Source organism: Triticum urartu, chromosome 2A (genome assembly GCF_056163025.1).
Source record: "Triticum urartu cultivar PI428250 chromosome 2A, HENAU_Tu73, whole genome shotgun sequence".
In the NCBI taxonomy this organism is placed as follows: domain Eukaryota; kingdom Viridiplantae; phylum Streptophyta; class Magnoliopsida; order Poales; family Poaceae; genus Triticum; species Triticum urartu.
Genome location: NC_141874.1, coordinates 512,418,816 through 512,482,313, shown reverse-complemented (window position 1 = coordinate 512,482,313; position 63,498 = coordinate 512,418,816). Strand labels below are relative to the sequence as shown.

The following is a 63,498-nucleotide window of genomic DNA, read 5'->3' as shown; positions in this document are numbered from 1 at the left end:
ATGGCTTCCAGCCATTTGTCAGAATCCGGGCCCGCCATCGCTTCTTCATAGTTTGAAGGTTCACCGTTGTCTAACAACATGATTTCCAAGACAGGGTTGCCGTACCACTTTGGTGCGGAACGTGTCCTTGTGGACCTACGAAGTTCAGTAGCAACTTGATCTGAAGTTTCATGATCATCATCATCAACTTCCTCTCTAGTCGGTGCAGGCACCTCAGGAACATTTTCTTGAGCTGCGCCACTTACCGGTTCAAGAGGTAATACTTCATCAAGTTCTACCTTCCTCCCACTTATTTCTTTCGAGAGAAACTCTTTCTCTAGAAAGGACCCATTCTTGGCAACAAAGATCTTGCCTTCGGATCTGAGGTAGAAGGTATACCCAACAGTTTCTTTAGGGTATCCTATGAAGACGCATTTTTCCGACTTGGGTTCGAGCTTCTCAGGTTGAAGTTTCTTGACATAAGCATCGCATCCCCAAACTTTTAGAAACGACAGCTTAGGTTTCTTCCCAAACCATAATTCATACGGTGTCGTCTCAACGGATTTCGATGGAGCCCTATTTAAAGTGAATGCGGCAGTCTCTAAAGCATAGCCCGAAAATGACAGCGGTAAATCGGTAAGAGACATCATAGATCGCACCATATCTAATAGAGTGCGATTACGACGTTCGGACACACCATTACGCTGAGGTGTTCCAGGCGGCGTGAGTTGTGAAACTATTCCACATTTTCTTAAGTGTGTGCCAAATTCGTGACTCAAGTATTCTCCCCCACGATCTGATCGCAAGAACTTGATTTTCCTATCACGTTGATTCTCAACCTCACTCTGAAATTCCTTGAACTTTTCAAAGGTCTCAGACTTGTGTTTCATTAAGTAGACATACCCATATCTACTCAAGTCGTCAGTGAGGGTGAGAACATAACAATAGCCACCGTGAGCCTCAACACTCACCGCACACATCAGTATGTATGATTTCCAATAAGTTGGTTGCTCGCTCCATTGTTCCTGAGAACGGAGTCTTGGTCATCTTACCCATGAGGCATGGTTCGCACGTGTCAAATGATTCGTAATCAAGAGACTCTAAAAGTTCTGCATGGAGCTTCTTCATGTGTTTGATACCTATGTGACCAAGGCGGCAGTGCCACAAGTATGTGGGACTATCATTATCAACCTTACATCTTTTAGTATTCACACTATGAATATGTGTAGCATTACGCTCGAGATTCATTAAGAATAAACCATTCACCATCGGAGCATGACCATAAAACATATCTCGCATATAAATAGAACAACCATTATTCTCGGATTTAAATGAGTATCCATCTCGTATTAAACGAGATCCTGATACAATGTTCATGCTCAAAGCTGGCACTAAATAACAATTATTGAGGTTTAAAACTAATCCCGTAGGTAAATGTAGAGGTAGCGTGCCGACGGCGATCACATCAACCTTGGAACCATTCCCGACGTGCATCGTCACCTCGTCCTTCGCCAGTCTCCGCTTATTCCGCAGCTCCTGCTTTGAGTTACAAATGTGAGCAACCGCACTGGTATCAAATACCCAGGAGCTACGAGTACTGGTAAGGTACACATCAATTACATGTATATCACATATACCTTTCGTGTTGCCGCCTTCTTGTCCGCTAAGTATTTGGGGCAGTTCCGCTTCCAGTGACCACTTCCCTTCCAATAAAAACACTCAGTCTCGGGTTTGGGTCCATTCTTTGGCTTCTTCCCGGCAGCTTGCTTACCGGGCGCGGCAACTCCCTTGCCGTCCTTCTTGAAGTTCTTCTTACCCTTGCCTTTCTCGAACTTAGTGGTTTTATTCACCATCAACACTTGATGTTCCTTTTTGACTTCTACCTCTGCTGATTTCAGCATTGAATATACCTCAGGAATGGTCTTTTCCATCCCCTGCATATTGAAGTTCATCACAAAGCTCTTGTAACTCGGTGGAAGCGACTGAAGGATTCTATCAATGACCGCGTCATCTGGGAGATTAAGTCCCAGCTGAGTCAAGCGGTTATGCAACCCAGACATTTTGAGTATGTGCTCACTGACAGAACTATTTTCCTCCATCTTACAGCTAAAGAACTTGTTGGAGACTTCATATCTCTTGACCCGGGCATGAGCTTGAAAAACCATTTTCAGCTCTTCGAACATCTCATATGCTCTGTGTCTCTCAAAACGCTTTTGGAGCCCCGGTTCTAAGCTGTAAAGCATGCCGCACTGAACGAGGGAGTAATCATCAGCACGTGACTACCAAGCGTTCATAATGTCTTGGTTCTGTGGGACGGGTGCGTCACCTAGCGGTGCTTCTAGGACATAATCTTTCTTGGCAGCTATGAGGATGATCCTCAGGTTCCGGACCCAGTCCGTATAGTTGCTGCCATCGTCTTTCAGCTTGGTTTTCTCTAGGAACGCGTTGAAGTTGAGGACAACGTTGGCCATTTGATCTACAAGACATATTGTAAAGATTTTAGACTAAGTTCATGATAATTAAGTTCATCTAATCAAATTATTCAATGAACTCCCACTCATATAGACATCCCTCCAGTCATCTAAGTATAACATGATCCGAGTTAACTAGGCCGTGTCCGATCATCACGTGAGACGGACTAGTCAACATCGGTGAACATCTTCATGTTGATCGTATCTTCTATACGACTCATGCTCGACCTTTCGGTCTTCTGTGTTCCGAGGCCATGTCTGTACATGCTAGGCTCGTCAAGTCAACCTAAGTGTATTGCGTGTGTAAATCTGGCTTACACCCATTGTATTGGAATGTTAGAATCTATCACACCTGATCATCACGTGGTGCTTCGAAACAACGAACCTTCACAATGGTGCACAGTTAGGGGGAACACTTTCTTGAAATTATTACGAGGGATCATCTTATTTAAGCTACCGTCGTTCTAAGGAAATAAGATGTAAAACATGATAAACATCACATGCAATCAAATAGTGGCATGATATGGCCATTATCATTTGCTCCTTTTGATCTCCATCTTCGGGGCTCCATGATCATCGTTGTCACCGGCATGACACCATGATCTCCATCATCATGATCTCCATCATCGTGTCTTCTTGAAGTTGTCTCGTCATCTATTACTTCTACTACTATGGCTAACGCTTTAGCAATAAAGTAAAGTAATTACATGACGTTTATGTTGACACGCAGGTCATAAATAAATAAAGACAACTCCTATGGCTCCTGCCGGTTGTCATACTCATTGACATGCAAGTCGTGATTCCTATTACAAGAACATGATCATCTCATACATCACATATATCATTCATCACATCCTTTGGCCATATCACATCACAAAACACTTGCTGCAAAAACAAGTTAGACGTCCTTTAATTGTTGTTGCAAGTTTTTACGTGGCTGCTATAGGTTTCTAGCAAGAACGTTTCTTACCTACGCCAAAACCACAACGTGAATTGCCAATTTCTATTTACCCTTCATAAGGACCCTGTTCATCGAATCCGATCCGACTAAAGTGGGAGAGACAGACACCCGCTAGCCACCTTATGCAACTAGTGCATGTCAGTCGGTGGAACCGGTCTCACGTAAGCGTACGTGTAAGGTTGGTCCGGGCCGCTTCATCCCACGATGCCGCCGAATCAAGATAAGACTAGTAACGGCAAGATAATTGACAATATCGATGCCCACAACTGCTTTGTGTTCTACTCGTGCATAGTAACTACGCATAGACCTAGCTCATGATGCCACTGTTCGGGAACGTAGCAGAATTTTAAAATTTTCTACGCATCACCAAGATCAATCTATGGAGTCATCTAGCAACGAGGGAGAGAGGAGTGCATCTACATACCCTTTTAGATCACGAGCGGAAGCGTTCAAGAGAACGGGGTTGATGGAGTCGTACTCGGCGTGATTCAAATCACCGAAGATCCTAGCGCCGAACGGACGGCACCTCTGCGTTCAACACACGTACGCAGCGAGGACGTCTCCCGCACCTTGATCCAGCAAGGAGGAGGGAGAGGTTGAGGAAGAGGGCTTCAACAGCAGCACGACGGCGTGGTGGTGGTGAAGCTGAAGTACTCCGGCAGGGCTTCGCCAAGCTCTTATGGAGGAGGAGAGGTGTTGGGGAGGGGAGGGGCTGCGCCTTGGATGTTGTCTGCAGCCCTCCCCTCACCCCTCTATTTATAGGGGAAGGGGGCCGGCCCCCTCTAGATGAGATCTAGAGGGGGGCGGCGGCCAAGAGGAGGGGGGCTTGCCCCCCAAGCAAGGGGGCGCCCCCCTTAGGGTTTTCCCCCAACCCTAGGTGCATGGGCCCTAGGGGGTGTGGCGCCCCAGCCCACTTGGGCTGGTTCCCTTCTCCATACAGCCCATAAGGCCCTCCGGAAGAGGTGGCCCCTCCCGGTGGACCCCCGGAACCCCTCCGGTGGCCCCGGTACAATACCGATATGCCCCCGAACCTTTCCGGCGACCGTATGACAACTTCCCATATATAAATCTTTACCTCCGGACCATTACGGAACTCCTCGTGACATCTGGGATCTCATCCAGGACTCCGAACAACATTCGGTAATCACATACAAGTCTTCCTAACAACCCTAGCGTCACCGAATCTTAAGTGTGTAGACCCTACGGGTTTGGGAGACATGCAGACATGACCGAGACGACTCTCCGGTCAATAACCAACAGCGGGATCTGGATACCCATGTTGGCTCCCACATGCTCCACAATGATCTCATCGGATGAACCACAATGTCGAGGATTCAATCAATCTGTATACAATTCCCTTTGTCAATCGGTACGTTACTTGCCCGAGACTCGATCGTCGGTATCCCAATACCTTGTTCAGTCTCGTTACCGGCAAGTCACTTTACTCGTACCATAATGCATGATCCCGTGATCAACCACTTGATCACATTGAGCTCATTATGATGATGCATTACTGAGTGGGCCCAGAGATACCTCTCCATCATACGGAGTGACAAATCCCAGTCTCGATTCGTGCCAACCCAACTCGGAGATACCTGTAATGTACCTTTATAGTCACCCAGTTACGTTGTGACATTTGGCACACCCAAGGCACTCCTACGGTATCCGGGAGTTGCACAATCTCATGGTATAAGGAAATGATACTTGACATTCAGAAAAGCTACAACAAACGAACTACACGATCTTTGAGCTATGCTCAGGATTGGGTCTTGTCCATCACATCATTCTCCTAATGATGTGATCCCGTTATCAATGACATCCAATGTCCATAGTCAGGAAACCATGACTATCTTTTGATCAACGACCTAGTCAACTAGAGGCTCACTAGGGACATGTTGTGGTCTATGTATTCACACATGTATTACGATTTCCGAATAACACAATTATAGCATGAACAATAGACAATTATCATGAACAATGAAATATAATAATAACCATTTTATTATTGCCTCTAGGGCATATTTCCAACAATAAATCTAACATAGCATTATAAGAATCAAAAGTATGGCTACCCAAGAAATTCCCTCCGGTAATGGTATCCAGGATATATCTATACCAAGGACTAGCACCTACATAAAAATTGCGGAGAAGAACTGAAGTAGATTGCTTCCTGGTAGATCTATTTTGAGCATTGCAAATTCCATACCAAGCATCTTTTAGATTTTCTCCCTCCCTTTGTTTAAAATTTAGAACTTCATTCTTGGGAGACAACGGAGAAGATATGAGAGTAGCCATAACGACAAGCAAACAAACTAACACACAAGCAAACAAAAGGCAAATGGGTAAAAGAGGCAAATAGAGAAAGAGAGGGAGGATAGAGAGAGAGAGGGTGAATAAAATGGCAAGGGTGAAGTGGGGGAGAGGAAAACGAGAGGAAAATGGCAAATAATGTAATGCGGGAGATAGGGATTGTGATGGGTACTTGGTATGTTGACTTTTGCGCAGACTCCCCGGCAACGGCGCCAGAAATTCTTCTTGCTACCTCTTGAGCACTGCGTTGGATTTCCCCGAAGAGGAGAGGATGATGCAGCAAAGTAGCGTAAGTATTTCCCTCAGTTTTTGAGAACCAAGGTATCAATCCAGTAGGAGGCTACGCGCGAGTCCCTCGTACCTACACAAAAACAATAGCTCAACGCAACCAACGCGCTTAGGGGTTGTCAATCCCTTCACAATCACTTATGAAAGTGAGATCTGATAGAGATGATAAATAATTTTTTTGGTATTTTTGGTATAGAGATGCAAAGTGAAAAGTAAAAGGCAAAGTAAAAAAGCAAAGCAATAATAAAGTGATGGAGATTGATATGATGAGAAAGAGACCCGGGGGCCATAGGTTTCACTAGTGGCTTCTCTCAAGAGCACAAGTATTCTACAGTGGGTGAACAAATTACTGTTGAGCAATTGACATAATTGAGCATAGTTATGAGATTATCTAGGTATGATCATGTATATAGGCATCACGTCTGAGACAAGTAGACTGACTCCTGCCTGCATCTACTACTATTACTCCACTCATCGACGCTATCCAGCATGCATCTAGAGTATTAAGTCAAAAACAGAGTAACGCCTTAAGCAAGATGACATGATGTAGAGGGATAGTTTCATGCAATATGATAAAAACCCCATCTTGTTATCCTCGATGGCAACAATACAATACGTGCCTTGCTACCCCTTCTGTCACTGGGAAAGGACAGCGAAGATCAAACCCAAAGCTAAGCACTTCTCCCATGGCAAGAAAAACCAATCTAGTAGGCCAAACCAAACTGATAATTCAAAGAGACTTGCAAAGATAACCAATCATACATAAAAGAATTCAGAGAAGATTCAAATATTATTCATAGATAGACTGGATCATAAACCCACAATTCATCGATCTCAACAAACACACCGCAAAAAGAAGATTACATCGAATAGATCTCCACGAGAGAGGGGGAGAACATTGTATTGAGATCCAAAAAGAGAGAAGAAGCCATCTAGCTACTAACTATGGACCCGTAGGTTTGAAGTAAACTAGTCACACTTCATCGGAGGGGCTTGGATGATGATGTAGAAGCCCTCCGTGATCGATGCCCCCTCCGGCGGAGCTCCGGAACAGGCCCCAAGATGGGATCTCGTGGATACAGAAAGTTGCGGCGGTGGAATTAGGTTTTTGGCTCCATATCTGATCGTTTGGGGGTACGTGGATATATATATAGGAGGAAGAAGTACGTCGTTGGAGCAACAGGGGGCCCACGAGGATGGAGGGCGCGCCTGGGGGGGCAGACGTGCCCCCCTACCTCGCGGCCTCCTGTTAATTGGCTTGACGTAGGGTCCAAGTCTCGTGAGTTGTATTCGGTGAGAAAATCACATTCCCGAAGGTTTCATTCCGTTTGGACTCCGTTTGATATTCCTTTTCTTCGAAACCCTAAAACAGGCAAAAAACAGCAATTCTGGGCTAGGCCTCCGGTTAATAGGTTAGTCCCAAAAATAATATAAAAGTGGATAATAAAGCCCAATAATGTCCAAAACATTAGATAATATAGCATGGAGCAATCAAAAATTATATATACGTTGGAGACGTATCACCGCTCCGGCGGCTAGTAGTACAGCCAGAGGCGGGAGGTAATTCAGATACGGTCCATCTCTCAAGACTCTGGAAAAGTTATCATACGAGAGGACCTAGAAGGAAAGCGCGGAGATCTGTGAAGCCGAAGTGAGGGAATTTTTTACAAAAAACCTCCACCTCCGAAGGAGATGATAGATCCGGTGAAAGCGAAGCGCACTATCGATGCCCTGAAGCGGCCACCACCGCCTTCGCCGGATTCCAACTATGTCCACGCTCTTAAAAAGACATATGAAGATGCGCGGCGGTTAGGAACTACTTCCAGTGATAAAAGGTTAGCAGAACAAAGAAGTGGGAAGAAAATTCCCCAGCTCGGTGAACAGGCGAACCAATCGTGCCCCCCGCTCAAGGTGTCTAGCGATATCGTTGCTAATCTGCCGGGGATGGTGCCCGGTACCAATCCTGCTGATTACCTGGGCGATGATGTAGTGTTTGAAACAATGGAGATGGACGAATTCGGATACCAGTACGAGAATCCTCTCATCAAAGATGGAAATCCGCCTCTATCAACGATGATGCAAAGATTCCATGAATGGTACATGAAAACATGCAGCGAGTCTGGGAAGGATGTTTTGACAATGAGAATTAAAGAGGAGCACGGCCTCGTTGGAACTGGTCTGTTCTCTGTTGAATTTGACGAGTTATTCCAGTTATACAATCAAAAAGCCCTCGACAAAACACTCGTGACTTGCTACTATGTAAGTACTACTTCTGTAATTAAGTCTTTGTATATAGCTCATCTATTTCATTGCATGTGTATATATAATTATCCTCGCTATATTATGCAGATGAAGATTGTCGAATGCAGAAAAGCACAAATCTATCACATTGGGTTCATTAACCCAAATATCATACATGAATGGACGGTTAAAATGAATGTCACAGAAACCGAGGACAACTTGCTAAAATCGTTGCTCAAAAATCAAAGAAAAGATAAAATACTCTTTCCTTACAACTTCGAGTGTTACTATCGTGTGCATATTCGGTTTCCCTTATTACTCGAGGTTATAGTAATGTAACTGATGAGTTATGCATGCGTGCGCAACTTCCACTATATTCTCCTAGAGATTAAGCTCGAGCGGGGAGTAGTAACCATCTTAAACTCGAGATGAATAGATCCCAATGACTATGTGGACATGACTCAAATGCTCCAGAAGTAAGTTCAATCCATCATTATCGCACCATATCGGCAACTTTGTTTATTTCTTGATATCAAGTAGTTATTTTCTTTGTCTGGCAGGGTTTGGAAAGAGTTCACCGTAATTTCTCCGGGACTGTCGAGCGAGCTGCGATTTACACACCCGAAAGTAAGTATTACTACCTAGTTCCGCGCATCTCCCATTGATTCTAGCTAGTTTCATCAATATAATTTAGCATGCTTGCTTATCAGTTTGATTGACCTCTATTTCTCGGAAAGTGCTTGTGGCAGGAATCCGGCAATGATTTTTGTGGATACTACGTTTGCGAGTTCATCTACAACGCGACGGCCTCTAATAAGCGGGCTACTCTAAAAAACAATATGAAGTGCGTAAGCAAAAATATTCACAATTTTATATTATTACCATCATTTGTGTTGAGTTTCATTCATATACATGTATTGACCCTATTCTTCAATTTAGATCTGACAGATGTGGGATGAACTCCTACCACAAGATCGCATACGAGCAATTCAAGAGGAATTGGCGGGATTCTTTCTTGACCACGTCATCAATAAAGCCAGAGAATACCATGTGGAAATTGATATAGACATGAGATGTTAGGGATTGTAAGAGATTTTATATTATATATATGTAGCTAGTAGCGTCGGATAGATATACGAAAACTTGTTGTTCGACAAATCTCTCTGAGAAAGAGAGGTGCACTCCTCTCTGTATATGTTCATGACGATTTTGTGTAATTGATGGTTCCTTCATTTGCTTACTAGCTAGCGTGTCAAGTTCTCTCTATAGGTATAGTAGCTAGCGTCGACCAAGTACAGAGATAAGAGAGGTCACTTATCTCTATTAGCTAGCTAACACAATATAAGAAACCCCTAAATTAGCCCTCCAAAACCCCCTAACCCCCCTCCTTTAAAAAAACAAAAAACCTCTGCTCCTGCCAACTGCTGACGCGTGGATGCCTTTTGGTCCCGGTTGGTGTTACCAACCAGGACCAAAGGTACTCCTACCTGGGTGCCCCGGAGCGGCCACGTGGAGCCCTTTCTGTCCCGGTTCGTAAGCGAATCGGGACTAGAGGGTTGGGGTTCCAGAACCATGGCTAATGGGCCTCTGGAACAGGGACAAATGGCCCGTTTTCTACTAGTGCACCACGGATCCAAGCGCTATTTGTGTGGGCGCAATGGATTCCCACCGAATCAACTCGGATTGCGGTCGGACACAACCCTCTCAGGAGCGGCGAAGAGCCACACGGATGGTCATCTCCTCCTCGTCTCTGCATGGGACAAGGTCCCTGTCAATGTATCGAAAAATCTTAGAGTCTGATACGCTGCCCGTCATGCAGGAGAAGACAGGAGATCACGGGCCAGGAGCTTAGGAGCGGCGTGAAGTGGAGTAACTAGAGTTTGCTCAGAGATGCGGATATGAACGAACATATGTGGGGTCAGGGTGGGTCAAACTGGGCCGGTTCCGACATGGCATATGTGGGGTTGTGGTGGGTCAGCCTCCTCATATTCACCTCTGAACATGAGGAGTGTCGGTCAGTCCGGAAACATAACACCGGTACAAGAAGGGCAGCTGGGTCACGATTTTCTGAGAGATCTCTGACCAGGTGTAGATGTTGTAACGTCCATAACACGAGCGCATGTCTTGTTTATGCCTTCAAATTAATTTACTCGGTCGCTATCAAAAATACATTTTGCATCTTTCCTTATACTATCAATTTTTTAATACTTACATGCATGTAGTCATAATGACATTTAACTATTTTCTTCCCATTCATTCGTTGCATGCTTATGATGTATTAATGACCTCGGTTAACGAGAAAAAAATTGACATAAAGCAGTCATTAAATTTTATCTTGATACGTGTAATATGAGTTTGTGGCTTTGTATAAAGAAATAAAAGGAGTATGTACATATTGACCTGGCAACTAGTAAAATAGTACTCCAGCTCTAGAGCACTCGTAGCAAGTACCACCGGCAGAGAGCTAGCAGTGGCACGAGCCAACCGGATTCACATTCGCTTCATATCCTTGTCCCAACCAACAGCCAGGCAGACGAGCAGCAACAGCGAGGTAGGTGCTGATTATCTATAGAGAGACCGCGTCCAGCGATGGACGACTTCACCTTCCCTACAACGGCCGCCGCGGCAGAGCATGCGGAGCCACTGTTCCTACATCACCACCACCGCCTTCTCCCCTTCCCCCACTTCGCCTCCTCGCCGCTCTGGTTTCCCGGCGACGGCGTCGCCGTTGCACCGGTGGTGGCCGTGGTGAGCCGCCGAACCGCCGACGGCATGGAAGAGCAAGAGCCCACGTCGTCGGACTCGGCCGCCGGACGACGGTCCAAGGGGGAGAGGGGAGGAGAAGCGGATGAAGAAGGGGCGGTCGTGCGCGCTACCGGCGCGGACGGCGAGGACAAGATGGACAAGCTGTGGGAGAACTTCAACGAGGAGCTGGAGGCGCTGCGGCGCGCCGGTTCTTGCCCGAAGAAGACGGCGGCGGCGTGCGGGCTGGACGAGCTGTCGGACACGGAGTCGGAGGCGGGGGAGCGCGGGCGCGGGTGCGCGCCGATGCTGCGGGCGTCGTCGAGGGCCGGCGCGACGGGGCAGTACTACCGCCGGAGCGGCAGCTGGGTGCTGCTCATGAGGATCTTCAAGAGGCTCTTCGTCGTCGAGAAGACGGCCGTCTCCGCCGCGCATCGGCGCCACAAGGCCAACGCGGCAGAGTGATGCGTACATGCACACAGCACACGTACAGCATGCACAATCGCCCTGTGATGCAAATGCCGAGTGAGTTAAGTTATACTAGACGGACATGAGTAATTAAGCGTTCATGATGGGTGTAACTAGAGTCCATCGGATACAGAGGAATTCGGCATATATCACTCCATTGTTTTGCATCATCTTCCTTGCTACTCCTTTTGTTTCTGTAAAATATATAGAAAGTCAAGACCCGTGGAGATTCTTCTGTACCCACTTGTCACTGCCCAGGAGATGTGCCCTGTCATGAATCACGATCTTGTGGTGAATTATACTCGACGGGTATGAGTTATTAAGGCCGCGTTCGGTAGTCATCCGCGGAGCGGAGCGCACGGAGCGGGCTTTAAGTAACTCTGTAAATTATAGCTTTAATCAGTTGGATTGCCGCTCCGCTCCGGCGCGGAGCCATGGAGTGGAGGGAATCCGAACGCGGACTAAGTGTTCATGAGTGGCGTAAGTGTAATTACAGTTCATCTGAACAAAGAAACATCACCCCATTTTCTTGCATCTTCCTCCTTGTTTACTGCGAGTAGTACTGTAAAATATACTAATAAATATATAGAAAATCAAGACCAACGGAAATTCTCTTGTGTCCATTGGTGACACGACTCAACAGATATCGTGTCATGACTCATGACTACTCAATGATGCAATCGTTGGAAGCAGCTAAGTGGTCGCCTCGGTGACACAATGTAATGATCAGTGTGGAGGTTGCTTTCCAGAAAGTGGAAGCTTAGCTGCCCAGATTCTGTATGCCGAACATTTTTCACTCCGTTCCGATGAACTGGAAAAGGGGCGAGGCTCATTTTCCGTCTAAAAAATATCGTTGGATCTGAAGACAGAAAGGCGCACGACATTTTCCTGGGCCACCTATCAATTTGTGTGCGTTCGTGGGGTAAAAAGCTCGCGCTGTTTTCAGTGGGGAAAATGGAGGACGCGTGCGTGTTTTGTGTGGGTGGCTCGCTCGCTCCCTCGCTCGGCTCACATAGGGACAGCAGATTGGCTCGCACTAAAGGCGAAAAGTGGGACAGCGACGCCCAACCGTCTTGTACTACCTCATTACTCGTAGAACAGTAGTCATCTCCTTCCACATAATACATGCCATCTACTAGTCCAAGCCAGCTGTGTGTCGCCAACTCAATTTGCATCCAAACTTATTCGCAGCGCTGTGAACCAACAGGTGTGGTAGACTATGACAGTGTGAAAAAACGTCTTATGTTAAGTTACTAGTTACAGAGGGAGCATCATCATGATGCAGAGGCCGGGGATATACCTCCATTTTCAAAAAAAAAAACAGAGGGAGCAGTAAGCAAGGATTTAATGTTATGACTCTTTTCTGGGGCAAAATTATGATGTTGTGACTTGGGTGGGAGCGAGCTGCACCGGGGTTTGGCACTTTGGAAAAGACAAATTCGTACAAATTCATAATGCAAGCGGTGCCGAATGCCAGAATGGACATTCATGAGTGACGTTTTGTCTTGTTAGCAACTACTCTACCTACACCACAGCCTAATGAGAGCAGGGAGAAACAAACATGAGTCGTTGAGCATTCTATTCTACCAATCTGCCCAATTTTTGTTCTGCTTCCCTACTGAAATCGGCCAGCGGTTAAGAGGACGGGAGGCACTCAGGGCCAGGGACAGCACACAAGGACTTAATAGCTTGTGCACACATACGCGAGCATGATGGTAGCTGGGCCTCCTCTCACCAACTATCTCAGACAGTTAAGAATAACGAGGAAAGGGCACTCATCTTTTAGTCACCACGCCAATTATACAATAATGAATGAGGGGGAAATCTGTCTCCCTCAAGATGAGGGCAGACTACAGTAATCCATCAGTTGAAGATTAAGCATCAATACAATAGGATTTTACAGGTGTTATACTTTCCAGCTGCCCCGTCTTTCTTAGGGCCTTGTTTGGAATGCTGGCTGGAATTTGGCATGAAATTCAGAGGACTTACGCCATTTTCTGTGCAGTTCCTGCCTTCCAAAGTCCAAACAGGCACTGTACTCTTTCGAAGATATTAGTATCTGACAAAGGTTGAAAGGCGAAAATGAAATGAGCAGAGCAGTATGTGTTGCAGAATTTCAGATAGATATAGCCAGCCTTTCTTAAACAATGTAGCACTACGTTGTGCTGATGTTGTCTATTGATAAAGGGCAGCGAAGAGCTCGACAGAACCATGTTTTTATCTTACAACTGAAGGGAATCCTCACAATCTGCTAGATACAGCAAGGTACTTTGTATGACGCGCCTGAGCCATCAATTTGCCGCTCCTTTTCTTCCTGAAATCAACAGAGACAACACCCACTGATTTTCCAGCACGCAATAGCTTCGCCTCAACCTCTATTTCTTCCTGGAAAATTAATCAAAGAGTTTACGTCATGTCACATAACTATTAAAGATGGCATAACAGCGAAAAGACGAAGGTACGTTCAAAATTAATCAAGCCGTCTCACACTAATGTAGCAATAAATTGGCCAACACTGCCCTTTTGGGTGACAAAAATTGTAGCCAACCAACCTGAAAAGGTTGTTTTAATTCTTCAGAGCAATATCTGGACAACATGACAGTAATTCTGATCCTAAATTGATTCTAGGAACCATTTTGTACCCAGCAAGCTCCAATCTGAACGGAATCCATCAAAGGAAACAAAAATAAATAACACGTAGAAATGCAGGTGCATTGAACTCAACCATTTTTTTGCTTAATGCGTACTTATATTTCTACAGGATAAAAATGACTGCAAGGTAAAAAGTATTGGTCCTTTTATGTTGCCAACTGAGATGTCATTCTCCCATTTTCACCGATGTTAACTCTTCAGAATACCAACTTTCACCTTTCTAGAAGACTATGAATATGCAAGCAATCAAAGTTTTAAGCTAATTTTAACCAATGAAAATTTATTTGGGAAAAAGCAAATGTGCATGCAAGGGTGGGTGATTGAGTTTAGGGTTTATGTACTTGTGCATCTTAAAAAACTTCATAGATGTGTATCGTGTTAGAACATGTAGGTATGCAATATATTATGCAAACATATGATCAAATGTGTCCTGTACAAAAAATAGAAGTGGCTGTAGTTGCAATGCTCCCTGTTTATTTATCCTACAGAAATAGTAGGTAGCACAGTTTTTTTTCCCAAGAACCCAAGGGGAGCTCTGCCATTTCATTAAGAAGAGAGAAAACTGAACGAAAACCGACACATACGAACCAAACACCACACCAGCCCCGAGACCACGCACCAAACGAGACGGCGACTCTGCCACCCAACTAGCCGGAGTTGACACCCTACAGCACGACCTGGAGTCTCCACTCCGGCATATAGACCTCAGCGAATGCACCTTGCCGGCTCCGGGGCCGCACACTCAGACAAGCCAATGACTCTGCCGCCCGAGCGGCCAAAGCAGACACCCTACATCACAAAGGCGATCTCCGGAGCCGCCACTCCGGTTTCCACATCGGCACCGAGGCCGCACACCCGACGAACCAACGTCTCTACCAACCAGCTGCCAGAGCAGTCGCCATGCATACGAAGGCAATCTCGGGAGGCACAGCTCCGGCTACCATACCGGCCCTAAGGCCACACACCTGCCTAGCCAGCAACAACACTGCAGGAGAACACACGCTCCCGACACCCGCTTCAGCCAAAGCCGAAACTTGAGATTCCCCTCGAGAACTCAAGATTCAAATGACAAGGGGGGTGAAGGGTCTCCACGACGATGCCTCCAAGGAGGCCAGCGATGTCCGAGGATGCCATCATCGCCAACATCATCCGAAGTCAGTGCTAGGCTTTCGCCTGGAGCTTACCAAACTAAGGCTGGCGCAGTGGATCTCCGGGCAACCAGCCCGGCATATCCAATTCTGATCAACAACTTGGAGGCATCCACCCGAGCCACAACAGCCATGCACTTCAAAACAATTTCATGTCACATCATTTCCCATAGGTATTAAACCCTATGAACTGAAAGTAAGCAAATATATACTTGAGCACAGAATTTAATAATAAGCGAATCCCGAAATTATTTTTATTAAATTATATACTTTGGCATACAATAGGAACGCCACTCAAAAGGTGTGTCAAAACAAGGAAAGTGGATTTATTGGAAGATGAGAAAAGAAAACAATTAGGAGTACCCTCTGTCTATGACATATCAGTATATCAAGCAAAAAGATTGCACGTAATGATTACGAATGAGCAATAGAACCAACATTTAATGGGAAAAAACCCGATAAAACAGAAACTGTATCACCATAGCATGAGATCATCACAAAAAGACAAAAGCTTCCTAATTACTCTCTATATAAAGGGCACTCCATTAGATTGCTATATGGTCACCATTAAGGAAAACTGAAGAATAAGTATTTGGAGCCTCCTAACTTCTGTGACTTCTGAGCATACCTAATCATTCATGAATTGAGTATAAAAATGTTGCACGATTGTTATCCCAAAACAAATTGAATGCACTCTACTGCTTATGCTCCAGGTCAAACCCTAATTATGAAAAGGAGGCAGCAAACAAGAATTTCTAACAACTTTCACCAAGTTCAAAGTAATTGCCACAACTAACCCCAATTCACTCATGTCATCTTCCAACAACTTGTTACCATCACAAACTGGTTACCAATGGAAGTACCACTGAGATCCCAGTCAACACCTAGGTGATGCCTTCAGCTAGGCATAAAGATGTTCTTAATACCAAGTCATGACAAGCATACCCAAGTGCAACTTCCAGAACAATAGTGTAATATTGCTTTCAACTGAAACTGCACTATAGTGTTGGGGTCAGCTGACCCAAACATTACATAAAACGGATAGTAAGTTACTTATCAAAAAGTAATTAGTGTTGAACCAATGTAGTACTATATGATGCCCACATTAAAGAGTTTTGGCTGGCTTTGCCCCTGTCAGCAGGACATAGTGTAATTGCTGACACCCGATCCAATTCCTAGCCTAAGAATTGAGATCCCTAAATCATTCCTGAATAGAAACAACATGCAGAGGTATGAGCCTCATTGCGACTCAATTACTCCCCAAGTCCAATGCCTCCGCAAATTCACGGGGCAGAATTGTAGCACGAAATGCACGTCAGCTTCGACAGAATTGTAGTTTCATCACAAAAAATTCCAACCAACATAAACTAAAATCTGTTGATGACGAACAGGAACAATGTCTGTGTTAAACATTGTATTATGACGTGTGCGTGTGTATGGTTATTGTAATACGGTTAGGCTTAAGAGATATGATCCCATAGTTTGTTAGATTACTTGGAGATCAATCCTAGCCTAACTAACCCTTGTAATCTCTTGGCCTTGAGCCCTATATTAACACGCACGCGTCCCTGCAGCTATGTATACGCTTAAGCCTAGTTTTCTACATGGTATACAGAGCCGCTCCCTTCCATCGCATCTAGATGTCTTCATCGTCCTCCTCCGCCATGGCCACACCCTCCCTCGCATCCCTCGGCCATACCATCACGGAAAAGCTGAACCGTGAGAATTTCCTTGTCTGGAGGGCGCAGGTACTACCGCATGTTCGCGCGGCGGGCATGATGGGGTTCCTGGACGGTTCCCAGAAGGAACCCGACGCCGAGATCCGCACGGAGAGGGACGTCGCCGGCAAGAAGGAGGTCACCGCCAACCCAGAGCACGCCATCTGGGTTACCCAGGACCAGCAGGTGCTCTCGTTTTTGATCGCTTCCCTTTCTCGCGAAGTGCTCCTGCAGGTCAGCAACTGCACGACGGCCGCCGCCACCTGGAGCGCTCTTCTCCAGAGCTTCTCCTCGCAATCCCGCCCCCGCATCATCCAGCTCCGCGATCAGATCGGCCACACCAAAAAGGGCGACATGACGGCGGCTGCCTATTTCACCAAGATGAAGGGGCTCGCTGACGAACTTGCAGCCGCCGGGAGGCCTCTGGATGAAGATGATGTTGTCTCTCACATCATCCAGGGGCTCATGCACGAGCCGGAGTACAGCGGGTTCGTCTCCGCCGTTTCCACGCGCACCATCACCGACCAGCCCATCGGCCTAGGCGAGTTATTCTCACTACTGCTTGCTGCTGAGTCACGCATCGCCGCACAGACCTCCGCCTACTCCGCCAACCTTGCTGCAAAAGGCGGAGGCCGTGGCAACTCCAACCAGGGAGGCCCTCGTGGCGGCGGCAACAGCGGCTCCCGTGGCTACAACAACAACAACACGGGCACCTGCTTCTTCGACAACTACTCTGGTGGTGGCGGCTCTGGCGGAGCGCCTCGCCAGGGTGGTGATCGCGGTGACCGTGGTGACCGCGAGAAGTGTCAAATCTGCAAGAACGAGGGGCATGGTGCATGGCGCTGCAAGAAGCGCTACGACCGCAACTTCAACAACAATGTGCGTAACCCTGCTGGTGGTGGAGGTGGTGGTGGCGGCGGTGGGAACCGTTCTGCCAACGCCATCCACTCCTATGGAGTTGATACCAACTGGTATCTCGACTCCGGCGCAACCAACCACGTGACTGGTGAGCTGGAGAAGCTTGCTGTTCATGACCGTTACACCGGCTCGGAGCAAATCCACACCGCAAGTGGTCAAGGTATGGACATTGCACATGTCGGTCATTCAGTTCTATCTACTCCTCATGGCTCCTTAGATCTCAAGAACATACTTCACTCTCCGCATGCCGACAAAAGTTTACTTTCTGCCTATCAACTCATCAAAGATAATCATGCTTTTCTTGAGATTTACCCTGAAACCTTTTTTGTTAAGGACCGGGCCACTCGGAGGACCATTCTTCAAAACGAGAGTAGGGGTGGCTTATTTCCTATTTCTGGCCGGCAAGATGCTCCTTCTCCACAAGTCCTAAGTGTGATCAAACCATCTACTTCACGGTGGCACAAGCGCTTAGGACATCCTGCATTACCGGTGGTTCAGAAAATTCTTCGAGATTTTAGTCTTCCTGTGTCAAATAAACAAGATCATTTGCTGGTTTGTGATGCTTGCCAGATGGCCAAGAGCCATCAACTTCCCTATCCTAAGTCTTTTAGTGTGTCAAAAGCTCCTTTAGAGCTTATTTTTTCGGATGTATGGGGTCCTGGACCCGTCTCTGTAGGCGGACAAAAATATTATGTGAGCTTTATTGATGATTTTAGCAAGTTTAGTTGGATTTATTTGCTCAAAAATAAGTCTGACGTGTTTGAGAAATTTCATCTCTTTCAACAGCATGTTGAACGTCTCTTTGATCGCAAAATTCTTGCTATGCAAACGGATTGGGGGGGTGAGTATCAAAAACTTAATTCCTTTTTTGAACGCATTGGCATCACTCATTACGTCTCATGTCCACATGCTCACCAGCAGAATGGATCTGCAGAACGGAAGCACCGGCATATTGTGGAAGTTGGTCTGTCCCTTCTTGCCCATGCCTTTATGCCCTTAAAATTTTGGGACGAGGCGTTTCTTACAGCTGTGTATCTTATCAACCGTGTCCCTAGCAGGGTTATCAAAAACCAAACTCCACTTGAACGTCTCTTTGGCAAGAAACCTGACTATACCTTTCTCCGCATCTTTGGGTGTGCCGTTTGGCCTAATCTGCGTCCTTTCAATAAGCACAAACTTGAATTTAGGTCAAAACAATGTGTCTTCTTGGGGTATAGTAGCCTACACAAGGGATACAAGTGCCTCGATGTAGCCTCTGGTCGTGTCTATATTTCTAGGGACGTCGTCTTTGATGAACATGTGTTTCCTTTTGCCACCCTCCATCCCAATGCTGGTGCTCAACTACGCAAAGAGCTCACTTTGTTACCAGTTCATCTTCTGCCATCACCTTGTTTTGATCAAGGGGGAGTAGTAGATGCTGCTGACCACATGTCTATGTCTAATAATACCTTTGATCAAAACCTTGATGCAAGTATGCAGGAAAATGGAGAAGATTTTGGACAAAATTCGCATGATTTTATGCATGCAGAAACGACAGAAGAGGCTGCAGAAGATCCAGACGTCAATCCCGGGGCGAATCGCTCGGGATCCGTGGCGCCAGATGCGTCAGTCGGCGCAGGCGCAGGAGAATCCCCGGCGGGATCCGCGCCATCTGATTCGGCAGCAAACCAGTCTCGGTCATGCAGCGGGCCCGCGGTCCGTCGCGTCGACCGACAGCCAGCCTCGGCGGGGCCTGGTGGCCCACTCCCACGCACGGGTGGTCGGCCCTCAGATGTGGACGAGCGGAGGCCACGTCACGCGGGCGGGAACGCGCCCGACAGGATGCTGCAGGCCAGCCCAGGCGCGCCAAGTGGCAGTTCTGGAGAGGCGATCCCGTCTCCCGATCTGGATCCGCTACAGGAGCTCTCTCAAGGATCTTCTGCGGATGATTCCGGTGCAGCCGTGTCGTCTTCTTCAAATCGTCTTCTACAGCAAGTTGATCGACCAGCTCCGCCACCTCCTGTGCGCTCCAACACCAGGTCTCAAAGTGGTATTGTTAAACCTAAAATATATAAAGATGGATGTGTACGTTGGGGCTCGTTTTGTGCAACAGGTGAACCACAAAATTTTGGAGAAGCATTGGGTGAACCTCGTTGGAGGGAGGCAATGGATGAAGAGTATGCTGCTTTAATGAAGAACAAAACTTGGCGTCTAGTTCCACCAGTCAGAGGCAGAAATGTAATTGACTGCAAGTGGGTCTATAAGGTAAAGAGGAAATCTGATGGCACCATTGACAGATACAAGGCACGTCTGGTTGCTAAAGGATTTAAGCAGAGGTATGGGATTGACTATGAGGATACATTTAGTCCAGTGGTAAAAGCTGCTACTATTAGATTGATTCTTTCAGTTGCAGTATCTAGAGGTTGGTGCATAAGACAACTAGATGTAAAGAACGCGTTCTTGCATGGTGTTCTGGAAGAGGAAGTGTTCATGAGACAACCTCCTGGGTATGAGAATCCAAATGCACCACGTCATATTTGCAAACTTGATAAGGCACTGTATGGACTAAAACAAGCACCTAGAGCTTGGTACTCTCGGCTCTCCTCTAAGTTACAATCACTTGGATTTACTCCCTCAAAGGCAGATACCTCATTGTTTTTCTATCACCGACGTGGGATAACCATTTTTATGCTTATTTATGTTGATGATATAGTTGTCACTAGTTCATCATCTAAAGCAGTTGAAGCTCTTCTTATGGACTTGAGCAAGGAGTTTGCACTTAAGGATCTTGGTAGTCTTCACTTCTTCCTTGGAATTGAGGTAAAGAATGCAAAAGATGGAATTGTGTTGTCACAAGGAAAATATGTGCAGGAAATACTTCAGAGAATGGGCATGAAAGGATGTAAGCCGTCATCTACACCTTTGTCTACCTCTGAGAAAATGTCTCTTCATGATGGAGAGATCCTTGGAGCAGAGGACTCCACCAGGTACAGAAGTATTGTAGGAGCATTACAGTATTTGACATTAACTAGACCAGATATCTCATATTCAGTAAATAAAGTATGTCAGTTCTTACATGCTCCTACTAGTGCACATTGGACTGCAATAAAGAGGATACTTAGATATCTTCAAGGGACCCAGAGTCATGGACTGAAAATTGGAAAGTCGGACTCGATGCTTGTAAGTGCTTTTTCAGATGCAGATTGGGCAGGTTGTCCTGATGATAGAAGATCAACAGGAGGCTTTGCAGTGTTTCTTGGCAGTAATTTGGTTTCTTGGAGTGCTCGCAAGCAGCCAACTGTATCCAGGTCAAGTACAGAAGCTGAGTACAAGGCCTTAGCTAATGCCACTGCAGAGATTATCTGGGTTCAGAATTTGCTAACAGAGTTGGGTGTTTCTCATCCAAGAGCAGCATCACTTTGGTGTGACAATCTTGGTGCAACCTATTTGTCTGCTAATCCTATCTTCCATGCCAGGACGAAGCATATTGAAATTGACTACCATTTTGTTCGAGAAAGAGTGGCTGATAAACTGCTGAATATCAGGTTCATACCTACGGGTGATCAGGTGGCGGATGGGTTTACTAAACCTCTCACCTTGCGGCAATTAGAAGCTTTTAGGCACAATCTCAACTTAGAAAGTTGTGATTGAGGGGGAGTGTTAAACATTGTATTATGACGTGTGCGTGTGTATGGTTGTTGTAATACGGTTAGGCTTAGAGATATGATCCCATAGTTTGTTAGATTACTTGGAGATCAATCCTAGCCTAACTAACCCTTGTAATCTCTTGGCCTTGAGCCCTATATTAACACGCACGCGTCCCTGCAGCTATGTATACGCTTAAGCCTAGTTTTCTACGGTCTGAAGCCTTAGCATGGAAGAGAGAAATTGTAGTCTCACCCCGACGGCGGCGGTGTCGACGTAGGACACGCTGATCTCGAGGGAGACCCCGCTCGTGCCCACCCCGCTGGAGAAGAACACGGCCGAGCCCAACTGGTCGGCGAGCGTTGCCGTGACGCCGCTGAGAAGGTACCCTTGGGGACTCTGCAAATCAATCCCCAATTCGAACCAGACACCACGCGCCGTCACGTCAGCGTGTCAAAACCGAAGGGGTAAGGAAGCTAACGCTCGAGGTTTCGGCGGGGAGGGAGCGCGTGGCTTACGGCGATACGGGGGGTGACGACGAAGGAGCAGAGGACGCGGCCGTGCTCGGCGGCCTCGAGGCGGACGCCGCTGATGACGAAGGAGTCGTAAGGGGTGGAGCCCGAGATGTCCGCGGCGGAAGCGGTGGGCTCGAGGGTCCTCCGCACCGCCTCCGGGTCCATGGCGCGGCGGTGGCGCTGGGGCCGGCGAGGAGGTCGTGGTCGCCGCCGGATCGGGGAAAGAGTTGCGGGGGTTTGGCGGGGCACGCAACACAAAGACGAGTGGGTGGATACCTGCGGTGTGCGAGCGTGGTTGGCTGGCAGGGATCCGGCTTGCCTGCTCCCTTCCCATACTTCCATCTGTGCTCCCACCTAATTCAACGGTTGTCTTTCTCCTTTTTATCTTTCTAATTTAATCATTTCCCTCTGATTTTAAAGGGGTGGGGCCGGGCCTTATTTTGTTCAAATCAGATCAAGCCACGTATGCGGGAGCATGGATGGGCACACGAGAAGGGAGCAGGCAAGTCTCGTCCGGCTGGCAGTGGCAGCGCCTTGCTAGGCTGGCGGGTGAAGCTACAGCTGACAAACGGTCCCACAAAATAAGGAACATGATTGGGCCCACTAGAACGAACTAAAAGCTTTTATTTCTATATGTTCAATCAAGTACTATCTACTTTAAAATTTGTCAAAAAAAAGTTGACATTCTGAGCCTTATTTGGTCTACTACCTCCTTCAACGAATAAGCGTATGGTTGGCACCAAAATTTATCTAGAAAAGAGTGTCTCAGTGCACTTTAAAATGGAGAAAAATGTTTCTCTCTCATTACACGGTAATCAATATTAATAACATTTAACACATGGTCTCCTCACTTTTTACATGCTGGTTGGGGATGGGGTAATTAAAGAGAAGTGAGATGGTGGTTTGCACCTTCATAATGTATTTTTTTACCCATTCCATAATCTGTCCTAAAATTTCTATATGTACACTTTTTTTACGGGATAAAACTTGTATTACTCAATCTCCCAAGAATTATAATCACGCTTGCAATGTCTAGGAGTTCTTCCGGACCGGATCCAAGCCACACAACCGTTCGACATCGTGATTGTCCAAAATTTGCCAAGAAATTACTAGCATTATTTTTGTTACGAACAATATGAATAATACAAGAATTACGCTCGATTAAAAGATTTTTGATCTCCTTTATCATAAAGGCATATTTTGATTTATTTGTTTCTACATTTTGTATCATCTTCACTGCTTCTAGATTGTCTGATTCAACATTGATAGGTAGATTGCTCCATTGTGGCACAAGCAAAAGGCCCTCCCGAATGCCCATGATCTCTGTCTGAAGCACATCATCACAAGTAAACAAATATCTGCATGAACAAAAAATGATTCTGCCTCCATGGTCTCTTAAATCATACATGTACCTGCTACACCATTCAAAACAGATCCGCCGGTGTTCAACTTCACCCGAGGCAGCCGATGGGGGAGCCCAAGGACTGGAATCTAGTTGCCTTATATTGCATGAAGGAGCAACCAAAGGGAAGCACACCTGGGCTGGGTACTTACCCTTTGAGTGATCTGCCAGCGGGTCTAAAGCAATTGAGTTTAACGAGGCGACGTAACTAGCAAGAAAGCAACAGGAGACATCCCTCGAATAACAACTTGTTTTTTTTGAGTGTGTCAATAGCGTGCCATATTTTTATAGAAGTGAAGAGAATGTAAACTACGAGAGTTGGACCCAACATGCAAACAATAGCGCCTCAGTACACCCACACCAACTCCAGACTAACCAGGCTAAGATCACACAAAAACAATTTATACTATAGGCACCTGCTTGCTTCCATTTCGCAAAGATAAATCCACCACTCCTGTCATTGAGAGTTGCACAATATGATTGGTAAAAACTCTTGCTTCCTCTACTTCCACAAGGACCAACATATAGAATCACTAGGGAGTCACAACCTTTCTGGTTGACATTGGGAATCATGCACTCAACAACCATTCACCAACTCTTTAGCGAATTTGAGCCTGCAGGGCAACCGACAACAAAGAAGCATCTCTGCCAAACCTCGCGGGAGACCATGCACTGCATCAGAACATGATCCACCGAGTCTATCTCTTGAAGGCAAGTGAAGTAAGTCGAAACATTATCCTAAAGGTCATGGTTATGTCTTCTATCAGACGTAAACTATGTATTGTATAGCAAGCCACATGAATATATGGCACTTAAGCACTGCCTGACAAATGTCAGATGCCCATTGCCACCTCGAAGTGAATTCTGCCATGACAAGGCACGCGGTTGATGCCCTTTGAGATCCGGTTGGATAACGAAGGTATTCCTGCCCTTCCCAAAGGAGTGATCCTAAGTTTATCGAACCCACAGGAGCATGGCTACTACGACAGAGTCTCTACCAAGTCTTTGCAAGAGAATTAAATTCTAGTTTTTACAATCGGACCTTAAAGGCCTTAGTGTGTAAACACTTATAATTAAAACAAGCATGAGTATGTGGACTTGTTTCTTACAACCATATATTAATGATCGGGATCATCATGGTTTAGGTTTATGCTTTGGAAGACACCCATTAAGATGCGCTTGCAATGAGACAAAGTGGGGTGCATGTCCAACTTCCGTCTTGAATGGTTCACGACCTACATCAAGAGTTAGTTGTCCAACCGCATGCCTTGCATCATGCGGGGTTACCTCAGTTATTAAGAATAAATCAGACAAAAGCATTGGGCATTTGGTGACTACACCTCATGTATCACCAGTGATTGACTTTTCGCTACCGTACTAAACCATTCTATCACTCGTGTTTAGAATAGCATTCCGCGTCCTCCCTGCTCCTAACCTCCTCCTTGATCGAACTCCATAATCCAAGGTACATGCAAGGTCGAAGAGCAAGAAAGAGACAAGAGACAACTACAATGCAATTCTAACACATGCATGTCATTAATTTGAAGTCATTCCATTGAGCCCTCATACAAATACACCTGGTTGCAAGGCTATGCCTTAACCCTGTTGCCTTACCGAATTACTCACAGACGGTGATCCGATCGCAAGAAGAAATCATTGGAGAAGACATAAAAATGAATGCTTTATTGATAATATGTCTTACAGTTGGTTGTCGAATGTGATACACGATTACAAGTATGGCTAACATGGAGGTGGTTTTCTGCGGTGATGGTGATGGTGATGGTGGTGGCTATGGAGATGAGATGGGAAATGACAGCGGCTAGGGTTAGAGAATGGTTTTTGTCACGGTGATAGAGGTTTTTGACGATGCCCCCTTGTGAATCTGGTATTGAGCCCTTTATAAAAGTGGTTGTGTTGGACGTCAAGAAGCCGCTGGCACCCCTCGTCTTCTCTTCTGTTTCACTTGTTGCACCAGCAAACTGTCTCCTTCTTCCTCCATTTTGCTTCTTTCCTTCTAATTGATGTTCTTTATCCATGTATGGTCTCTTTTATGGTGAAAACAAAATAAAGATAGAATTTCACGATTATATTGCTCGCACTCATTAGTCATTAGTGGCAACATCAGAGTGATTTTCTTAGATTTTCTAAGATAAACCAGTTTAAACAACGGTGTGATGAGCGTAAAAACTACACTCATCAACCTCCCCAACTTGATCGTCCTTGAGTAACAAAGATATAAACCCAACCGTAAGAAATTCAGTTGTTTAAACTGAAATACCGAGAATGTGTTGGTTCACTTACGATCAGTATCCCTAGATAATCCTCTGCTTCTTCATCTAAAAACTTAATATAGTTGTTGCGGTGACATGGTTATTATGCAAGTTGACCACTCAGAGCCGGAGGTGCACGCCCAGCAGCTGGGCATGCAGCCAAGCACGTACACCCAGTCCGACACGTACACCCCACTAGGCACGCAGCCGGGTACGTACTATTGGGGAACGTAGTAATTCAAAAAAATTCCTACGATCACGCAAGATCTAACTAGGAGATGCATAGAAACGAGAGGAGGGAGTGTTTCCACGTACCCTCATAGACCGAAAGCGGAAGCGTTTAGTAACGCGGTTGATGTAGTCGAACGTCTTCACGATCCAATCGATCCAAGTACCGAACGTACGGCATCTCCGTGTTCAGCACACATTTAGCACGATGACGTCCCTTGAGCTCTTGATCCAGTTGAGGACGAGGGAGATTTCTGCCAGCACGACGGCGTGGCGACGGTGATGATGAAGTTACCGGCACAGGGCTTCACCTAAGCACTACGACGATATGACCGAGATGTTGAACTTGTTGGGGCATGCAGTATTTCAAAAAATTTACCTATGATCACGCAAGATCTATCTAGGAGATGCATAGCAACAAGTGAGGAGAGTGAGTCCATGTACCCTCGTAGACCGAAAGCGGAAGCGTTTAGTAACACGGTTGATGTAGTCGAACGTCTTCACGATCCAACCGATCCAAGTACCAAGGAAGTGGGAGTCCTACTTCATACTTTCCTTTTCCTCCTCTCCTTTCCCTTTCTCCCCACGTGGCTGGCCCTATAGGGGGTGCACCAACCCCTTGTGGGCTGGTGTGTTCCCTTAGTTGGCCCATTAAGCCCATATCTTTGACGGGGGTTGCCTGGAACCCCTTCCAGTGACCCGGTATCACCCGGAACACTTCCAGTGTCCAAATACCATTATCCTATGTATGAATATTTACCTCTCAACCATTTCTAGACTCCTCATCATGTCCGTGATCTCATCCGGGACTCCGAACAAACTTTGGTCATTGTCGTGGAATTGTCACGGCATATGTCCTAGCAGAAGGACTTAGTCGTGGAGCCATCGCAACAGGGTTAGCTTAAAGGGGTTAAACGGGACAAAGGACACAAGGAGTTTATACTGGTTCAGCCACTTGCGGTGAAGGTAAAGGCCTAATCCAGTTTGAGGTGGTATTGCTTATGTCTTGATTACCAGGGAGCGAATACGCTTGACCTAGTTTTCGATTTGTTGTCTCCTTCCCTAAGCCGCTGCCGGGTCGTCCCTTTATATACACAGGTTAACGCCCAACAGCTTACAGAGTCCCGGCTGGTTCATAACAACGTATCCGGCTTGGTGACGAAGTACACATGCCTTACAATACAAGTCATACATATATGGCGGTTTACACTTATGGGCTTTAAGCCGCCTCTAGGCTCTGGGCCTTTTAACGAGTCTTCATAGTGAACCGCCATCTTCAGCGTCTTTACGGGCTTTGTCTTGATAGACCACCGTGGTTTAACCCGGCCCCTCCTGGGCGGGTTAACCCAATAGTTATATCCCCAACATTAGGCCCCAGGTTGATTTGAACTTGTTCATGTCAACCTTCAACACTTAGAAAAACTCTCTTCACTTGTTCCCCGTAAGATAGCGTAACCCACCATGCATGACGCCATCTCCTGGAATTACGAAAACCCGCCATGATGTCATCTGTCATTAATTTTGCATGATACCCAACATATCTTAACAGATCCTTATCTTTAATTAACCATCTCGAAAATCGAGGCGTCCAAGCAGCTGGATAATCATTCTTTGGCCTCCTCGTTTCTCGTGCCCGCCTATTAACCCTTTCCTTATAAATAGGGTCCGACAGCCTTTCCATTTCCCCCCTTCTCCTTCTCATCTTCAACCTCCCCCTTCGCGATGCACCTGCACGCCTGAGCATCGCCGCCGCCGAACTCGTCAGCTTCCTCGACTCTGGCCGCTGCATCGACCTGAACGAGACTAGAGAAACTGCAGCACCTCTCCATTGTTTAGTGGATCCAGTAAGTACTTCTCCTTCCCTTTCCTTTAGATCGCATTAGGGTTTCCTGCAAGTTCGTCGGAGTTCATCCTTGTTCTTTGCTGTAGCTTGTGACTTTGATTCAAACTTAGCACTCTTTCTACACTGCGGTAGCCGTGATACTTGTTTTTGTTAATAGACCATCTCCTTCGTGTAAGAAAAACCAAACTGCTTGAGCACTATAATTTAGGTCAAAAATATTTTCCATTGTCTGAAGTATCATAGATCCGAAATCCTAGCATCCATCTGTGAAACTTCTTTGCTTCAACACTTAGTAGAATTCGCTCTTGATAGATCTTGAAGACCATTGCTGTCATGCACTACAAAAAAATACACTTCCGTGATGATACGTGTTTGTCACAGTAGGTCGTTTTTTTGTCATGCATGTACATCCATGACAAATTTATGACAAAATCAAGATAGTCATACCTGTGTTGTCGTAGAAGTGTTCCATGACATTACCAAAATTATCATCACGGAAGTGTCCACTTCCATGACGATAAATCGCGCGTCACAGAAGTGCTTTCATCAAGGGTGACCGACACGTGGCATCCACCGTAATGGAACGCCGTTAAGCTATTGGGTCGGGTTTTGGATCCGATAACCCGTTAACAGCCCCGACCAATGGGGATTTTCCATGTGTAAAATCATCATTGGCTGGAGGAAACACGTGTCGGCTCATCGTTGGGACAGATGTCGACCACTCATTGGACGGAAGGCACCTATGATACGTCGACACGTGGCACGGCCCAACAAAGGACCATTCCTGTGAAAAGGCCGGCCCGTTTGACTTGGTCAAAAGCTGGCGGCCCGGCCCATGGAAAGCCTGTTAACGGCCTATTCGAATATAGCCCATTTACAGCCCGCTAACCCAAGGCCCGTTACACCCTATCCGAATTAGGCCCAGTAGCGTCATCTGAGCCATCCAATATGATTCCAGCCCGTTTTCACTTCTGGCCCATGTATGGCCCATGACGTCTTTCGGCCCATATGAGGCCCTATGTAACTCTTGGCCTACTAACGGCCCGTGGTGAAACTGGCCCGTAATGAACAATGTATCACTTTACACCCATTAACGGCCCGTGGTGAAACTGGCCCGTAATGAACAGTGTATCACTTTATACCCATTAACGGCCTGTTATTCTGTTGGGCCATTTCCAGCCGATGTTATCTTTCGACCTTCTCAGAGCCCATTTATTCTTGGGCTCATTTCCACCATTCGTTTACTTACGGCCCGTTACTGTCATTTTCTGCTTGTGGGCCAAATTCAGCCCATGGTTACAGTCGGCCCGTTTGTGGTCCATTAATACGTTGGGCCAATTTCATAGCATCATCAAATACAGCCTATTAATGATGGCCCGTTATGGTCGGCCCATGAATGGACGATTCCAACTCTAGCCCGTTTACGGCCATAATGCGGTCTGTTTGGCCCATGTTTGGCCAATCGATTATACGGCCCATATAAGGCCCGCGGACCACACGACGAACTCCGGCAGCACCTCGGCAGCGCGGAAGTGCGGCATGGGGGGACGCGTAGCCGGAGCGCACCCCCCGGTCTCTTGTGTTGTTCCTTCCTTAGTTTTAGATCCTAGCATGGCGGAGGGGTGCAGGTAGGTAGGAGGCGAAATCTCCGTGCGCACCCCAGTGTTCGAACCTCAAGGGTCTGCCGGAACCCAAAATCCGACATTTGGCGCGCCAGGTAGGGGTGCGCCGGGATTCGTCTTCCACCACCCCATTCTCCTCCGACCATCACGCCCATGTCTGACGCTCGTCGGGCCCGCGACGAGCGCCGGGCCGCACTCACTTCCCGCGTCGCCCAGACGGCCCCTGTTGGTGGGCATCCACGCCGTTCCCCGTCACCTGCCGTCAACGCCGCCACCGGCCTGGCGGGGGACGGGCGGCAAGCATTGTCCCGGCATCTGTCCGTGCGGCAAGGTAGCCGCACCGCAACTCCCTTGCTCACCCCAGCTGGTTCTTCGTCCGGCACGCTCCGCGCGCCCATGGAGCCCCGCAACCTCTCCCCCACCTATCGCGCTGCACCAACACCCCCGATCGTTGCAGCCCTCTTGGGCGGCTCACAGGCGCCGCCTACAAGTCACCACATCAAGCCGTTCATCCGCCGGGTCAGCGCCGCTTCCACACGGCAGGGGGCTCCCCTGGATCGGGCGGCGCCCGAGATCGGCCTGACCTTCAGTTCGGAGGACCACCCCTCCAACTCGGCCTGCTCGGGTGTGCTCCCCATGCTATGCACCCCCACCATCTGCCAGGTGGCCGTCACCAAAACCCTCATTGATGGCGGCGCGGGCCTCAGCATGCTCTCGGTCGAGGCCTTCAATCTCCTCTGCATACCCCAGGAACGGCTGCAACCCAGCCGGCCCTTCTCAGGCGTTGGGGGCGGATCGTCCAGCTCCTTGGGACAGATCCGGCTCCCAGTAACCTTCGGCACCTACGACAACTTCCGCACGGAGCTGGTCGACTTCGACATCGCCCCCATCGGCCTCCCCTACAACGCCATCCTCGGCTACCCAGCGCTGGCCCAGTTCATGGCCGTGACGCACCCGGCGTACAACCTCATGGAGATGCCCGGAAGCAGCGGAGTCCTCACCGTGCACGGGGACACCGGGGACGCTCTGTGGGTGCTCAAGCTCGTCTTCAAGACGGCGGCGTCGGCACAGCCCGCCGACTTGGAGGCCCCCGAGCCCAAGGGAGCCGTGCCCGCCAAGAAGAAACAGTTGTTCACCCAAGACAAGGCAGAAACCAAGCAGATACCCGTCGATGAGGACGGGTCCACCAACACCACTTTCACCATAGGCGCCCACCTCAAACCCGAGCAGGAGGAGGCCCTGGTGGGGTTCTTGCGCGCAAACAAGAAGGTATTCGCTTGGGATCTAGACCAATTGGCAGGGATCCCCAGGAGTGTAATCGAGCATTACCTCAACGTGTGCCCCAACGTGCGCCCTGTGAAGCAGAAGGCCAGGCGGCAGTCCACAGAAAAGCAGGCCTTCATCGTCCAAGAGACCCGCAAATTAGAGGCCACTGGGGTCATTCGCGAGGTCCGATACCCAGATTGGTTGGCCAACCCTATCGTTGTGCCAAAGAAGGGAGGGAAAGAACACATGTGTGTCGACTTCACCAACCTCAATAAAGCGTGCCCGCAAGATCCGTTCCCGCTCCCCCGCATCGACCAGATCGTCGATTCCACTGCGGAGTGCGACCTGTTATGCTTCCTGGATGCCTTCTCTGGGTATCACCAGATCAAGATGGCGGTAGAAGACGTCAAGAAGACAGCCTTCCTAACCCCGTGTGGGGTGTACTGCTACACATGCATGCCATTCGGGCTGCGTAACGCAGGGGCGACCTTTCAGCGGCTGATGCACATCGCCTTGGGCCCGCAGCTCGGGAAGAATGTTGAAGCTTACGCCGATGACATCGTGGTAACATCTCGGGAGGCCAGGACCTTGATACAAGACCTAGAGGAGACCTTCACGAGCCTCAACGCAGTGAACCTACGGCTCAACCCAGAGAAGTGTGTGTTCGGAGTCCCCTCAGGCAAGCTCTTGGGTTTCCTCGTGTCCCACCGAGGCATCGAGGCTAACCCGGAGAAGGTCAAGGCAGTGGAAGACATGAGCCCGCCAAAGACCCTCAGAGAAATGCAGAAGCTCACCGGGCGCGTGACCGCGCTAGGGCACTTCATCTCCAAATTGGGGGAGCGAGCGCTACCCTTCTTCTAGCTAATGAAGAAAAAGGGGCCCTTCGAGTGGACTGAACAGGCCGACAAGGCGTTCCAGGATCTCAAGAGGTACCTGACCAGTCCACCGGTTATGGTGGCCCCGCGCCCTCAAGAGCCCCTGGTGCTTTACCTCGCCGCCACTCCCTACTCCGCCAGCGCGGCCTTGGTGGCAGTCAGAGAGGAGCGTCGAATCAAGACCGCGGCAGTGGCCCGGGACAAGGCGGAATAGGAACGGGGAAGGCCCACAGAAACCGCCACAGCGGCTGAGGAGGATCAGCCGCCGCAGAGGGGCGCACCGGAGGCGGAAGAGGCCCCGCTCCCAGATGGCCAGTCTCAGGAGGCCTCATTACCTCAAGAGGTGCCAAGGTCTCCGAAGGGAGCCACCAGCACTGACGCACTCCACCTCGTTGAGCACCCAGTGTACTTCATCAGCACGGTGCTGTGGGATGCAAGGGCACGGTACCCTATGCCTCAAAAACTCCTCCTCGCGCTACTGGTGGCCTCGCGCAAGCTGCGGCACTATTTTCAGGGTCACCCCATCAAGGTCGTTGTCGGATTTCGGGTTCCGGCAGACCCTTGAGGTTCGAACACTGGGGTGCGCGCGGAGATTTCGCCTCCTACCTACCTGCACCCCTCCGCCATGCTAGGATCTAAAACTAAGGAAGGAACAACACAAGAGACACAGGGTTTATACTGGTTCGGGCCACCGTTGTGGTGTAATACCCTACTCCAGTGTGTGGTGTGGTGGATTGCCTCTTGGGCTGATGATGATGAACGATACAAGGAAGAACATCCTCGCGAGGGTCTGTTCTTGGCTAGGGCGATGAACCGCTCGGAGGAGTTCAGTCACCTTTCTCTCTCTTTCTCTCTCTCTCTAGCCAACCGACCGAACCCTGAACCCCCTTGCTATGTGGGTGGCTGGTCCTATTTATAGAGGCCATGGTCCTCTTCCCAAATATCGAGCGGGAAGGGAGCCAACATTGGCGGGCTAATTTGAAGGGGGACAACAAGTATCAGCTATCCTGACAAAAGTAGTCTTCGCCTGCGCAAAGCTCTGGTGATGACGCCGTCTTGGGATCCACGGTGACCTCCATCTCGTAGTCCTCCTGGTCTTGGTCTCATTGCACCGAAATGGCAACCTTTGCCTGATGCCTTGGTACTCCGCGGCTGCGCTTGCCCCCTTTGCACCAAAGAGGAAAGGAGGACACTGCGCGGGCTGGCGCCCGCCTGGCGCCCTGAGCCGTCATGGCTTGCGTCACGGGCACCTCATGAGGTACCCTGCCTTGATCTCTCCGCCTCCTCGTGAGCCAGCCTGACGAGGCCGTGCCTGAGGAAGCTCCGCGTCGTCCGCCCCGCGAGGCTTGGCCCCTCGCGAGGGTCTTTGGTTTGTGTTGGTGAAGACGGGCCGTGCTGGGCCCCCCTTTGAGCCACGCCGCAGGCCGCAGGCAGGCAAGTCTGGGGACCCCCGTTCCCATAACGCCGACAGTAGCCCCCGGGCCCAAGGCGCGCCCGGACTTGGCCGTGCAGGGAGGCGGAAGGGCAAGAGCGAAGTGCCGCGGGCCCTAATAGCCTGCGGCCTTGGGTGCCGCATGGCGGTTGATCGGACGTGGGCGCCTCCACTTCCCCACGATGCCTCGGGAACTGCACGGATGGGACAGGTCCCTGCATGCAAAAACGGGTCATGATTACCTGCGATCGTGGAGGCCATCGGTTCGCCCTCGCCAGCTATAAGTACAGATCGACGCGCGCCCCTCCAGTTTATCTCCCCTCGCTTCTCCTTCTTCTTCATGGCTCCGTCGAGGAGGTTTTCGGCCGCGGAGAAGGGAAGGCTGCCAGGTTGGGCGTGCCTCTCCTCCGCCCAAGCACGGCTGAGGGCGCCCCCGCAAACATCCTGTGGCCACCATGGCAGCTTCCCGCGGCCACGGAGACGCTTCCCAGCACGGTGGCGGGCGGATTGCTGCGACCGGGGGGTGCGCTCCGGCTACGCGTCCCCCCATGCCGCACTTCCGCGCTGCCGAGGTGCTGCCGGAGTTCGTCGTGTGGTCGGCGGAGCCGACTAGCCAGGCAAGGCGGAAGTGTCTCTTGGGCGTGCCTCTCCTCCGCCCAAGCACGGCTGAGGGCGCCCCCGCAAACATCCTGTGGCCACCACGGCAGCTTCCCGCGGCCACGGAGACGCTTCCCAGCACGGTGGCAGGCGGATTGCTGCGACCGGGGGGTGCGCTCCGGCTACGCGTCCCCCCATGCCGCACTTCCGCGCTGCCGAGGTGCTGCCGGAGTTCGTCGTGTGGTCGGTGGAGCCACGCCGCAGGCCGCAGGCAGGCAAGTCTGGGGACCCCCGTTCCTCGAACACCGACAGTCGTCTCGTCATACCCCTAGAGAGAGTGCTCAGGAGCCCCAATTCAGCTGGGAGGGTCGCTGAGTGGAACATAGAGCTGCAAGCGTTTCAGCTCGAATTCAGCACGACCAGGGTCATCAAGGGAGTAGCATTGGCGGATTTTGTGGCAGAATGGACAGAGGCGCCAGGCCTCAAGGCCGACGAGGATCGGTCCCTCTCCCCGGGAAGTGAGGCGCCAGAAGGCTGGGTTATGTACTTTGATGGGGCGTTCTCTAGGCACGGCGCTGGGGCTGGGGCGGTGCTTATATCGCCCACTCAGGACAAGCTCTATTACGCCGTGCAGCTCTGCTTCTAGCAAGGTGAAAAGGTCTCCAACAACATAGCGGAGTATGAAGGTTTAATAGCGGGCTTGAAGGCCGCAGCTGCCCTGGGGGTGAAACGCCTCACCATCAAGGGCGATTCGCAGCTCCTTGTTAATTTCCCCAACAAGGTGTACGAGCCGAAGGATGAGCACATGGAAGCCTACCTGGTGGAAGTCCGCAGGATGGAGAAGCAGTTCTGGGGGTTGGAGTTGCAGCATGTGCCTCGTGGCACCAATCAGGAAGCCGATGACATCGCCAAACGCGCGTCCAGGCGGTTACCTCAGGAACCTGGCGTCTTCGAGGAGCGGCTCTTCAGGCCTTCAGCCCTGCCGTCATTATCAAACATGGCTCAGCCCCGGGAGGAGCTCCCCCAGCCACCTGCCTCAGGAGCTCCGGCCCAGCCTCGGGAGCACGCCTGCTCCTGACAATGGAACCTTAGGAGGGGTGTTGGATCGTGGAGATCCGGAGCTATTTAACGCAAGGGACCCTGCCGAAGAAGGAGGAGGAAGCAGAGCGAGTGGCACGCCAGGCCACGACATACTGCATCAAAGATGGAGAGCTCTACCGGAATCGACCAAACGATGTATCCCTGCGCTGCATCTCCAGGGAGCAAGGGAAGGAACTACTGGAAGATATACACGGCGGAGACTGCGGACATCATTCATCATCACGGACCCTCGTTGGCAAGGCGTTCCGCAATGGGTTTTATTGGCCTACCGCGCTCAATGACGCCGTCGAACTAGTGAAAGCTTGTGAGGCCTGCCAGTTCCATGCTAAGCAGATCCATCAGCCAGCAGGGGGCTTGCAGACTATCCCCCTTTCATGGCCATTCGCAGTCTGGGGGCTGGACATCTTGGGCCCGTTTCCTCGGGCGCCAGGGGGCTGCCGCTACCTTTATGTTGCCATGGACAAGTTCACCAAGTGGGCTGAAGTAGAGGCTGTCCGCACCATTCCCGCGGGTTCCACGGTCAAGTTCATCAAGGGCATCGTGAGCCGGTTCGGGGTGCCGAATCGCATCATCACAACGGTTCGCAGTTCACCAGTAACCTATTCAAAACATACTGTGCTAACCTTGGAACGCAGATATGCTACGCTTCAGTGGCGCCCCCCCGAAGCAACGGCCAGGCCGAGCGGGCAAACGCGGAGGTCCTGAGGGGCCTCAAGACCAGGACGTTCAAGAAGAAGCTGGAGGCCTGCGGCAGAGGTTGGTACGACGAGCTTCAGTCTGTGCCGTGGTCCATCCGCACCACCGCGACCAAGCCGACTGGAGAGACCCCGTTCTTCCTGGTCTACGGAGCGGAAGCGGTCCTCCCTCACGAGGTGAGATGTCGCTCGCTGGTCCTGGCGTTCGACGAGGCGCAGCAGGACGCCATGCGGGGGATGGACCTCGTGCTGGGGGAGGAACGTCGCCGAGAAGCCGCGCTTCGAGCGGCGAGGTACCAACAAGCGCTGCGGCGATATCACTGCCGCAACATCCGCCCCAGGACTCTTGAGGTAGGAGACCTCATGCTCAGGCGGGTTCTCTCCAGGGAGGGACTGCACAAGCTCTCTCCCATGTGGGAGGGCCCGTTCAAGGTTGTTCATGTTTCCAGGCCCGGCTCCGCGCGCTTGGAGACTCAGGAGGGAGTGCCGGTCCAGAATGCATGGAACATCCAGCACCTCCGGAGGTTCTACCCCTAAAAAGGCCCAGAGCCTGTGAAGCAAGGCGAGTGCCTATGAAGCTATCGCATTTTGGAAAAGGCCCAGAGCCTGTGAAGCAAGGCGAGTGCCTGTGAAGCTATCACGTCTTGGAAAAGGCCCAGAGCCTGTGAAGCAAGGCGAGTGCCTGTGAAGCTATCGCGTTTTGGAAAAGGCCCAGAGCCTGTGAAGCAAGGCGAGTGCCTGTGAAGCTATCGCGTTTTGGAAAAGGCCCAGAGCCTGTGAAGCAAGGCGAGTGCCTGCGAAGCTATCGCGTTTTGGAAAAGGCCCAGAGCCTGTGAAGCAAGGCGAGTGCCTGTGAAGCTATCGCGTTTTGGAAAAGGCCCAGAGCCTGTGAAGCAAGGCGAGTGCCTGTGAAGCTATCGCGTTTTGGAAAAGGCCCGGAGCCTGTGAAGAAGGCCAACGCCTGTGAAGCTCGCCGCTCTTGACACTCTCACGTAATAATGAGTTGGGGCTGTACACGCCCCGGAGTCTCAGGAGTGCCGGCCTCAGGCCCTGGGGCTCCCTCCCACGCCCAGTGGCAGCACTTAGCTCCACGCTGGTGAGAAGACGTCGAAGACTAGATTAGGTGCCGGACGCGGCTTTTCATTTGCTTTCCGCAGTTGGCTTGTTCCTTCTCATTTGAAGTTTTATTGAAGTTGTCGCCGTCTTTGGCTTGCGGTTCTTCGACCTTTCATTCTCCTGCCTTGATTTCTCTGGTGCAAAGCCTCGCAAGGGGGCAGCCGAGCGCCCTCGCAAGAGTCCCTATCCTAGTCATTCAAAGGGTTCGCGACCTGGGCCCCTTGCAGGAGCACCCCTCTAGTCCGTGGAACCATCCACGCGTGGGCACGCAGCCGGAAGGTACGATAAAGAAAGCAAAACTATGATTAACAGCCATAACCCATACACGCCCCCGCGGGGCTCCACACTACTGTCCTTTTTACGCAGGAAAAAGGGAAAAGGAAGAACAAATCTAGTGTAGCTCGCCTCGCACCGGCCCGCAGGGAAGCCCGAACTACCTCCGGAGCTCAGGCAGACTCCCTCTCGCGCTTCACCAGGGCGCGACGGTGGGCGGACACGCTACCACCTCCCAGGCAGATACGACGGCGTGGAGGCTGACCACGGCCACCGCTAGAAGAGTCGCCGCCTGAAGAAGAACCGGAGAAGCTTGAAGAACCCTGAGCGCCGCCTACCGCGTGAGCGCTACCCTCTCCGTCATCGCCGGAGCCGGGTTCCCAGCCGCGGTCGTCACCCTCGGGGCAACACCCCGCGCGGCGACCATCTTCCCCGAACACCCTCACGTAGAGGGTGGCATCACCGTCGAACTTGAAGTGTAGGGTGCACCGACGGCCCAGGCCGCGCGCGCGGGCAAACGACTGCCAACCGCGGGCCAGGGCCAGGCTCCCGGCTGCGGAGACCTCCAGTGAAACCCATGAGGCCCGGCTGCAGCAGCCGTCGGCCTGAAGCCAGAGGCCACCCGGGGCGCCGGCCGGGAGTTCGCCAAGGAGGAAGCGAGGAAGAGGAAGCCGGGTGCTAGTCGGCTCCGCCGACCACACGACGAACTCCGGTAGCACCTTGGCAGCGCGGAAGCGCGGCATGGGGGGACGCGCAGCCGGAGCGCACCCCCCGGTCGCAGCAATCCGCCCACCACCGTGCTGGGAAGTGTCTCCGCGGCTGCGGGAAGCTGCCGTGGTGGCCACAGGATGTTTGCGGGGGCGCCCTCGGCCGCGCTTGGGCGGAGGAGAGGAACGCCCAACCTGGCAAGCCTTCCCCTTCTCTGCGGCCGAAAACCTCCTCGACGGGGCCATGAAGAAGAAGGAGAAGCGAGGGGAGATAAACTGGAAGGGCGAGCGTCGATCAGTACTTATAGCTGGCGAGGGCCAACCGACGGCCCCCACGATCGCAGGTAATCATGACCCGCTTTGCATGCAGGGACTTGTCTAATCCGTGCAGTTGCCGAGGCGCCATGGGGAAGTGGGGACGCCCACGCCCAATCAACCGCCACGCGGCGCCCAAGGCCACAGGCTGTTAGGGCCCGCGGTGCTTCGCTCTTGCCCTTTCGCCTCCCTGCACGGCCACGTCCGGGCGCGCCTTGGGCCCGGGGGCTACTGTCGGCGTTCTGGGAATGGGGTCCCCAGACTTGCCTGCCTGTGGCCTGCGGCGTGGCTCAAAGGGGGGCCCAGCACGACCCATCTTCACCAACACAAACCCAAGACCCTCGCTAGGGGCCAAGCCTCGCGGGGCGGACGACGCGGAGTTTCCTCAGGCACGGCCTCGTCAGGCTGGCTCATGAGGAGGCGGAGAGATCAAGGCTGGGTACCTCATGAGGTGCCCGTGACGCAAGCCATGACGACTCAGGGCGCCAGGCGGGTGCCAGCCATGCAGCGTCCCCCTTTCGTCTTTGGTGCAAAGGGGGCAAGCGCAGCCGCGGAGTACCGAGGCATCAGGCAAAGGTTGCCATTTCGGTGCAACGAGACCAAGACCAGGAGGACTACGAGACAGAGGTCACCGTGAAGCCCAAGACGGCGTCATCACCAGAGCTTTGCGCAGGCGAAGACTACTTTTGTCAGGATAGCTGATACTTGCTATCCCCCTTCAAATTAGCTCGCCATTGTTGGCTCCCTTCCCGCTCGATATTTGGGAAGAGGACCAGGGCCTCTATAAATAGGACCAGCCACCCACATAGCAAGGGGGTTCGGTCGGTTGGCTAGAGAGCAAAAGAGAGAGAGAGAGAGAGAAAGGTGACTGAACTCCTCCGAGCAGTTCATCGCCCCAGCCAAGAATAGACCCTCGCAAGGCTGTTCTTCCTTGTATTGTTCATCATCATCAGCCCAAGAGGCAATCCACCACACCACACACTGGAGTAGGGTATTACACCACAACGGTGGCCCGAACCAGTATAAACCATGTGTCTCTCGTGTTGTTCTTTCCTTGGTTTTAGATCCTAGCATGGCGGTGGGGTGCAGGTAGGTAGGAGGCGAAATCTCCGCGTGCACCGCGGTGTTCGAACCTCAAGGGTCTGCCGGAACCCGAAATCCGACAGCTACTGTCTTGCTTTCTTTCCCATTTAGATAAGGTAGATGCTTCTTTTTGTTGGCTTCTGTGTCATCCACCGTTATTGACCACTAATTGTTTCCTTTGCACCTCTGTGTAAACAGGGTTATCTGCTTCACCTCGTTGCCATTGTGACCTTTTGTTGCACTGCACAAAACACTTTTGTTTTAAGAGTGTTTTGTGCAGTTCAAACAAAATGTCACACCAACAACGTTGCTTGATTGCTTGATCTTAGTGGAACTGCACAAGAGGAGATCTTACTTCCTATCCGTTAAGGTGAATTTGGTTTAGATCTTCTTCTTGTGAGTTGTTTGAATTCCGCATCATGAGAGGTCAGTACTAGCCTTCTTTCACATGATTCTGCAATGTGCATTCATATGTTGTGCTACTTGTACGATAATGTTGCTTGATTTTAGTGAACTGCACAAATGGAGACAAGACTTCCAATCTGTATGTGCACCGTAATATCCCATTGAGGTAAGATAAGGATATTTCACAACTGCTGGCCTGTATTCTGCCACTTTCATCAGAAAATTAAGTTTAGTACTATACTTGTGCTCCCTAATTGACATGCCAAATCTTACATTGAAGGCGAAGCTTGTTTGTTATTGAACCAAGTGATGAAGGGGAAGAACAAGGGGAAGAAAAACAAAAATCAACTCCCAGTGCTGTAATGAAGCACTGGAACTGTGATGACACAAGTAATGATATAGTTTTGCATCTTAATTTATTGCTATGGCTGGAACGAGCAATTGTTTTGCCACTGATTTGATGCCACTCTTAATGTAATATGTAATTATCTCTACTTGTGCAAACAGGGATCTTCTTTGAAGATACCATATATTTTAGTGGAACTGCACAAGAAGATGTTGGAAACATTAAACTAATCGAGGAGTATATAGTAAGCATGGCCACCACGGTAGATTGCAACAGATGGTTCCAGAGAATTGCTTCATCTGTATGCTCTACACAATAAGCCTCCTGACAAAGGTTGGTACTCGCCCACTGATTTCATCCATATGATTGAGCTTTGTCATCTCTATTGGTGTTGTGCTACTGTTTAGATACTGTCATGAAAAAGTGGTATTGTCCTTGAGAAGTGCTTCATTTGTGCTGTTTTAAATATTTCCTTTCCTTTTTTTCGAGCAAACAGTGATTCTAGCATTTAGTAGTCCTCTTGTCTTTGCACAATAGGATCATCTTCCTCTGAAGAAGAATATGGAGTACGTGAAGTGACTAGTTCCGATTATGCCAGGATGAAGAAGCCCTGTCTATCTTATCATCAGAAGGAGCAGTTGAAGGATGGTTACATTAGTCCCCACAAGACCAAACTAACTTCAGCTCAGAAGGACTGACAAAATCTCCATTTTTGCTGTGATGCACGAGTACAATGTTGTTCTAGGATTCTTTTTGGTGAGTTCCATTTTTCTAAAAGTGTGCTCTACATGGACCATGTATGTGCCTGTTGAAACTGTCAATTCATAGTACAGTTTGCTCTATACTAATCACTTTTTTGTATTTGTGCAAACAGGGGTGCTCAGCTTGATTTCAATGGGAACTGCACAAAATGTTCATGAATACATTGAATCATTCATTTCCACCACAAGAAAGGAGGTGCCGAGGCGTTGCAACATATAATGGCTAAATCATACAAGCTACACGCGAATTTGGTTGATTTTGGTGGAACTGCACAAAAAGAACAGCTGGTTTATTTAGCACGAGGTGCCATGTCAATGTCCGAACTGATGGCAAACCCTGCCCATTCCACAATCGTAGGCATTTGATATTTTGGAATGGGACAACCTTGTCAAATTTCGCTCATTGATTTTAGCAAGACATGCGTTTGATATTTTCGAATGGGACGCCCTTGCTGTCAGCAGCGTCGCTCAATTTTTTCTTTATTCTTTAGTTATGAAGTAAGTATTGCCTCTGACATTTGAGTTGCTGAGATGCATAATCATCGATTGTTTTGAATGTTCTCTATGAATTTCCAGGCCTGTGTGTTTGATTGCAATGTACAGAAACGCTAAAAACCTGCTCAAACTCTTTGTACTCCTTCTGTTCCTTTTTACTTCACACATTGTGAAAGTGCATACTTTTTCGTATAAGATTGGTCAAAGTAGATATACTTTGACTGTAGACAAAACTTGTATGCAGACTAGAAAGGACCGGAGGGAGTACATGTGAAACTGTTGCAAACGAGGTGATCACCCTGGGAATAATGCTAGTACATATTGTTTTGCATGTTCATCCAATGCCAGTGATATAGGAATTCGAACTAATCGAAATAAATTCATTCATACACGGTCGGATTTCATATAAACATGCTAGATTTTATTACATTCCATACATTCTTCAACTAAAAAGGGGTGCGTTGGAGGTATAATTAATTAACCGAAGCTACCCACCTGTGTCCCGCGGAGCCGAACAGAAGCTCCAGTGACTTAACTGTAGGTGCAGTTGCGTAACTGACATGTGGCCTATTGGGCCCACGTGTCAGTCAGCCAACTGCACCAGCAGTTAAGTAGAAGCAGCGTTATTCTCCAGTAGAACTCACCGACTCCACGTCGCCGCCAAGAAGCTAATCGACCGTCAATGGTCAACCCGCCTAGCTTGGCTTCAACAGGAGGGTAGCAGCGGTGGCCTTACTTGGACCCGAGCGGCAGCGACCTATCATGTTCTACTCTTCCTCATTTTCTGTGTGGCGCGGCCTCGTTGGCAGCGGGGCGGGGCCTCGGCAGAGCCGGCGATGTCCTCTATCTCGTTGCCGGCGGGCGGCGCCTCAGCGGAGCGGTGGAAATCCTCCCCCGTGTTGCCGGCAGGGTGGGGCCTCGGCTGAGCCGGCGATGTCTTCTGCCTCGTTGTTGGCGGGGCGGGGCCTCGGCGGAGCCGGCGGTGTCCTTTGCCTCGTTGTTGGCGCCGCGGGGCCTCGGCGGAGCAGGGCCTCGTCGACGCCAGTGGAGCGGGGACTCGTCGGAGCCAGCATTGTCCTCTGCCTCGTCCTCGGTCTTGCCAAACAGCGCCTCGCTCGCTCCATCGCCCTCTTTGCTAGCCTCTTTATAAGAGGCCGCAGCCTCCGCCACGGTCCCGCTAGCGCTCGAGGCGGCCCTTGTGGGTGGAGCGGTATGAGTCGAGCAGCGCCTCCTGCTCCACCCACTCTGCGGTGATCTTCTCCTCCGCTTTGCAAGTGCTCCTGGAGGATATGGTGGTTGTAGGCGGCGTCGGCATGCGCCTCCCGGAACTGCTCCTGACGCATCTGCCTCACACTATCCATATATTGGGCATGGGCCTCGCCGATGGTCATGGTGCAATGCACCGGCGAGGATGGCGCGGAGGAGGGGGTTGGCGCCGGATCGTCGACTACCATGTTCTCCATTGGGACGTCATCGTCCTCCGGCTGCCTGCCGGCCAGCCGGTCGGCAGCAATGGCTGCCATCTCCTTGTGGTCCGTCATCCGCCCGTCCCGAAGAGCACTGGAGCGCGAGGAAGCCATGGTGGGCAGTAGTGGTGTGGACAGGAGAAAGGGAACGGATGCGGATGACTGCGGCTATGGCCGGCGCAACAGTTTATATAGCAATGGTGGGCGAGCGAAGGGACGGACGTGTGGCACCGGAGTAGCCGCCTCGGCAACCGCGTATCATTAATGTGGGCGGCAGATGGACGGACGGACGGCACTTGTGTCGTTTGAAGGCGGAGCAATCGCCTGCACCGGGAAGCAGGGCGGGCGGTGCTGACTGTTTCGGGCGGAAAGCGCGCGCGGGCGAGGAGATGACTTTACTTGGAGAGGATGACAATGGGGACCCACCAGGTCCATAGCCTCACGTACGCAAGTGCCTCTTATTATATATATATATATATATGTATAAAACTATACTCCCTCCGTCTAGGTTAATAAGTCGTATTAGAAGGTGCATCACGACCTAGGTGCAAGCAGATTGGTGGAAAAGAAGAATATTTCTCTCTTCTAAACACAACATTTAATCACAGCAGTTAAGAGGATGCCTTATTAGCTACCCATGCAGGCCATAATAATTCATAGCATGCAAAGCGCTTTTATTTCTTGCCTAATAACCGCATGGACGTGCTGCATGCATTGGTCCTTGCCCGAGCAAAAAAAAGGGAGGAAAGGGGTTTCCACGGGAGACAACGAGGCAGAGGTGGAAGCGCTCGTTGGAGTTATTTATTTTGCTTCCCCCTGGTTTCCTGACATCACGGTCCCACACCATTGTCAACCTATGTAGTACTAGTCAATAAACGAGAGAATTGCACAAGAAGCGGCCGACAGCTGGGACCAAGCAGCTCGAGCAGTATTTGTGTTTTTGAGGTGTGAGCACTGTAGAGTTTTTCGATGTTTAGCCCAGATATTAATTTTTCTCCTCTGAACAACAAAGAAAACATCGCTGCAGGTATTAACTGGGCGGGCTGTGGCCCGTCTAGCCTAGGCCAGATATCCAGCCCAGATATTAATTTTTTTCGAGCTGAAAATGGCTAGCCTAGCTATACTTTTTTTAGGAATACCCAGGCAAGGTCAAGTTGTTATTCTCCGCCCCGCTGGGCTGCAAATCTTTCCTAGGAGGGATGCATTAGGCTTAACAAGAAAATGGGCTTTAAGAAATAATAAATGGGATGTAATTATAAAAACTGGGCAGTAACTATAAAAAAATGCACCAAACAAGTGATTACTTTATAAAATATTATTTTTGGATATTGAAAATTTTAATTTCATTAATTGTTGCAAGCGCAATGTTTCGTTGGATTTTTATGTAATATAAATTTATATTGAAATTGTATTTAATCTGACTAGAAATTTCGGGATAAAAATATTTCGGATCCCATCAAAATGTGGGAAATTTTATTGAATTCTGTTTTGAACGATTGGTTAAAATGGGCTGTACTTTTAACAAACTGTAAATGGGCCGTAGTAAATTCCATTAGAATTCAAAAATGGGCTACACATTCTTACAAATCTCAAATGGGCTATAAGTTCTCTGCCATACACTTCTGGCCTTACTAAGTTGATGCGTCTCCTAAAAAAATAGAGTTGGCGCGTATGCAAGGCTTTGTCAAGTTATAGTCAACACACGGTTCTAGCAGCAGTGTCCGTTGGATGTCCATCCAAAGGATTCCGTGCTTCTTCTTCAATCTCGGATATTCTAGCTTCACCCGCCCAAAAAATGATTCCTCCCCCTGACATCTGGGGCGCATCATTTCGGAAGCTGACCTGTGGGCCTACTAAGTTGACGTACCAAGGGCTTTGTCAACTTAGTCAATATAAACGATTCTAGCTGCAGTGACCGTACGATGTCCATCCAACTGCCGTAGTGCTTCTTCAACCTCTGGTCTTCTTGCTCTAGCCGCCCAAAGCAGCGCCGGTCGTGCCGCCTGGTCCTGCCTCCTGTGGCCGGTTGTGCTGTCGTGGAGGCCTCACCGCCCCCTACTATTCCCACCGCTGGCCAGGCCCTGCGGCGACGACAGCCTCGCACCGCAGCCGAACGAGTGAACCATCATACTCCTCTCTGCGTGGGCATCCACTGCCGCGTCTTCATCGGCTCCGCGTCGTCCCCTTCCTAGGCCTCACCATCGTCCACCGCCCTGGTGCTCTCGGCGTGGCGTGGTCAACGTGGAAGGAACGACTTCCATCGGAAGTGTACTGTACGTGGAGAGGCTGACAGCTGGGTCCACGGCGGCAGCAAGGAAGTGCCTCCTTATTATGGGGAAAATAATGATTCCTCCACCTAACAGCAGGGACCCACCGGACGGGCCACCAGTATTTTGCGAAAAAAATCGTTTCCCCCTGACTGCTGGGAACCACCGGACGGGCCACCGTATTTTGCGAAAAAAACATTCCCCCCGCTGTCAGCTCGGACCCACCGGAAGTGCCTCCTTATTATGCACAAGAAAATGAATACTCCCCCGGCTAGCTGGGACCCACCTTGCTGGGAGGCTGACTTGTGGGCCTACTAAGTTGACGGGGATGAAGGACTTTGTCAACTTAGTCAATATGAACGATTCTAGCTCCAGTGACCATACGATGTCCATCCAACGGCCGTAGTGCTTCTTCAACCTCTGGTCTTCTTACTCCAGCTGCCCAAAGCAGCGCCGGTCGTGCCGCATGCTCCTGCCTCCCGTGGCCGGCTGTGCTGCCGTAGAGGCCTCACCGCCCCTACTATTCCCACCGCTGGCCAGGCCTTGCGGCGACGGCAGCCTCACACCGCAGCTGAACCAGTGAACCCTCGTAGTCCTCTCCGCGTGGGCTTCCACTGCCGCGTCGTCCCCTTCCTAGGCCTCGCCATCGTCCACCGCCATGGTGCTCTCCGCTCGGCGTGGTCAACGTGGTCAAGGAACGACTTCCATCGGAAGAGTACTATACGCGGAGAGGCTGACAGCTGGGTCCATGGCCACAACACATTTTTTTGTGATTTGCCAAGTAAGTCCCTTTGTCAGGCCTGTTGGGCTGCAAATCTTTCAAGACGAGGAGAGCTTTCATTCAGCTGGCCGAGAAAATGGCCCATCAGTAATGAGAAATGGGTTGTACATTTTTAAAACACATCAAACCGGCAATTAGTTTCAAATATATTTTTTTCATTTCAAGATTTTAAATTACATTAATTTTTGTGCATGGAGAATTTGTTGGATTTTATATTGATATACATTTATTTTTAAAATCAGTTTGAATGTGAGTCGAAATTTCGGGATTAAAAACAGTTCGGACCGCACCGAAATATGCAAAATTTCGTATAATTTTTTAACCGTTGCCACAATATGGGCTGTAATGCTAACAAAAAGAATATGGGCTCCAAAAAAAACCTTAAGAATTAGCAAATGGGTTGTAAATTATTAGAAATAATGGCAGATGGGCTGTATGCTGTTTTCCACAGATTTGAGGCTTTCCTAAAAAAAGGTTGATGCACAAGCACTGACTGTTGGATGTCCATCCAACGGCCGTCGTGTTTCTTCAATCTCTGCTCATCCTGCTCCAGCCGCTCAAACAAGCGCCAACGGGACTGCCTGCTCCCTCCTTCTCGCGGCCGGCTGTGCTGCCGCGCAGGCCTCACCGCCCGACCGTACTCCCATCGCTGGCCTAGCCATCCCTCTACTCACCCACACCTGTTGTTATTCTCCGGCAACGGCAGATGAACCAGTAAACCCTCGTACAGTCGTACTCCCCTCCGCGTGGGAAACAACTGCCGAGTCTTCCCTGCCTCCGTGTCGTCCCCTTCCTAGGCCTCGCCGTCGTCCACCGCCCTGGTGCTCTCGGCGCGGCATGGTCAACGTGGTCAAGGAACGACTTCCATCGGACGTGGACTGTATGTGGAGAGGCTGACAGCTGGGTCCACGGCCGCAGCAAGGAAGTGCCTCCTTATTACGCGGAAAATAATGATTCCTCCACCTGACAGCTGGGACCCACCAGACGGGCCACTGTATTTTGCGAAAAAAACGTTCCCCCCTGACTGCTGGGACCCACCAGCTACATCTTCGCACGCAAGGAAGTGCGTCCGGGCAAAAAAAAAACGATTCAACCCCTGACTGTTGGGACCCACCAGCTACATCTTCGCAGGCAAGGAAGTGCCTAACAGTCGGGACCCACCTGGTCGAAGCGTACGTAGCGTTGTCATTCTGGTCGCGAACGTGTACGTACATACTGGTCGATGTAGAGGCGCGCATGTGTCGTAGTAGAGGCGCACACGTGTCATAGTAGAGGCGCGCACGTAGCATGTACACGTACGTACAGCGGTCAGGGTGCAAGAAAGAAAATATGGCCACGTATGCGTACATACGGGCAGGGTGTCGAACGCCTACTCGCGCATACGTACGGCCGGGGCTCGTGTACATTGCTGGGTACGGAGAAACAGCATCGTCGTCGTGTTCATGGGGAGGCAACGGAATGCGTCGTGTTCATGGGGAGGCAACGGAACGCGTGGGAGCCAACCGGCTGGGTCGGAACGGAATGCGTGGTCGTGTTCATCGGGAGGGCTTGGACAGAACAGGCGATGGAAACGAGGCCTGGCGTACCGCACAACGGAGGAAACGGACCTCCTACGTTCGGAACGGGGTCCTGTTGATCGGGAGCGGTCTAGCGTATTGGAAAACGGAGGAAACAGACCTCCTACAGTCGAAACGGGGGTCCTGTTGATCGGGAGGGGTGTGGCGTACCACAAAACGGATGAAACGGACCTCCTACGGTCGAAATGGGGGTCCTGTTCATCGGGAGGGGTGTGGCATACCGCAAAACGGGACTCCATGGGATACTGTTCATCTCCACCGTCGACCCCCTCCAGCCTCCACGAGCTACTGTTCATCCACCGTCGACCTCCTCCAGCCTCCACCTGCGACTATTCATCCACGAGCTCCTGTTCATCCAGCCTCCACCGCGCGCTACTCCGCCGGCTACTGTTCAACCAGCCCTCTCCACGGGCTCCTGTTCAACCACCCCTCCACGGGCTACTGTTCATCCTGCCCTCCACCGTCTACTCTTCATCCAGCCTTCCACGGGGTGGTCCTGTTCATCCAGCCCTCCACGGGGTCCTGTTCATCCAGCCCCAACCGACTCGATCGATCGGGGTCCTGTTCATCCAGAGGCAACACCACGGGGTCCTATTCATCCACCCCCACCGGGAACTATTCATCCAACCCCCCCCCCCCCCCCCGCAATGCTCACTATTCATCCAGAGGCAGCATCGATCGGCTTCAGTTAGCAGCAGTAGCGAAGGAATCGCTCAATCGGGTTCAGTTAACAACCATCGATCGATCGCTCGGGTTCAGTAACGCGTAGCCTGCAGTGCAATCGCTCGGGTTCAGTTAGAGCCCAACGCCTCACTCGGGTTCAGTTAGAGCCAACGCCTCGCACACACGTGCGTACGTGTACGAGAGAAACGCGCATCGCTCGGCCCCCAACCTCCCATCGTAACCGGGAACTCCCCGAAATTTTCCTCGCCCTCGCTTCTACCACGGTTTTTTCTGTCATGGACGGCCCAAAGAATGTCCTGCAGCCGCGTCTCCGGCCCGCCTAGGACGAAAAGCCCATTTTTTGTCATGATTTTTTGTCATAGAAGTAGGAGCCCACCACATCTATGATGATACCAAGTTTTGTCACAATCATCGTCATAGAAGTGGCATATGTATGACAGAAAAAAATTCGTTCGGCCCAAAATGTCATGGATGTGTCTTTTTTTGTAGTGATGGCGGCTTACATCACCAGTTATAATTTAGTCATATGGCATTAGGCCCCGTTTAAGCCACCGACCTGAATATATACTAAAACATTCATTTTCGGCTTAATTAAAACAACTTAAACCGACAAATTTTCTTTCTTTTAGGCTTCCTCGTTCACAATGCCGAAGACAGTCACTTCATGCAATTGGGTTGCTTCTATTGTCACCGAAAACACGCTCAAGGATTTTGTCAAAATCGGATTTTTACCAGCCAAAGACATCCTGCATTGGCGTGTTCCCAAACAAAACAAAGAAAGACCTCACCCAAAGGATGGTGAGGTCATTGTTTTTACTGATCACATGAATCGGGGCTTGTCACCGCCCGGCTCAAAAAAATTTCGAGACATTCTGCACTTCTTTCAACTCCATCCTCAAGACATCGGACCCAATTTTGTGTCAAACATTTGCAATTTTCAAGTCTTCTGTGAAGTCTACCTTCAAGAGGAGCCCAGTGTTGAACTCTTCAAGGGAATACTTTTACCTGAACTGACAGAATGAGTTTACTAACGAACCTAGCTTAGAACTTGGCGGGGTCTCAATTCAACGAAGAAGCGATGTTGTCTTCCCGTATGCTCGCATGCTGAGTCATCCCAGATATTGGAACCAAACATGGTTCTATTGTAAAGATACTTCTCCGGCTAATGAAAATCCACTGCCAGGTTATCGTGTCCAGCGGCTCGAGCCAAAGAATCATCTTCCCGAAAAGCTTACCACCGCTGAATGTTCCAAGCTTACTCCCACTATTGCAAAGGTCAAGGCCCTGCTGGGAAATGGGTTAACCGGAATTGACTTGGTTCGGTGCTGGGTTTCTTGGTGAATTATACCCTTTAGCCGCCGATCCAGCTTAATGTGCACTTACTCGGGTGATGCAAAAGATCCACTGCGCCACAGCTCCGTATGCCTCACTGATGATGCAATCAATCAAATGACAAATACCCTTCTGAATGAGAGCTTGGGGAGCTGCAGCAAAGTGGGGCTGAACCCTTTCTGCAAACTTAACCCGCCACCAGATGTGAGTCTCTAAATTACTTACTTCACCTTATTACTCCAATGTTTTGTTAACTCGACCTTGATGATTTTCATAGGCTGCATCTGATTTTTGGAATAAGGAGTATGTCCATGAAGCCGCTAAGAAAGCCAGGGCCAAAACAAAAGCCGTCAAGAAAGCCGCCAAGAGGAATAAGAAGAAATTAACTGCTTCCGAGATGCTTGGTCTGGACGACAGTTCTGAGTCGGAGGTAGCCCTTGATTCCCTTGGATCCTTTTTCAACCATCTTATTGACACTGATTATCATCAGGATGACACGGGGACCAGACAAGCAGTCGAAGAAGAGGTAACTATCATTTCGTCCGACTCAGAGCCTTTGCCAAGACAGAAAATTCGACGGGTAACCCGGAAAGTAAGCTTTTCACACCCCTTAGCTCATTTGGATCCTCACTTTCTTTTGAAGCAACAACAACATGAGAATCGGCGACAAACTCGGACCAATGGAGGTGAAGAGTTATCGTCTGGCTTACCAAATACTCCAGCTCCACGGGAACGTCGAAACGAGGTCTTTCCAAACTTAAACTCTTTTTACCCACTAGCGGGTCTCATTCGCCAGCCACTTAATCCTTCCGATTCAAACTATCAGGAGGCTTCTTGCTCTTCCTCCGGCGACTCATCTCAGACCCAACTGCCGGCTTTCAAATCTGCCCCTGGGTAACATCACTTTTATTCTCAACCTCCTTATGCTCTTATACTTGTACTAATCTCTCATAACCCGTGAAGTGGACAAGCAAAGCCTAGCAAGAAAACAAAGGTGACCAAACCGGCTGAAGAGCCCAAAACCCATGAACCGGAACAGCAAACTCCAGCCTCTGACACCTCCATGCGACAACCTCAAGAGCCTGTCCATGATGTTCCACCAGAAATTCCTGACCTTTCCAGTGACCCTACAAATGTCAATCCTTTGAGCACTGAATCGTCAAGCCCCATTAAACCATCAGGAACACCCACCGACGATGTTGTGATCACTGGAACCAGCTTTAAAGAACCGGGACAACCCACTGTCTTGGCCAAGCACTCTGCCAAGGAGGAGTTCATCGAAAGGCGAAAAGTGAGATTTGATATTGCTGATTACTCTCAACTAAGCACTGGTGAAGTACTCTCTGGTTATCTCAATCAAGTTCATACCAACCGCGATATTGAGATTGACATGGTGAAATAGATGCACCAAAAGTATGAGGTATGAATTCTGGCTTAATACAGTATGCATATCCTGTCAGCCCCCAAGTGTAATGCGTATGATATGATTGAATATGCTGTAGACTTAGAGTAGCCATGAGTATGAAAAAACATCTTTGGTAGAATCCTTGCAAGACTGGCTTTCACCATTAGAGTTAAACTAGATTTTGAATGATTGACATTGCATCTGTAGCCCCCAAGGGCCGGTTTAATCAGCATGAATGAACCAGCACTTGTGCATCATTGTTTATAAATCAAAACTTACTTGTGTAGTCCCCATGAGCCGGCTGTGGTCATTTGCAGCGCAACCGGGTCATCATAAAGTAGTAACAAGATGTGCAACATGCATTAGCCCCCAAGTGTCAAGTACTCTTGCTTGCAAAGTGCTTGGGACTCATTTATATAAGCCGTTTATATGAAGAATTTTTTCGGCAGGCATTAGCCCACAAGTGCCAAGTGTTATTGCTTGCAAAATGCTTCGGAATTTAGTCATATAAGCTAACCTATGAATATGGTTTCAAATCTGTGCCTATACAGGACACCACTGCTCAACTTCAATCAGAATTGGCTGATATGAAAACTCGACTGGAGGTTCAAGAATCTGAATCCCGGAGAGCCGACTCAAAGTTTAAATTTATTCTGAAGGAGACAGAAAAACTGAAGACCGGTTTTGATGCTGAAAGAACCGCCTCGGCTGAGGAGAAAACTTCCCTAACGCAGCAGGCCGAAAAAGCAGAAGTTGATCTTCAAAAGGTGACCACTGAGCTTACCGGTTTAAAACACTGTGTATCCCAGTTGGTTTCTACTATCTTTGGTGAGCCGCCTCGCCAGCATCAAAATTGAATCTCTTATTTTTATATCATAAACCGCCACTGATCACTCCATGATTGTTACACAGGTCCGAGGAGCAGCAACCTTAGTCAAGATATGCTGGTGAAGCTTAAAGTTGTATATACACTTGTTGAACAGTTATATACCGGAACTCAGCGCACGCTAGCCACGATTTCTCCAACAAATCTAGGACCCAATCTGCTGAGTGACGTCTTGAAAAAATTGTCAATTCTGCCTGCAAGGATTCAAGAGATAAAATGGTCATGTGCAAGAGCCGACGCTGTGACGGCCTTGAGTCGTGCTAAGGCATGGTTACCAGAGCTAGACCCAGCCGAGGTAGCTACTGGGTATCCAATCTTGAAAGAAGATGGCACTTCTTTTGACCAGAAAGACTTTGCTGCCTGTATTAAAGAGATACGTCCTCTAGCGACTCTGATTGCTGATGAAACAAATCTCTCAAAATATCAGCCAGCTTATGATGCAGAAAACCAGAAGATGCCCATGCCGGCTTATAAAGTGATGGATCTGATTCCCCCAATCCGTAAGCATACTTTCCCCTCTGAAGTTGATCCGTCCGACCTTATAGATGATGAAGTTGAATTTCAAGCCTTGCGTGGCATTGACTGGTCATCACCCAACTTCCAGACGGCGGAGGACGAAGAACTGGAGAAGGATGAACCGGAAGCTTCAACTCATCAAGGCCAAGAAGATTGATCCGTTGGGCGGTTTAAACATTTGATCTTCCGAAAAACACTTATCTTTTTGGCTCATTAAGTCATGTAATAGGATAGTGAAACTTTGATCTGTCGTGCCATCGTGCACATTTTGTTTTGTGCAAACTGTTGATCCGTCAGTTGAAAAATGACCACTTTATGCTTATAATAACGTTGATTTATGCAGCTCACATTTAGCAATACCCTGCACACAAACAGATCACAAGTGCCCCAGAGGTTTACTGCGGGGCAGGTCATAATATCCTATATAAACCACTGGTGACTAAAACAGATCATAATCAAGGCTAGTTAATCATAATCATATAGAATCACAGAATATCATACATGTGATATTTAATCGCACTGCCAGCTTACCATACCAGTGCAGTAAGGGTATCAACCCAGAAAGATTGGACACATAACGTCGGTTTGCAGCACCTTATACAGCAAGGGGTAATATCCCAAAGTTTAAAGCAAGAAGTCCAAGCACATAGGCTATTATCATGTACTGGCGATTTATAGTCCGAAACTGTCAGATCACGGGTTCCGGCAAAACCCTCGAGGTTCGAACACTGGGGTGCGCGTGAAGGTTTTCTCCCTATCGATCCATGCCCTAGCTCTCTAAGATCCCGCGGACAAACTCGACGAACTCACAACACAGAAAGACACAAGATTTATACTGGTTCGGGCCACCGTTGTGGTGTAATACCATACTCCAGTGTGGTGGTGGTGGATTGCCTCTTGGGCTGATGATGAACAGTACAAGGGGAAGAACAGCCTCCTGAGGTTGAGGTGTTCTTGTGCTTGGAGAACTTGAGTGGGTGAGATGATCTTGGATCCGTCTCCAATCAGTCCCTCTTTTTTGTCGTCCCTACCACTACAAAAAAATACACTTCCGTGATGATACGTGTTTGTCATGGTAGGTCGCTTTTTTTGTCATGCATGTACATCCATGACAAAATTATGACAGAATCAAGATAGTCATACATGTGTTGTCGTAGAAGTGTTCCATGACATTACCAAAATTATCATCACGGAAGTGTCCACTTCCATGATGATAAATTGTGCGTCACATAAGTGCTTTCGTCAAGGGTGACCGACACGTGGCATCCACCGTAACGGAACGCCGTTAAGCTATCGGGTCGGGTTTTGGATCCGATAACCCGTTAACAGCCCCGACCAATGGGAAATTTCCACGTGTAAAATTCTTATTGGCCGGACGAAACACGTGTCAGCTCGTCAGTGGGTCAGATAGGCGCCTATGATACGTCGACACGTGGCACGGCCCAACAGAGGCCCATTCCTGTGAAAAGGCCGGCCCGTTTGACTTGGTCAAAAGGTGGCGGGCCGGCCCATGTAAATCCTGTTAACGGCATGTTTGCATATAGCCCATTTACAACCCGCTAACCCAAGGCCCGTTACGCCCTATCCGAATTAGGCCCAGTAGCGTCATCTAGGCCATCCAATATGATTCCAGCCCGTTTTCACTTCTGGCCCATGTATGGCCCATGACGTCTTTTGGCCCATATGAGGCCCTATGTAACTCTTGGCCTATTAACGGCTCGTGGTGAAACTGGCCCGTAATGAACAGTGTATCACTTTACACCCATTAACGGCCCGTGGTGAAACTGGCCCGTAATGAACAGTGTATCTCTTTATACCCATTAACGGCCTGTTATTCTGTTGGGCCGTTTCCAGCCCATGTTATCTTTCGGCCTTCTTAGAGCCCATTTATTCTTGGGCTCATTTCCAGCATTCGTTTACTTACAGCCCGTTACGGCCATTTTCTGCTTGTGGGCCAAATTCAGCCCGTGGTTATAGTCGGCCCGTTTGTGGTCCGTTAATACATTGGGTCGTTTTCATAGCGTCATCAAATACGGCCTATTAACTCTAGCCCGTTTACGGCCATAATGCGGCCAATCGATCATACGAACCGTATAAGGCCCATTGATGATACGACCCGTAGAAGGCCCATTGTTTCTACGGCCCATAGAAGGCCTACTGTTTCTACGGCCCGTAGAAGGCCCACTGTTTCTATGGCCCGTAGGAGGCCCAGTGTCACTATAGTAAATATTAGCCCATGGTTATTGTGGCCTAGTTTTAAAAAATAGGTTATTGCAGCCACTAGTTAACCGCAGAAAAAGAACTGCAATGACTACAAGCAAACAAATAAACAAGACAACAAGGAAATAAATAAGCAAGCAACTAACGCTAGGCTATCACGACTATTACACATATTACATCCACTGGGCATCAAAGTTCGCCACCAGTGCAAATATAGGTAACAAAGCAGCATATCATATACACTGGCCGTCAAAATTGGCCACCAGTGCAAATAAACGCGACAACAAAACAAGAGCATAACTGAAACAACTTCAAAAGAGCTCAGGAAACGTTATCCTGGGTATCCACCATGCTGGCAATAAGCTTAGCAAGCTGATTAGCTTTGTCCTGTTTGGCGCTAAAATCCTCCAACGCTTGCTGTTGCACCAGAAAGTATGCATCTGAATGCTCCGGGGACTTCCATAGTCCTTCTGCTTCTTGTTGCAGCACAGCTGATCGATGTCTTTCAGCTTGTAGTTGAGACTCAAAAAACCGAACTGATTCAGACAGTGAGTTTGAATAGCTTGTGCAAGTGGTAGTGGCCAGTAACTCTAACACTAAACCAAGACAGGATGTGTCACTATCCTAAACCTTATCTGCATTACTTCCTTTACCGTTGCTTAATAAGACACTCTTCCCCAATATTCTGTCAGCATTCTAAAAGAAGAAACAAGCAGACACATAACAAGTTTAGCATGTACTAGTATATGAAACTCATTTCGGTGAACCAGTTCATTAGTAAGGTGGACAGGATTAAACTACCAAGTATTCTATTGCCAAGTACTAGTACATAATAAAAGCATCAAACAAACATATATCTATGTCCTATGGTAGCAATGGAATCTTAAATTAGAACAATTGTTCTTCAGGTTTAGGCACTTTTTCTACATGAACAGAGTACAGTAAGACGCAAGAATATAATACTTAAAAATAGAAAATGAGCTCATAGACCATACCACATTCTTGGTTCGGGACCAGTACAGAACAAGGAGTTCCCAGTCATCGTCCAGTAAATGTGTCTCAGGAGAACGTAAGGGAATTTGATGAGTTTCTTTGTCGGTGAAGTACGTTTTCTTCAGGTAATTCCGATACTACCACCAAGCATTCTTGAAGATAGCAGAGGTATTAGCACAGGTTACCTCATCCTGAGTTTCCAAATCGGTCCTTCTCTATAGATAAAAATGGGAAAATTTGATGTATTATAACCATCATGGAGGTAGGATGTATGGGATGAAGCAAAGTAATTGCCATGAATAACATTACTTACACATAACTCCTGGACAAACACCTGCAACTGGCATTTTCCTTCATCTTTAGTATAATATTTCCAAGATGGGAATATACTCACATACGATTTAACAACATCAAATGCGATAGATGCTAAACTATGACTAGCTGGTTGTGCTTCCTCCACAGGAATAGGCGTACTAACTGGTGGAGTTGGGGTTCGCCGTGATAGTACTGGCCCTTTGGGCACTGGAGCTGCCTTACTAACTGCTCTTGTTTGGGAGCTCTGTGGTGGAGATGGTGATGTGTCAACAGGAACTGGGTTACTATCGGCTGGGGTTGGGGTTAGATTGGGTGAAGCTGGTTCTCTGTCCATCGTAGTAGGGGTACAATCTGCGAGAGTTTGGGTTATGTGTGGTAGGGATGGTTCTTGTGCATGTACAACCGGGGTGCTATCTCCACCAAGAGGTAGCACTATTCTATTTGAAGACCATGTTTTTAGTCCGCTAGATACTGGCATCACCCGCTCCAATTCAAATGGCTGATAAACAGGAAACATAGTGAATGTACATACATTGTATGAGAGACAGATGCAATAGATAGTGTGGAAAAAAGAGGGCATGAAATAGCTGACATGTATATTGGTTAACTAAAATGGATAGCATGACATAATTTCACATATATGATGTCTATCTAAACTGGATAGCATAGCATAACATAATTCAAAGATATGATGAATAACTAAACAGGATCGCATGACATAATTCACCTACATGTTATCTAAGTAATCAGGATCGCATCATTTAATTCACATATGTGATTTATATGCTAAACAGAGGGCATTCGATATGATGTCTGAACTAAGAACATGGTGTTGAATATTGTGTATATGATGTCTAAACTAGTATGCATGATATGAGCAGTATAACCGTGCCAAGTTAGAGCATACACCTCAGTGGGGGAATAGGACTGGTCATCTGTCTCTGAATCCATCTCTGAGGAGCTATGGGGACCCAACAAGAGATTTGCTTCAACATGTAGCACTGTTTGCTTTGAAGGCCTTGTTTTCACTCTAGATTTTTCCATCTCCCACCCAAATGACTGATTCACAGGAAGAGTAGTTTAATTTACAAACATTATCGACAAATGGAAATGTAATGAAGAAAAGGATGGGCAAGATATCATTCAAATATATGATGCCTGGTTAAACAGGATGGCAATGCACATTTCACATATATTATGGCTGGCTAAACGACATGAGACTGCATAATTCCCATATATGATATAGAAACTAAACAGGTGGCATTACAAAACATGTCTAAACTAAGCAGATGACATATATGATGTCAAAATTAGGCACTGCAAGGCAACATATGCATGATATGACTAACATCATCATGCCAACGTAGAGCAAACACCTTGGGGGGTAAATAGGAGTGGTCAGCGGCATCCGAATCCGCCTCAGAACAGATATCTTCCTCTGGATTACAATCTGGAGAGGGGTGGGGAGGGTTTGCCATTGAGCCCACCATGGAGCGATGTCTGCATGACATTGTATTGCCGCGCAAAACTCTTCTCTTTTTCTCTACATGTTCAGCATGACTGTGTACAATATCTGACATGCATACGAAAAAAATATGGTGAGATTATGTAAGGAGAGCATGCAGAAATTTAGAGTGATGGTAACAACCAGTGGATCGATGTTTTTCCGTTGAACCAAAATAGCCCTAATGGATCGACGTGAATGTATAGTAATAAGTGATGCAACAAGTGTACAACCTCTTTGCCGTAGCCGTGTCGACCTCAACATCATTGGGTTGGTCGCTGAAGCAGTTGAGGCAGAGGTGGCTGTCGGAGGTGTGGAGGAAGATCTGAGGAATCTATAGACGGCGTCCAGGGCACTGCTTTGCTGTGACGGATCGTTCTGTCGTTGGAGCAGCTCCGGTGAGCCGTAAGACGTCAAGGCTGAAGTAGCACAAGACAAACATCGTCAATCTCAAGTGGGATTCTAATAGCATCTCCAACAGATGATGTAAAATGGATGTAAAATTAACATCACCAAAAACCAGCTGACTACAACAGATGAGGTAAAAACTGTTGACTCTGAACTTAACTGTCGAAACTGAAATTTACTGTGGAATCTGAATGCTACTGTCGAAACTGAACGCAATGGTAGCAGAGAGGCACTTGACATGTAGTTTATGGAGGGCTTGCAGTTCATCTTCAACCTGCACCCCCCTGAGCCGCCAGCCACCACCGGCCGAACCGCCGGCCCCAGCGCCGCCTCGCCGCCCCGAAACAACTCGCCACCACTGCCCCGACCACCCGTCTAGCCCCCCCGCCCCCACCCTGAACCCTAAGATAGATAGTGGGGTACCTCTCCGACGAGCCCCCATCCCCGCTGCGGGTGGTTCTTCCTTAACACCGACGAGCCCCCCCAACCCCTGAAAATCGACTGACCCAAAAGTCGATTCAGTCGACTAAAGTGTGGCTTAATCGGAGCAGAGCAGCAGCACGAGCAAGGGGGAGAGCAGAAGCAGTAGCTGGGCGAGTGAGCGATCGAGCGAGAGCCAGAGCAGCAGCAGCAGATCCGGCTGGTATGGACGCCGCCGCCGAAGGGGCCTCGCACTGGGGGAGAGCCGCCGTGGAGATGTCGCCCGCGACGCTGGCTTCAAGGTAGCCGCTCCATGAGGGTGCGGGATGGAGCACCGTCGGCGCCGGGAGGTCGAGTTAAGGAGAAGGTGCGATGCGATGAGTGTACAACCTCTTTGGTGGAGCCGAGTAGGCCTCGGCTTCGTCCGAGGAGTCGGTGAGGATGTTGTGGTTCCGGTGGAGCAGGTTAAGGCGGCGCTATGGGGATGGAGCAGCCGCGATAGACGAGGCGATTGTCGAAGCAGCTCCTTGGAGGTGGAGGACGGGGCGGCTGAACCGGTGGGACAACGAGATGGATGACGGATCCTCATCCGGGGAGGTGGACGAGGGACGTCGAGCTGTTGCGGTGGACGACGTCGTCGAGGAAGAGGCTCCGGCTGGGCAGCGATGACGTGGCGGACGGAGGAGGGTGGGGTTTCGCGGCTGGAGCGAAGAGGTTATGGCGGCCTGGGATTTCGAATGGCGAAAAGGGGGCGATGGGAGGGGGTGAAGCATGACTTAGGAACGCGCTTGTCCAAAATGTAGGGTGTGTTACAAAAGTACCCCCCACCGATTTGAACTAGCGGCCCTTTCGGCTCAGGGTTAGAAGGGGGATTTCGCGTGTTGGGATTTGGCAGCTGGAGGGAGTTTTCGCGCGTGTTGTAATTTCGGGATAGCAAGGCGCGGGTTGTGAAGGTGCCAGTTTTGGGAGCACGATATCTGAATTTTCGGGATATAACAAGACGCGGGTTGAATTTTAGGGACAAGCCTAACGTGTAGTAATATTGTACTTATACGTACCAAATCAATTCGCACTTCCCTCAACCAAAAATAAAACGATAAAAATAAAACTATTCACACCACACAAAGAGAGAGTGTTGCCCCGTTTTACTATACAAATGCTATTCAAAGCTACTCCCTCCTTCCATCTATATAGGGCCTAATGCATTTTTCGATGCTAACTTTGACCAAATATTAGAGCAATGATATATGACATGCAACTTACACAAAGCACACCGTTAAATTCGTCTGTGAAAGGTTCTTTCAATGATATAATTTTCACATTGTGCATGTCATGTACTATTAATCTTGTCAATAGTCAAAGGCGGTCATAAAAATCTCATTATGCCCTATATAGATGGAAGGAGGGAGTATGAATCCATGTTATGTCCGATTAAATTTTTTCGCTTGCTGTATAATGCATGTAACCTACTCATACCAACATTTTAGTGCATTCCAAATGTCTATACTACCGCTGCAATTCTAACTAAATTTGAATTCGTTTCTCCATTTCAATAAGAATCTACAATCATGATTGTTGCCAACTTCAACCATCATAGTTTCCTTGCTATCCGCCAGATATAAATCAGACGGCCTATAATGCAGGATGCCAGGCACACCATCATCAGCAACTCCGTTTTTATAAGAGTAGAGATAAAATATATTAAATGTAGTATACCCTGTTCATAACCACACCATGTGTGTCACCGTTATATATATTCACACATCCGTCAGTTTGAAACACTATGATAAATTCTTCAAATATCCGAATTCGCTTTTTATAATGAAGTATATATGATCTCTATTCGTCTTTTACACCCACACAACCCTCTTATCTTTGTAGCTAGCGCTAACTTTCTCTTGTGCATGCACACGCCCGCATCCCTCTCACCCTCCCTCAGCATTCTCTAGCTCCATCGTGCAAATTCGTCTTTTCACTTTAGGTCGTTCACCCACAGTGTGTGTAGGCCCCCCAGCTCCTTCTTTACGGCACACATCGATCGATATGCCTCTCTAGCCAGGTGTGCCTAGCACAAACACAAGCTTCCCCTCTTCTCTTGTCACCGTCCATGCCTCACTCCCACCACTCTTTTCATCGTTCTCGTACTCGCACACTCCTCTCCCTCGATATAGTATGCCTCTCGTACCACCTCCTACATGCACCCCTCTCTCTCTATCCTTCTCCTCGTGCCTTATTTGCTTCTAACACACACATGCATGTATACCGATCGATCTCCCAACATATACCTAGATCGACTTTGACTACCCCCCCATCGATCGACGTACCTCACAAGTTATATCTCTCCTTTCTCTTACAAAGGGCGATTGATCTTCCTATGTAGTTACATCTGCTTACCACACCCACATCGTCCCCCCTCATCATTCGTGCATGCCTCCTGACCCATCTCTCACACGCACGTGCACAGACAACAAGCAGCCATCTCCTCTCTTATTGATATTGCGGGCGTGCCCTCCGTTTGTCTAGCAAGCCTATCCCACCATTTGTTAGAAGCAACTCCACTACCACCCCCTCCAACACTCTAGCTCTATCTCTCTCCCAACCTTATTCATCTCCTGCACATATGCATGGATGCCGATCGATCTCCCTTAATACATGAGGCAGATCGATCTCCTTAATAAATGAGGTAGGCCTCTCTCCTCCTCCACACATATACCAGCCATTATACCTCTATAGTTAATTGGGCCTCCCTCTTCCCTCACCACACACCGATAGTCGAGCGCTGCAGGTAGGTATCCATGCCACAGAGACAAACTGCACATGTCCCATCTCACGTTCCAGTAGGCCAGCCACTCTATATCTTTGACGTGGGCACACACAAATTCGATGGCACTCTTTATCGATCGCGCGCGCGCACACACACACATCATCCCTCTCTTCGATTCTATGGACACCTCAAGCCGATGATACCTCCACTCTCTTCTCGTGGATTGCCGCCTCTATATATATGTTATATCCAGGACTCTATTTCACACACATTGCATATGTTAAATTTTTTGATTGACCCCCCCACAAAAAAAACTCTCAAGAACCCACACACTATATCTCTCTAGGTTTGTATCTCTCTCACACAACCCCACGTAGGTGGTGTACGTATACAAGAAGAGAATAGGTGCACCGTGCACATACTCATGCTTCGTGCCCAGCCACACCCGCGCGGGTACACGGTGGAGCTCATTTCTCCGTAGAAGCTGAATTTGTTTTTGAAACATCAAGTGGACAGAGACTCGAAAACTTATTTGCCCATTAGTGACTTGTCAGGGCGGTGGATTTTAGTTTGTACGATAATGCTGCATCCACCTAAAGTAACAAAAGTTCTTACGTAAACTTCCTAGTAATTCCCTCTTCGTAGGTGCAGCATTACTCCTAACATTTGTTATATCAGTTTGAAACTTGTAATATTGCCGTGTCCTATTCCTGCGTTTTCAAAATCCTGCGAATCAAACAGGTCCTGAGTGGGCGATGATGTTGTGCCTCCCATCTTTCACCAATAGCCGTCGGATCTAGATCTGACGCATACAAACCAAGCTTCTCCATTTTTGCAAAAAGATGCCCGCACTTGTTTCGTATTTACAAACAACTCCTTGTCTCTCACAATCTAGGAGTAGAAGGCTGTGGAAAAAACTGGCGCGATGGCCGCTGCCGGAGCCGTCCACCCCCAATCTTGGTGTTCCGTGCAATGCACGTGCATCTACGCACGGGAAATTATGTCGAACAGGGCTAGTTGTAAGCAGGCTAGCTCTACAGCCATGATGATAGTGACTGCAGACGGTGAGGCTGACTATGGTATGCCAAACACGGCGCCTATACTCAGGTGTCATCTCCGGCGCAGGGTCTTGTCACTTCACTGTGAGGAGCAGCACGTAATAATTTGACCAACGGGTAGTACAGTGCTAGTACTCCTACTACTACATTGGTAGTACTACTACTAGTACTAGTAGCACCACCGTCTGGATTTAGGAGTACTACCACGTCCACCTGCACCGAGGAACGTCTCCAGGTAGTATTGCTTGAGGCCTCCAGGGCGAGGGGCCGCTTGGACGACAGCTTCGTCTCCTTGTTCGACGAGGTCCTCGTCGGTTTCCTCAACAAGTTCACCGTCGTCAAGAAGCTTGCGGACGACTTTGACGTAAGCCTCCAGCCGACGCGCCCAGGCTCTGCGATGCCCGCCACCCTCAACGGCCACTATGGTAACAACCTCTTCGACGCACTGGTGGCCCTGTGACTGCCCGCCGTCGCGCCGAAGAATGTCCACCTCGAGGTCGCGCTCGCCGCGCAGCGCCTGGCGCAGCAAGACACCATCGACATAATCACCCACGTCTACACGCAAATCGTCCACAAGGACTACTACATGCAAGAGGAGGACGATAGGACGCTGGCCTTCTTGGAGCACAGGGCAACCTTGGACGGCACTGTTCATAAGCACGTTGAGCTCGCCGCCAACGTCGCTGCTCCTCACACGTCGGTTGGTGACCAGGCGCACTAGGACATGAGGATGTCGTTGAACGTTGATGGATTCGTATGTATTTTTATCTTTCCGTCAAATCCATGTAGTAGTATATGATACTACAGTAATTATCTTACCTTTCACATCAACTTCATAATTTTCGTATGTACTCCATGCATGAACGGCGCCAGAACCAAACTTCTCATTACTCTAGGAAAAATCGTTATTTTCTATCTATCGGTCGCGCCATGGAGCAGAACCAAATTTTACAAGTTACGAGTTCAAAAGGAAAAGCCTGCCGTGTTCGCGTCGCACCCCCACACGGTTGGTCCGGCACGCCGCTCAAGCGGGAATGCGTGTGGTGTTGCATTTTCACTTACAAGTGGGACCGGAGTTGAGCAAACCGACTATCGGCAAACCCCCACCCCGCCCACCGTGCGATGGCTGAGAAAATAGGAGGGAGAAGAGATGGTTGTAGAATGGACTCCAAGAAAATTGGTGTCGGATGGGACTCGTGTGGGTGGCGTGTGCCGTACTGCTAGACGTGAATGCTACTGAGTTATGGCCCATGCCACCCCACTATATTGAGCCTATATCGAGGTATGTAGAACAAATTTCCTGCAGTTCGTGCTCAGCCCTCCTCTATCTCTCTTCTCAGCCAGCCAGCAGACGCGCGGAGCCCATTGTTTGTTTGCTCACATGCGGCCCCCCATGTTAGTGAAAACGCAAGAGGACCCACTGAACCTGCACATCTTTCACCTCGACGTGCTGGTGATGAAAAACAAATCCAATAAAGATCTTCGATGGCCGCTTTTGGAGTTACTCAAGAGTAGTAAGATTCTATTTACAGTTTAACCCAAGATGCACATCTCGTGGCTTCAACTACAACTCTATTTTCTTTCATGACATGACCTGGATGCTGGATGTCCCACATGTCGGCAAAAGGAGGAAGAACCCGACCAAATCTTTGGTTCTACTCTCGGATGAGATTAGTGCACTTGTTGATACTCCTACTAGAATAGAGGCTAGACATGAGACTAGATGCGAGGAAGCAACGTATACTTCTTTACACTCGAAGAAGAAAGAAGCACGCAAGATCGAGCCTCTGCAGATCAACACTGAATGCATTGAGAAGGCACCAATCCAACTTACAGGAGTAGTAAAATGTATTCTTGTGGTTCTTGTTTTCTTTGGTCTTGCTTTTCTAGTCAAAATTATCGTTGGAGTTCGTGCAAAACGGAGGTCCGTTTGGGGTCGTGCGTTGGAGTTGGCCTTACAAGTGGGACCGCAGTTAAGGAAACCGACTATCGGCAAACCCCCACCTCGCGCGCCGCGCGATGGCTGAAGTTAGAG

General features: G+C 49.1%; 2 protein-coding genes across 3 annotated transcripts; one reads left to right on the top strand and one right to left on the bottom strand.

The window, feature by feature from the left end:
- Positions 1-10,703: 10,703 nt before the first annotated feature.
- Positions 10,704-11,741, top strand: LOC125538332 (uncharacterized). Its single transcript, XM_048701590.2, has one exon. It carries the CDS (start codon positions 10,840-10,842, stop codon positions 11,455-11,457), a length of 618 nt encoding a protein of 205 aa, XP_048557547.1. The 5' UTR covers positions 10,704-10,839; the 3' UTR covers positions 11,458-11,741.
- A 1,823-nt stretch (positions 11,742-13,564) lies between these two features.
- On the bottom strand, positions 13,565-22,334 carry LOC125538333 (uncharacterized). 2 transcript variants are annotated; one of them, XM_048701592.2, is made up of 4 exons: positions 22,039-22,334; positions 21,776-21,919; positions 15,297-15,397; positions 13,597-13,845 (listed from the first exon to the last, which is right to left on the bottom strand). In XM_048701592.2, exons 1-4 carry the CDS (start codon positions 22,198-22,200, stop codon positions 13,836-13,838), a joined length of 417 nt encoding a protein of 138 aa, XP_048557549.1. In that variant the 5' UTR covers positions 22,201-22,334; the 3' UTR covers positions 13,597-13,835. The 2 variants fall into 2 exon arrangements, with proteins under 2 accessions (XP_048557548.1, XP_048557549.1); XM_048701591.2 differs by lacking the exon at positions 15,297-15,397 and having other exon boundaries at positions 13,565-13,845; positions 22,039-22,331.
- Between the last annotated feature and the right edge of the window lie 41,164 nt (positions 22,335-63,498).

Bases quoted from the DNA above. Each gene is read 5' to 3' on its own strand.
- LOC125538333 (XM_048701591.2), bottom strand. From the start codon at position 22,200: ATGGACCCGGAGGCGGTGCGGAGGACCCTCGAGCCCACCGCTTCCGCC. The intron at 21,920-22,038 runs GTAAGCCACGCG...ATTGATTTGCAG, and splicing joins TCGTCACCCCCCGTATCGCC to AGTCCCCAAGGGTACCTTCT. The intron at 13,846-21,775 runs GTGAGACTACAA...TTAATTTTCCAG, and splicing joins TCGACACCGCCGCCGTCGGG to GAAGAAATAGAGGTTGAGGC.
- LOC125538332 (XM_048701590.2), top strand. From the start codon at position 10,840: ATGGACGACTTCACCTTCCCTACAACGGCCGCCGCGGCAGAGCATGCG.